Genomic DNA, 69,789 nt, shown 5'->3' on the forward strand with positions numbered 1-69,789 from the left:
AAAATGCTCCAGGGTGCTCCACAAATGGTAGCTATTAAGAGCCCTGTCTTATGTATTTCTGAATTCTCTTCTGAATGCCTCTGTCCTAGAACAATCCAACTTAAATACATCGAGGGGCATGGGATAAAACTGAACCAAGGGGACCTGATTTGACTGCCAAGGTATCTCACAGTGTGAGGTTGGCAACAGCTTCACCAGGTGTAAGGGGAACTCATTCAGTGTAAAGAGCACTCTTACCTGACAGCTTCCCACCCTGTCCCCAGGCTGCTGTAGACAGCAGTAAAGCCTGGCCTAGGAGGCAGATGATCTTAGACTCGTTCCTTTTTTCCCTTCCTCTGGGACAGGTTTAGGTAACAAGGCTCTTCTGTCTGATCCCAGCTCAACATGGGTTTCCCCAGGGTATTTTCCTTATTCTTCCCTATGCTTTAATGAAGGAAGGAATCACTGAAATCAAGTTCCTGAATAAGTCACATAATGTAACCACCACCACCACTACCCTTCCCTACCACACATACCATTATAATTGAGGAAACAGGCTCAGAGAGGTTAAGTCAAACCCAGCTGGCAAGTTAGCAAAGCTAGAAATCTGAACGAAATACATTGGATTCCAAAATCCATGATTTTAAACACTGTGTTAGGATGTTTCTCACTGAGGTTAAGGACACTTCTGCTTCCCAATGTTACTCGAAGACCAGATTTTAGGTGGGGAAGAAAGCGAGGCCCATGATCAGCTCCTGTACTTAAATACTCAGAGTACTGAAGAGAGAGCGTGGGTATAAGCTGACCACTGGGTCCCTGTTGCCTGCTGCCCCAACTTCCTGGGCCTTTCTCACCTAAGATCTCCACTCCTGACACAGGACTACTCAATATGCTGTTTCCTCCCAGAAAACACTGAAATGAAAGAAAGCTAAACTTGGTGACTCGGGGCATCGCCAAAAACACCTGAGAGCCCTGGCTGGTGGTGAGAGCATTGGCCCATGCACTGAAGGGTCATGGGTTCAATTCCCAGTCATGGGCACATACCTGGGTTGCAGGTTTTGATCCCCAGCCTTTTGGGGTGCAGGAGATAACCAATCAATGTCTCTCTCTCAAACTGATGGATGTCTGTCTGTCTCTATCCCCCCCCCTCCCTCTTACTCTATCTAAAAATCAATAGAAAAAATATCCTTGAGTGAGGATCAACGACAAAAACAATTTTTTTAAAAAACACACCTGAGAAATGCCCCCATCCCTGAAATGCTTGACCCTAAGGCACACAGATGCATTTAAATGGAAAAACAAACTGGTTCTTCCTCCCTCCCTGACCTGCCAGGCCTCACTACTGGGAAGTCTCCTGCCCAATACCCTCTCATTTGTTCTCCACTGTTCACAACTCTCTAAGCACCCTCCCTCACCCATCTCTGGAGTCCTCACTGACCATCGGCCCCTGGACTTCAAGGCTGCCAGTGTCTGAGGCTTCATCCCCCAGAAATGCACCAAAAGTTTTCAGCAGGACTCTGCTGAGGATCTCAAGACCTGTGAGGATTAAGCAGAGCTGGCTGAAGACTAGCAGAGTTAGAAAAGCTAAACCGGAAGGTACAGAAGGGACAAAATAGCAAGAGGACAGAGCACACAGAGAACAGATGCACTAATCTTGGGTAAATCAACACAACTATCACAGGTCAGGAAAGTAAGAAGATCCAAACTGGCACTCTCCACTGCTAAGACTGAGCCTTTTCGTTAATCTTATTACCTGCTCACACATCTGGGCGCAGGCCTCAGTGACCTCCATGTAACTAAGCTGTACTGTGGGGGGAACCAATGTTGCTGGGAGGCCCAGAATCCCTTTCTGGGGAGTCCAGGTGCTTGGAGAAGCCTGGAGGAAGAGCTCTGCTTTCTGCTGGTCTGCCTCCTTCCTCAGCAGCCTCTAATCTTGTCCTCACAGAGTGTACAATCCATGCTCTCATAACTTCTGGTGGTTTCCTGTGGTTTCTTCTCCAACTAGGCAGAAGCTCCTAGAGCAGTGGTTCTCAACCTTCCTAATGCTGCGACCCTTTAATACAGTTCCTCATGTTGTGGTGACCCCCAATTTCATTGTTACAAATTGAACATAATTAAAGCATAGTGATTAATCACAAAAACAATATGTAATTATATATGTTTTCCAATGGTCTTAGGCGACCCCTGTGAAAGGGTCGTTCGACCCCCAGGTTGAGAACCGCTGTCCTAGAGGATAAAGACCAGGTTTCCTCCGCTCTACAGGATTGAAATGTAATAATTACTTGCCACTGGTAGGGCACCTGGAGAGCTGATTACAAAAACATTCTTCACAAATAGCACCTATCAAAAGTACTCCATTGTTAGCCTTTGCCCTACGATGCACTTGACACCCATCTCTCCGTGCTGGCTTGTGCCTGTATGTGTGTTCCTGTGTCCATCTCAGGCTGGGGACTGGGCCCATCTCGTCTGCTTTAAGAAATACCACCTCAGCCTCCTTGTGGGAACAATAAAGGGGTGTATCTCTGGGGGGCAGGAGGGTCTCCCCACACTGGCTGGCCCAGTGATAAGGATTCTTCCCCTCTCTGTCTCCTAACAGATTCAGATTAATGATGGCTCATTCCTAATTGTCAAATTTCTTTTCCTTCATCCTGTGTCTAATCACCAGTGACAGAAACCATTACGCAAATGAGAGCAGACGACGTCCCCCAACTGTTCGCGTTGGTAAAAACCTTGTAATTTAGAGCTCTGATTTGTAGGGGAAGCTGGTCTCCCCCAGGCATCCTGGGCATCTGCTCAACTGATGCCCAGAACAGCCCCTCCTCCATCCCCCAAACTCCAAATCCCCAACAATATCTGACTTCACAAAAGAGTAGTTTCCTCTGTACCTACTGGTGTAAAAATAGGAGCCTGCAACATGGCTGACCTCCATACAGACACAACCCCCCACCTTCCCATGGGGTCTGCCTCCACAATAGGGGTAACACAGCACAAATGATTCCTCTGTCCCAAGTAGAATTTGAGCCCAAATGGCCCTAACCTAGGCAAGTAAAGGCAAAAGACTCAACCTCTTCCTTGGGGGATAAGGAAACAGCAGAACATGAATCAAGGTTCTTAGTGAGCACCTAGAACTAGGTCTTCAATTCCATCAATGTAGAAGCAAGCTGGGAGAAGTCATGAAACCTACTCAAGGACACACTAGGAACACAATGGGATCTAGAGCTTGTCTCCCTGTAGCTCCTTGCAGCACTATGAACGTGTTACATGGCTTCCCGGCAGTTTTCCCCAGATGTCTTTAGCTGGAGCCCAGGAGAGCTGTTACCCAGTGCTGTATCTTCTGCACTCTCTTGGGCTAAACTCGCCAGCACCAGACAGTGTCCAGTGGAATGAGATCTGAGGTAGTACAAGGGAGGAGGTAAAAGAATCAACATTGTTGGCAAAGGAGCAGCAGGGGTTTGTAGCCAAACAGCATAGGCTGGAATCCTGATTGCCACAAATTACTTAACCTCTCTAAGCCCATTTCTTCATCTGTAAAATGAGAATATCTACCTTGCAGGATAGTGAGGAACACAGATAAAAGCACTAGGCACACATTAGGTGTCTAATCAGGGGTCAGTATTATATTACCCAAGGATCACAACCAATCCTGTGCAGGTCCCTGCCCCCCATTCCCCTTAGGTCAGCACAGCGCCCAGCAAGGACCAGCTGCGTGGCACACACCTCCCTGCTGCACACCACCCACATCTTTGCAGGCTGACCCAGTAATGCAGCAGACCTGCTAAGGAGAACAAAAACAATCTGCTCTCTTTCAAAGTGTGGTTGTGGTCAAGTTTATCCTCCGTTTGCCTTGGTTTCTCTGTATGCTCCTCTTTCCCAAAAAGAGATGGAGAGATGGAGATCACTGCGATCACATTTTCCAGCATTGGCTATATTTGAAAGAACTACACTTGAGAAGGTACCGTGTTTGCACGCACACACAGTGCATCAGAGAACCCAGAATCGGGTACTTAAAATACATACACAGATGCGCACACACAAACACACGCATCCTCAGTCCATCAGTGCACTGTAACTGTAAACTGAGCTTGGGGGTAAGAGCCATAGCTCAGTCACTGAAGTAAACCTTTGGTAGGAAAAAAGAAAAAAGTACAGAAACCCAAATACTCCACCTCCTCTTTCCTTCCAGAGAGAAGGGACATGAGATGGAAGTGGAGGTGACAAGACACAGGCCCACCACACTGCCCAATCCCACTGAATACATGAGAAGAGGGCCCTTCGAGTTGTGCAGTGCACAGCTGCCCAGTGGTAAGCTGCAGCCCTGAGGGGTTCTCATAAGTAGCTGTGAAAAGGAAATTATACTTCTGTGCTCCACCAGTTGCCCTGACCTTTGAGGGTGTTTGTGGAACATTAGTGGGGTCTGGCAGAGGTGCTGGCTTTAAGAGACAAGGCTACATTTTTGTCCTTGTCATGAGGTGGATGACAGGTAGTGAGTTAGCTGCTAAAGCTTGACCCCATTTTGTCTACTGAGCCAGGAAGCTCTTCAGACATAGAGCGTGTAGCCTGCCTAGGCAGAAAAGGTTCTAGCCAGTCAGCCTCAGGCAGGTTGCTGTGAGACCTGACCAACATCCAATGGCTGAAACTGAGTTTAAAATCTTTAGGTTAGGTCAGGCCGTATTGCCCTGGGGTTCCCACTGCAGTAGAGAGACTTGGTAAGCAGAGAGGCAGGCCAGTGTGAAAACACACACACACACACACACACACACACACACACACACACACTGCACAGAGGTGTGCACCCATAGAACCTAGAGAAGCCAATGCTAGGAGGACTCCCTTGGTACTAAGCACAGGGATTAAGAGCTGGTGCTGAAAGAGAGGAGCTGTATGTAACTGCAATTTGAAATTTATGCACAATCCTTGGTTCTTGTGTCCCAAGGCTCTTTTCTATGTATGGCTTGAGCATGAAGGTCCAAGTTGGAACCTGTCTAATTCTCTCTCATAGGAAGCTCTCCCGGCTCTCAAAGCAAGCCTCCTTCTCACTCTCCCCAGTAGAGTCCCAGTAGCCATTCCCACCCATCCTAGAACCTGATTCTGTGAAACCTGAAGGAAGCCGACCGACCTAAACATCAGGATAGCTCTGGCCCTGTAGCCTGATGTAGCGGGCATCCAAGAGCATCTCCTCTATCTCAGGCTGAGGCACGGAGGTTGCAGGAGATAGGTCTGGGCCAGAGTGGGGTCCTGATCCAGAAGGGCGCAAGGAACAGAGACACACATGGGTGTGCATGCACACACACGCATACACACATCCCAAGGTTGACAGACTGACACACACAGACATGATGAAAACCAGAAGCTGGAACTCCACACACTGAATGCAGAACTTTAGGGGGGCAGGGAGAGAAGGTGCTGGGGCACAGAGGCAAGGGCACCAAGTCCCTCCAAATGGGAGTGGCTCGCCAACCACCCTGCCTTGTCCCAAACACCTGCCTCCAGGGCCATGGCAAGAGTCCAGTCCATTAAGTGCTTCGTGCAATACTAGTGCTTGGAGTCTCCTGTCCTCATCAATGAAGCGGTGTGGATGAGCTAGCAGTCACCTGGCAGGAGGCCTCGACTCCTGGCAGGCTAGTTGTATCGGCCCTTGATCATTGTGTTCAACAAGGGCCCCACCTGCAAAAAGACATGAGGAGCCAGTTAGAACTGCCTTTTCCCAGACCCTGGAGCCGGACAGGCATGTGTCTAAAGACATTCAATGTCTAGCCAAGGGGGGGGAGAAAGCTTTCATTCAATCTTGTATGCCCTCTAACCAACTCTCTTCCTGAAGGTCAACCCAGTGTTCCGGGGCATGGCTATCTTCTTTGTGCTCACCTTGTATTTTCTTCCCTCTCACAATACCCTGTATTTGTAAGCAGCACCAAACAACAAACAGAAGGTCAGAGGACTAATAATCCTCAAATACCCAAGAGTGTTTGCATGTTTCTTAAATGTGCCTTAAGAATGTTATATGCCTTTATATACTGAAAAGATCACCTGCAATCGAGGGTAATGCCATCTCGAAACCCCACAGGTCCTTTGGATGCTGAGGATACCCACAGGATGGAGGCTAGAGTGTTATGAATACAAACCTCCCCCATTTGCCCAATGAGCCACTGGCACACCTATGTGGGAAGCAGGTCTCAATCTAGAAGAGCCTTGGCACAGCTGGAGAGTGTGAGGAGATGCTTTACTGCTCACTTCCTGTTCCAGAAGAATCCCCTCAGGGGTCCCAGCTGGCACACAAGCCCCACGGGGAACATTACTACTAGCATGGAACAGATTATAATTGATCCGCCAGTCAGGCCCAGCTCTCAGCAGAAAACAAGGCTTTTCTGAACATACCCATAACCTCTATGGAGAGGATAACAGATATGAAACAGAGGAGCTATGGAGAATGTGACACCAATCCTGACTTTCCCTGATCACTGCCACCGAACCACAGGAGTGCCACCTTGGGGCAGCCACATACCTCTTGTGGATTCCCCAAGGCCTCTCCAAGCATCTTCTCAATGTTTCTCATTATGGCCACTTTCTGATGGGCTTTGAGAGGATATTCAATTCTCTTAGGGGTGGGGGCCCCCTGCAAAGGAAGCAGCAGCTCAGGAAATGTCTTTAGCAGAAAGCTTCGGTGTCACCCACGATTCCTAGGCACCATCCTCCCTTCTAAGAAATACCGTTCAAGCCCATTCCTCTTCATCTCCCCAAAGACCTGGGATCACTCCAGAAATAGCCAACCTCCCCACTCTACCCCCAAATAATGTATTACACCTACCTCACCCCAGCCCCATCTAGGAAAAAAACCCATATTCACCTTATACCAGAAGTTCACAGTGATGGTAATCCCCCCATTTAGTAATGACTCTATGTGATGCCACCTGCAAGAAAATAAACAGGTTCCTGTTTGCCACCAATACTTTTCAGAGGGAGGGACGGGAAACTAGGAGTCCAGCTAGGAGAAATAAAGAGGACAGGATCTTCATGCTCATCCTCTCACACACACCATGGGGCTAGAGAGAGGGTTGTGATTTCCCCCATGTTCAGGATGCTCACATCTGGATATGCCAACCTTCCTGTAGATCACATTAGACCAATCCTGTCACAACTCAAGGGACACAGATAAGGCTTTTCAGGGAATGGAAAAGAAAGCTCCCAAGAAGTCCTCAGTCCTAGCCCCCTCCTCACCAGTACATTGGGATGTAAAGAACATCACCAGGACCAACCACTGTTTCGTAACCAACCACGTTCTGGAAATTGGGGAACCTCTCGTAGTCAGGATTGTCAAAGTCCACCTGAGAGGTTCAAGAGAAAGAAAAAAAAAATCAGTCGATCACCAAATTTTTATCATTAAGGATTATGTGAAAGTTACTCTGGTAGTCTACAAAGATGCCTTAAAAAAAAAAAGACTTAAAATTTATATCCAGCAGAAAACACAACATATGTTAAAAATACACAGTCTCTCTCAGAGGACGATGTAGAGAGGCCACACTCAATACTGAGTGGTAAAGAATCCTCGGCTTCAGGGCTCCTGAGGTCAGAAGCCAAACATCACAGCTTGCAGGTCAGAAAACCTACTCATGGCCTGCAGATATGAATAATGAGGACTCATCCTTCACTCAAACCTTCAGGAACTTTCTCCCAGACACACTTTCTAACCAGTCAAAATTCCTACATGAAGTAACTAGGCAGCTTTCAATTTAAGAAGAAAAGAACCTCTTTGTTTGGCCACAAAGTAAACCATATACCTCACTTGGATCCAGAAAAGACATTAAGTGACATATCTCAATTCTATTCGTCCTCCTTTTTATCAAAAAGTGAGACCATCCATGACAAAAGAAAACAGTTATTAAATCCAATAGAGACATAAACACATTTTGTTCCATGAACTATTAATCCAATCAAACAGGGTGGTGACCTGACTCCATCAGCATCAACCGTAGGGTCTGCCCTCCAGAATTAGCTCTACAGGGCTGTTTATATTTATAAACATGAGGGGACTTCCACAGAGGCCTGAAATATACAAGGTGGGACAAAAGGAGGTTTAGAGTTGTATGTGAAACAGTTTATTCTTGTATTATTAATTAATTACTGTATTATTTTCCATATGAACAACTGTAAACCTACTTTTGCCCCACCCTGTATGAGCTACACTGTGAAATTATCCTCTGAGTTTGTCCAAACCTAGCATACCACCACAAGGAAGGGGAAAGTCATGCCAACCTTGGATCCCCAAGGAGTTCTGTACCTTCCTCAGATCAGGAGCTCACCTGGCTCTGTCTGTCACACGGATGATGAACAGGATATGGGTAGAGGCACTCAAACTGATCCGGGGGGAATAAAATGCATCGCTTGTAGCCCTTTATCTGAGCAAAGAAGTTCTGCTGTTCATCATAGTGAGCAGGTGTCACATTTCCTGGAAGAAGAAAGACATTTTCTTATTCAGAGCAGTGCCTCTATTGCACAGGCTGGAACACAGGGCCCCGTGCTGGAGAGAAACCAGCCTGCCCACTCAGCTAAGGCTTCCTAATAAAAAAATCAGGCAGAATCAGGGAGATGGCAATTAAAATCTCAGCGAATTAGGTGTTACACTTTTTAAAATATATATATATTTGAGGATGTATTTTTTAAAAATATTTTTTTATTGATTTTTGAAGAGGAAGGGATAAGGAGAGTGAAAGAAAAACAGATGTGAGAACAAAACATCAATCGGCTGCCTCCTGCACGCCACCTACCGGGGATGGAGCAGGCAATCCTGGCATCAGTCCTAACCGAGAATCAAACCACGGAGAATCAAACCACCGGGAATCAAACCAGTAACTTTTTGGTGCAAGGGACCATGCTCAAACAACTGAACCACACCAGCCAGGGTGGTGTTACACTTTTAATCAGTAATAAGTCCAGCAATAAGGATTCAACATTAATTAGCAAAGTAGACTTTCTTAAATGATGGCTGTTGCCCTTACTGGAAGCAATAGCACATTAAAATCATACAAGTCTAACAAAGTAATATATTATATATACTTATACGCTTCTTGACCATGGCAAGAATTCAAGGGCAGTAAAACAAGAGTTAGAAACAAATGAAATGACTGGTATCAACAATGCCCTTCTTTGCTCTGCATGATCGTCTTTGATGGAGTTAACTAGTCATTTTAAGTTGCATGAATACGTACTTGCTTTGGGTAGCTCGTTTTTTATTCTTTATTTTGAGAATACGTTTATTAAAGCTGGGGACAGTGAAACAAACTGTCTCTACGAGAGAAGAAGCGACAGGAGAGAGACTAGGCAGGGATGCTTTGGCTCTCTAGAAACCTTATGGGAAAGAAATGAGCCAAGGCATAGCTGCTGTCAGCTCACTGGAGAGTCAGAGAGAAGGAGACAGGTTCTGGGGGTTAGCCCAGGACAAGCTGCAGCCGCCCACTGCTCCCCTGGTTGCAGTCTCATGGGAACCCTTAGAGTTTAGGAGATACACACCTGTGGGGGAAGAAGAGAGGGGAACGGAAAGGCCCGAACATATTCCCGGGAGAGTGTGCCTGAGTAGCCCTTTTGGAGGGCAAAGATTCTCAACCTTTCCTCCCACGTCAACACACCTGTAAGGTGCAACACTTCTTAGAGCAACACTGGGGATGTTGATTCTCATAGGGGTACAAATCAGATTCCTAAAAGAGAGCTATTCAACTTGAATAAAGCAAATTATTTTAAATGCCACCTTGAATTAGTTCTGCCCTAGTATGTGCTCTATCTACTCATTATAACTGGGGCCACGTATGTTGTTTATCCTTCGCACAATCCTTAAAAACTTAAGGGCCCCTGCAGGGCATGGAGTGTAGAAGACATTCTCAGGTCTACCTGGGTGGGTCAAGACAGCTGCCTTCTTAAATGCTGAGAGTCCCTGGCATCCCCAAAGAGGGTCTGCTCTCTCAACTCTACCCGACAAATCCACTTGCCTACACTCTACCAGAGGACAAGGCAATAGAAAAATGCAGAGTCAAAAAAACCAGCTGATGTGGCTCAGTGGTTGAGCGTCGACCCATGAACCAGATCTCAGTTCGATTCCTGGTCAGGGCACACATGCCCAGGTTGTGGGCTCAATCCCCAGTGCAGGGTATGCAGGAGGCAGCCGATCAATGATTCTCTATCATCACTAATGTTCTATCTTTTTCTCCTCTCCCTGAAATTAATAAAAATATATTTAAAAGAAAAAAAAATGCAGAGTCAAATAAACTAGAACTGGCTCCTGACAGGTCAACCAAGAGTTGGTTTCCAAGGGACAGGTTAAAAGTCAATCCATAAACTGCACCTAAATCTGAAGAAAGGATAATCAAAGGGCGGAGAGATCTGAGTCCAGCAGTGAACAACAATGAATAATTACTCTGCTTCCTTGTTCAACCCAATTTATTCACCATTTACTTAGTATGAGCCTGTCACCAAGCTAGTGCTGGAAATAATAAGAATGAGATAAGCAGCTCTCCTTGTTCTGACTGGAATTTAAAGGCTTCTCATTTTATTCAAAAGAAAAAAAAACACACATGAAAGAACATATTCACATATTTGCTTGTGTGTACATAAAATTCTCTAGCAGGATACACAGTCAACTAATAACATGTGGTGCTTCCAGGGAGAGAAACTGGGTGTGGAAGAGAGATTTATCACTACATATCTATTTATACCTTTTGAATTAAACCCCATGAATGTATTATTTGTTCAGAAGTTAAGGTTCAGCTTATATTGGAAAAATACATTCCCTCTTCTACTGGGATAAAAATCTTTTGAATACAAACAGATCCAATAGAGAAAAGCAATACTGCAGAGATCCCTAATATCTGAGTATACACATTCACACAATAACTAAGGAAGGGAAAACTTTTTAGAGTGCATGAAACTATCTTAAAAACAACATAAATTATCTTATTTCACCTTCACAGCTACTTATAAAATACTATCATGGTCCTTTTGCAGATGAGGTGGCTGAGGCTTGAGAAGTTAAGTGACTCGTTCAAAGTCAAGGAGGGAATAAATAGTGGACACAGGATTAGGAACCGGGTTTGAACGACTCCAAGCTATGCTGCTTTCTGAAAGATTTCTTACCTTCCATGCCGATGAGCAGCAGATTGGAGGTCAGCTGCCCCCAGCCACGCTTTCCCTGTTGCTTATTAATCCAGTTCCAGTTAAAACCCAAGAAGTCCATGACAATCTTCCTGCCCACAGTGTCATTGAGTGTTTGCTGCAGATACAACCTATGTTCCCCAAGAAGAAGATCCCATTAGTGCATGTACACACAGTCCCTTGGCATGGCCTCCCCACATCTGGAAATCTAAGCTAAACCCAAAATATCATCGCCCACAGAGAACAACCACTATCATGTGAATCTTAACCAACATGGATTCTCACAGAACTGAATCCTTAACTATCTTTCTTCGGACACCAAACTTCTTACTTTAAAGAAGTGATTAAGTTTTTCTGGGTCACAGCATAAATCCTTTACGAATCCAAGGAAGGTTCCCCAGAAAAATGCACATACACAGAACGAACTTTCATACAATTTCTTTCATAGATTCCTCAAAGTCTATCCACAGAGCCTACAATGATGAATCACCCTTGTTCCAGAGATTCTCAGGGCCCAAGGCATCCCCTTTGGCCCTCAATGGCCATTGTAACAAATCATATAACTGTTCACCAAGAGCCAGTTCCTTCCCTGCGGGAGCGTTATTCTTCTATACCCCTTTGAAGCCATTTAACTTGCTTTGATCATTTAATTTGCTTTGGCCAAGGAAATGTCCACAGAAGTAACTTGTGTTGCTTCCAAACTGTAACTGTAAGAACCAGCACACACTACCACCACATCTTTTCTCTCTGCCACAGCAACTGCAAAGTTTCAGGTAGAAGCTACAGGGCCAATCCGGGCCCTGAAGTGAAAATGATGATGTAAGAGCAGAGCTTCCTCCTCTGTTCACTTAGGCAGCACGTACACTAAAACTGGAACGATACAGAGATTAGCATGCCCCTGCACAAGGATGACACACAGATTTGTGAAGCGTTTCATATTTCTCAAAAAAGAGCACAGCCTACTCCAGGTGACCTGTGATGAACATGTAGTGTGAGTGAGAAATAAAGTTGCGGAGCTCTGGCTTGAAGCCTAGTTTATCTTAATTGATTCAGCCACCTCTCTGTAGCAGCTTTCTACATCTGAAGGAAGATGCCTCATCAGGCCCAAGGCTCCTAACACCCCTAAGGAAGATCAGAAGTTACTTAAGGTATATGAAAACCCAGACACACGTAATCAAGCCCACAAGACACATTAATAAGGGGACAAGCTGGAAGTTAAGTACAGAAGCAGTCCTTTCCTGGTCCTGAGAATGTTACTTCAAAAGGCTCAAAGGTATCAGTGCCTAGAAGCATGATGTTTAAGGCCACTTTAACTAGAAATCTCAATTAGCTAGAAACATTAGCTACCTTTTTGGGGACAAGACTCAAATGCAACCTTTGGACTCTTCCCAGAGATTATAATATACATACACATACAAAAATTTTACAAGTAACTTTAAGAGAGGCAGGACCATTCATGAAACATGAATCTAAACATTTTCCATTATACCTAAACAGTAAATATCAAAAGAGCTCAAGAGGATGTTAATAGCCTTCATCCCAGAATCACAACAACCTGTACAATTATGCAGTGGAGTTGGCTGATGCTCAAGTCAGCAGGTAGGGTAAAACTTGCTCATAGGAAAATTTTTCCTTGAGTCACCCAAAAAGAAGAGACTACACTCATAGCTCATACTTAGTGAGGGGGAAATGCTCTCACTACAGGATAAGAAACTTAAAGTGAATGAGGAACCAGGGGATTCATGTGTTTTATCTCATGCTTATTCTAGTCCATATGTTCATTAAAAGGAATTACACTCCACCAGCGCTATTTAAATAGCTCTCAATCTGAACGTTGGATGTGTCTATGCATATGCGTGCGCACGTACATGCTATTAATTTTAAGGAAATTAATGCATGAGACAACTCAACTCAATCAGGTTTTATAAGACAAAAATAACAGATCAATCATAGTACAGACTCTGGAAACTCTTTTAGTCAAAGTCCTATCATTGTGTAACTGCTAAGTGTCAGGAAGATGGAAAAAAGATATTTCAAATTCATTCACTCAGCCACATACTGCTAACAGGGAGTAGTAAGAAAGAGAACTGAGGCAGGAAGGTTAAGACAGGGCACCAAGGTGAGATGCAGAGGGTCGTTCGCCACGAACTTAGTGAAAGCAATTCCCCAGGGGCAATGCTGTCTGGGACCTACCTAAGGGGCTGTCCTCGTACACAGGCATGAAAGCAGAAAGAAAGAAACACTTCTGTGTGTGTTGCCTTTGCTATTGCCAGTACCACCTGGAACATCAATATACGCCCCTCCCCAACCTAATCTGATCTCCCCTAAGCTAGAGGACCCTAATATCCTTCACCCCAGAATCTCAACATTTATGTAACTCTTCGGCCTTAACTATCCCCAGCCATTAGCCTGCAAACGGGTCATCTCAAGCCCAAATCCAACAACAGACATTTCTGTTCGGCTCCTCGCAGCATCTTTAAAAATGTGAATTAGCTGTGCACATTTAAGTAAAAAGATCTTAAGTAAAAATCCTCGATTTCTGGCTTCTCTTGAAAAAACCTGAATATCTGGCAGTCCTGAAACGGAACTCCCAAATGGATACAAGTCAAGTCTCGACTTCTGACTTGGAACGGGGTGTATATATTTCGCCTCACGGTAGTTTTCACCCAAACAACTTCATTTTTGTTCACCTACCGGACCCTGGTAGGCAACGGTGACCCTCACTTTAAGAAGCTGACAAAGAACTAGAGAACCACAGAGCACGGGTCGTCACCCTCTCATCCCTCCACTCTGCGAACGCACCCAGCTCCTCCGTCTCCTCACTCGAGTGCCGGCAAAGAAAAGGCCTGCCTCCGAGCCCACAGAAACCCACCACCGGGACCGTACCTCTCTCCTCCTCCTCGCTGCTGGATATCCTGCAGTTTCTCAACAAACTCATGGAACTTCATCTCCTCCCTGTTGGACCTGGGCTTAAAGTTCTGGAAATTGGCCATCTTCTTCTCGTCGTAGTACAGGAACTTGTGGGTGCTGGCGCTGTACACAGAGAAGTCTCCGTGGCCAATGTTCTCTTGCAAGTAGTCCAGGTCCCATTTCAGGGCAGGATACACGAGATTCGTGTCGGTCAGCACCACAGGCTCCTAAGGGAAAACATCAGGTGAAGCAGCACAAAGGAAGTCACCCCGAGGACCGGTGGGCTCTGGTTCCGTCATTCCAGCCACTTCCCAACTTCCGAGTAACCCCGTCTGCTCGCCAACACGAACCCCGCAAGTCCCGTTTCTCCTGGCCTCCCTCTCCAGCGCCCCTCAGGCCCCAGTCCACCGCCCGGCCAGGTCCCACCTCCATCGTCGCTCGCCTTTGACCTCTCCTCCCAACCTGCTCCCTCCCCCGCTCCCGCAGGGGACACGGCCCCGCCCCCTACCTCATTCTCGATGAACTCCTCCGCCCGGGGGTCGCTCTGGCTCAGACGCGGGATGGGCCGCGTCGGGAAGGTGTAACTTCGCAGCTGGGACTCATTCCAGGCGTGGCCGGGGGCCTCAGCCTCTTCCCGGGGTCCTCCAGAGCCTGAGGCCGCGGCCTCCGCCGCTGTAGCCGCCATTTCCGCCGCTAGGGACGGCCCCGCCGGAACCGGAAGCTCCGCCTATTCCGGAGAAAACACAACGGAAACCATAGAGACGGGCTGCGAGAAAGAGCGGCCCAGAAGCACAAAAACAAAAACAAAAACGCGGAGCCAAGACGTGGGGGAGCGCCTCCTATTGGTGACCATCAGCGCTACACCCTAGGCTCCGCCCCTGAAGACTTGGGCTAGAGACGTTAGTCCCATTGATGAGAGTTGCTAACCCGGTTAACCAATTCACAAAATAGTACTGCTGCCTCCGTGTGCCCAGGCCTACACAACAGGCAAAGAAGGAGGCAAGTTTAGTGAGGAGAGAAGCAAATGATTGACCTACCTAAGGAAGTCAGAAGGAAAAGCAGTTAGATTGATAGATGCTGTGGAGAGGGGAGGATGGGGGGGGGGCGGTGCAGGATGTGGGCAAAGGTTGCTTTGAAGGCCTTTGCAAAAGATATATGGCAAGTTGAATTCTTTTAAAAGCAAAGACGGGGTTGCTTGTTTGTTTGTCTGTTTGGCATCATTTGATTTTTCTACCTGTATCACCATCTCTCCTACTTGAAGATATTTTTGCTATGGGACCAATGTTATAGTCAAGCATGAGCATCCTACATATTCAAACAATTTATATTGATTATTAAAGGCCCTATCAATGACATCTATTACTTAGTTCTTGTGGCTGGCTGTTGGAGGTCAAATTCTAAGATAGATCCAAATATTTCCATCCCATGGGTTACATGCCCTATATAATAAGTCTCTCCCCTTGAAGAAGAACAGGACTTATGACTATGATAGGCTATCACTCTGGCAATGAGGTTATATAGCAAAAATATAATTAATGTCCCTAATCAGTTCACTTTGAGTTCAGCAAAGGGGAGATTTATCCTGAGTTGGCCTGACCTAATCACTCTAGCTCTTTAAATCTGAGTCTAGAAGGCAGAGACAGAAGTTAAGAGAGATTTGGAGGCACAGATGATGTCCTGTTGGCCTTTAAGAAACAAACTATATGTGGCAGAGAATGACAGATTCTAGGAGCTAAGAAAGGCACGTCCAGGAAGCAATGAATCAATGTTTCTCTCTTTCCTTCTCTAAAAATCAATAAAACAAACCCTTGGGAAAGGAATAAAAAAATACACACTACAATGAGATATAATTCATATCCACTAGGATAGTGATAATAAAAAAGACAGTGACAAGTGTTGAAAATTTGGAGAAATTGGAACCCTCATATATTGCTAGCAGACATATAAAATGGTGCTTCTTTGAAAAATAGTTTTGTAATTCTGAAGAAAGTTAAACATAGAGTTACCCTATGACCCAGACATTTTACTAATACTACAAGAGAACTGAAAACATACATCCACACAAAAACTTATACAAGAATGTTAACAGAAACATTATTCATAATAGTCAAAAGTAGAAATAATCCAAATACCCATCAACTGATGAATGTATAAACAAAATGTTATATATCCATATAATGAAGTATTATTTAGCCATAAAAATGAATGAAGAACTGACACATGCTACAACATGGACAAACCTGGAAAACGTTATAAGTGAAATGTGACACAAAAGGCCACATATTATGATTCCGTTTATATAAAATGTCCAGAATAGGCAAATCCACAGAGGCAGAGAATAGATTAGTAGTTGTGGAGTGGGGAGGATGGGGGGGGGGGGGGCCAGGATGTGCTAATGGTATGGGGTTTCCTTTTGGGGTGATAAAATTTTTTAGAGTCAGTGGTGATAATTGCGCAACTTTGTAAATATACTAAAAATTAACTATTATATACTTTAAGAGGGGGAATTTATGGTATGTAAATTATATCTTTAAAATAAATTAGACCAACTCTGTTTTTTGACCCAAATTGGATCAATTGACTACAGATGGTGTCCAATTATCCTGAACATCAACTATTGATGCTTATTTACTAACTAGAGGCCCAGTGCACGACATTCATGCACTGGGCGGAAGAGGGGTTCCCCTCAGCAGGGCCTGAGCCCTTTCACAGTTCGGAACCCCTTAGCAGACGTCCCCCGAGGGGTCCTTAGCGCTGCCACAGAGGTGGGAGAGGCTCCCGCTACTGCTAATGTGCTCGCCAGCCATGAGCTCGGCTTCTGGCTGAGCGGCACTCCTCCTGAGGGAGTGCACTGACCACCAGGGGGCAGCTCCTGCATTGAGCGTCAGTGTGTGTCATAGTAACAGGTCATTCTGCTGTTCAGTCAATTTGCATAGTATGGTTTTATTATATAGGACTAGAGGCCCGTTGCATGAAATTTGTGCACAGGTAGGGTCCCTAGGCCTGGCAGGTGATGGGGCCAATCTGTGGGGTGACTGGCAGGGTGCCCACCCCCCTCCCACCCCCCCACTGGCACGCGCTTTGGCTGGCCTGGGGCCTGGGGGCAGCTCCTGTGTTGAGCATCTGCCTCCTGGTGGTCAGTGCTCGTCTTTCCGTTGTTCAGTCGATTTTGCATATCAGGCTTTATTATATAGGAAGGGCAAGTTGCTGTGGTGTAGTCCTTTCCAAAATTTATATACCAAATAGTATATATCAGTTTTTATTGCTCTGATATATGAGAATGTCTATAATAATGAATTCTGCTCCAAAACAGTGATCACCCTAAAAGTTTCTGAAAATATGTGCATATTTACACTGTGTAAACCAAGCATGTCAAACTCGCGGCCCGAGGGCCATAAAAATTTTGTAACTTAATTTTTACGATATCCGTGTTTACATAATTTTTAATAATGAACTACAAGGCTCACTAATGACTGATTACTATAATTGTGTTGCATTCATTTCCCTTATGCGCCTTATGTGCAGACGCACCATTTCTCTCCACTAATACTAGCAGAGAATGTTTTAGCAGCCAATTGCCACGTCATTAGTCTTGGACTGACCTGTTTAGTGTGCACAACAGGAAATATTTCGCTTTCGGAGAACAAGAAAAATAGATTTATTTGCATTATGCTTATTAATTGGTGCAGTTATTCAGTGTCTGGTAAGTTAATGTTCAAGAAAAAATATTTTTATTAAAATGATTTATTATTTTATGTTAATGATTACTCATTTATTTCAGCCCTTTGTATTCAGCATGTCTCTATGGAAATAAACCTACGTTTCTATGAAAATTGAAGCTTTTGGTTTTTTGCGGCCCACATAAACTTAAACCTTGTTTAGTTGGCCTGTGTTAGCCTTTGAGTTTGACATGCTTGGTGTAAACTATGCAAATTCCACCTGTTTAAATAAAATGAGAACATATTCATATGCAAATATGATAATGCCTCCCCTCCTCATTCTTCTAATGCTTGTTAATTGTGTTAGTAATGTAATTATCTAAATCCTGGCAAATCTGAGCCTTTATGCAGGCTCCTAAAAGCTGCCTCTGGTGATAGCATTGGTTTTACATTTGTTGGGTAGAGGTGACTGGGACGTTCTTAAGTTAACACGGACTGAAAATGAGGAACCAATTCGAGGCCGATTTACCTGTTGCACCGCACATCAGCTGAAAGATACCCACCAATTTGGAAAACAACAAAAACAAGTAGGACCAAGGGCTGGATTTGAAGAATGATCACGTTTGGGGATGGATGGAGCAAGTGCCAGTAAAGGAGAGGAAAAGGCAAGCCGTCAGAGGTTAACACGGGCTCACTTCACTTGTGCTGCTCTTGCTGGAGGGGGTCAGCTGTCCACATGAGATGCTCAGGTCCTGAGTCCTCACTATCCTTGGATGCGTCTAAGGTAACTTGGGGAGAAAAAGAGACACAGCAAGCTGAAATATCGAAGCAATGACCTGCTTGGTTTTCTCCCCTTCCGGCGTTCCCTCTCAGCCTCTGTCCCTCTGCACGTCCTGCCTCTGCTTCTCAACACCCTCCACGCCCCACCTTTGTTGAACCCTTAGGACGTGTCTTCGCGACCTGCCGCCTCCACGCCTTTTGGCCCAGCTCAGCCGCCGTGACAGGCCTCTGCGCATGTGCGGAGTGAAACCTCAAGAAGGTCAAGATGGCGGCGGCCAGGGCGGGGGTTCTGGGAGTCCGATGGCTGCAAAGGGCAGGCCGGACCGTGGTACCGCTGGGTGCACGGACAGGTCCGCGAGAAAGGGCGTGGCCTCCGTGTGGGAAGGGGATGCCTGAGGGTTGGTGTGTTGGGGGGGAGGTGGGTATCGTGGAGACCGCGGCGGCCGTGTCGGGGCTGGGGGCGGAGGTGGAGCTCGCGTATCCAGAAGAGCGGGTGGAGGGTCTCGCTGGTCCCTGGAAGACTCGGGCTCCGGCCTCCGCTGCCGCTTGAAATCGTCGGGAAGGCAGGCGGAACGGGATGCCCTCTGACCTGCCCTCGCCTGCCCTCTAGCCTCCCACATCACCAAGGACATGCTCCCGGGGCCCTATCCCAGGACCCCAGAAGAGCGGGCCGCCGCCGCCAAGAAGTATAACCTGCGGGTGGAAGACTACGAGCCGTACCCGGATGATGGCATGGGGTGAGAGAGAGAGGGGGTCTGCGCGCACTTGGGTAGCGATGGGAGAAGGTGGCTGAGTCAGGCGGCTCGCCTCTGACCCTCTCCCCGCCCCCCAGCCTTCCCGTGACCCCTCCGAGTCAGTGGTGTGGGTGCTTTTCTCGGTGGAGGGAGGAGGGATGGGGGTGGGGCGGGTGAGCAGCTGCAGCCGGGAGGACTTCAATTTTCTCCTTGGCTCGGGTTATTTCCTCAAATGAGGAAGCGAGGTTGTAATAGCTCCCCGAGGACCCGTGAATAGCGGGAATCTTCCTTGGCTCCATCCAGAGCGCAGGGTTTCATTTGGATTGAGCATCTGCTGGGCTCAGGTGCTGTCATGCAGGCACGTGACCGGGCTGGACCTGGACTCCTGTCTTGAGAACCTTATTTGTAGGTGGAGTACTCTTATATGTGTGTCTATCTCTCTTTTTTTAAAAAAAAAATCCCCCATCATTGCCGTTGGGGCTGTGGAAATCGTAGCAACTGCAGAGCAGATTAAATAGCCAATTCCCTTGCTCCAATTAATGCTACTCCCTCCTCCTCTCCTGTCCTCATAGCCACCGCCCATCTCACATCTCTCGGGTTAATTATCTGAAGTGATTGCCAGCACCCTCATTTTCTAGCCTAGCACCACTCTTGCAGTGTGATTTCAGCAGCTCCTATTCGTCTTGTTTTCCAATCGCTTTTTGTAGTGTATGCCTAGTTGTCATCATTTCCTGTGTCTTTGATTGTGTTGTGGACAAGAGCAGCCTTGACAGCCGTCTGTATAAGTTGAACCTGGATTGGTTGGAGGAAAACCTAACTTGGCAAGAAGTCCCATGAGGTGTTTGGAACATGGAGATGTATGCCAACTCGGTTGAGGAAAATGCTTTGAAAATAATACTTTTCTAATCTCTACCCTTTTTGTTTTTATTCCAATTAGTCACGGGTTTAGACCCCATACTTCAGTTTCATTTTCTGCTCGTGAAGAAATCAGAGTGACTGATAACGCCTTCCAGGCCTAGCATTATAACATTATGGGACTTTTTTCTTTTTGGTGAAAGAAGGTGAGAAAAGCTTATGGTGTTATAATATTTTAGAGTTTCATGTGAACTTTTTAAAAAATATATATATTTTTATTGATTTCAGAGAGGAAGGAAGGGGAGAGAGAGAGAGAAACATCAATGATGAGAGAGAACCACTGATCGGCTGCCTCCCGCACGCCCACACTGGGGATAGAGACCGAAACCGAGGCATATGCCCTGACAGGATCAAACTGTGATCTCCTGGTTCATAGGTCAACACTCAACCACTGAGCCGTACCGGTGGGGCTGACGAACTTTTAATTACAATTTGGGCTTCTTTGGTTAGTTCTTTGCCTAGTGACTAAAAATTGAGATCTTGATTTGAAAGTCAGTTCCTCTGTCCTTAGGTGAGACAGTTATTTCTGTCAGTTGGTTTCTTATCTTTGAGATGAGGATACTCTGAATTATCTGAGAGACATTGCTCAGAGCCCTTTCCAGAACTCTTGCTATCTCTCAGGTATGGCGACTACCCAAAGCTCCCTGACCGCTCACAGCATGAGAGGGATCCATGGTATGACTGGGACCACTCAGACCTGCGATTGAACTGGGGCGAACCGGTGAGAGAACTATATCCCGTTTAACCTTTCTTCCTTCTCCCTAATGTATTCCTGGGATTTTTTATTTTTATTTTTTATAGCTCAAATAACATTTCTCTGTCCAAATAACACTAAGGTTTACTGCCCAAAGAAGCCAAATCCATGAACCTGAGATCTGATGTTCCATGTGTGGCATGTGGAATGTGACTTCTGGAAATTAACAAGCTCTGTAAATTGCCATGATTGAGCTGTCTCTGGTCAACGGAAACTAACCATAAACCAGCATCTCAAACTTGGCTCTCAGAATATTGTTCAGGGCAGTAGGGTGCCTTTGTCAAGCCCTGTGTCAGGCTCTGCCCACTCTGGACTGCCTGCTTTTGTAGGAAGAGCGGTATGTGACCTTTACCTGTCTTTCTGCCTTAGCTTCACTGGGACCTAGATATGTATATCAGGAACCGTGTGGACACGTCCCCCACACCTGTTTCTTGGGATGTCATGTGTAAGCACCTCTTCGGCTTCGTGGCCTTCATGCTGTTCATGTTTTGGGTCGGGGAGACTTATCCCTCCTACCAGCCAGTGGTGAGTATCTGAAAAATGCTTTCTTGTGCACATTTACTTAGCCCTGCTTCCTGGGGAATGAAGTCTCTGGAGTAGGGACAGCCTATGGAGGGCCTTGCACATGGGCGTGGCACAACTACCAGAGTACTGCTCCATCCTACATCTTGGATCAGTCTGGGTGAGAACAAACAGTTTAGGACTCTGTGAGGAAAGAGAATATGGAAGCCAGCTAGTCTCTAGAGTTGCCATTTGGGGACTGTACTTACCAATTATATTTCCTCAAGTGATTCACTCTAAGGTAGAGTCATGGAATCTGGAGTTGAAGCCTTATCCTTTTTGAAGGTGTGAAGGGCACCTCCTATGAGGTATTGGAAGCAATTAAATGTCTACTATAAGCATAGACAGTTATATTTTGGAGAATGTAAAAGAAAAAATACTGTCTAGCTTTAATGAAGTTGAATTTGAATAATAAGAAAATTCAAAGCAGGGTCGGGCCTGGTTAGTACTTGGATGGGAGACCGCCTGGGAATACCGGGTGCTGTAGGCTAAAAAAAAAAAAAGAAAATTCAAATGAGCAACATTTGAACAAATACAGGAATTTGGCAGATTTTGTGTGTATATATATGTGTGTGTAGTGAATGTTTGTGCTAATGGATATGAGGTGCTGTTGAGGAGAAGGGTTAAACTAGATGCAAAAAATATATATACACTTGGGGTGGCAGGGAGAAGTTGGAGAGAACGTTTGGGGCAAGAGAAAACGGAAGGACAAGGAAAGAGTTAGCTGGAGTGGAGCAGGCATATAAAATAATTCCTAGATAACTGGCTGCATTGGTTACCTTGAGAGCTGCTAAAAATTCAGATTCCTGGGCTCCACTTCCTGGAAAGCCGAATTCAGTAGCTCCACAGTGGGATTCTAGAATCAGTATTTAACAAGTCCCCAGGTAATTCTGATGTCCTGGGAAATCAGATGTGGAAATTGCTCTGTTAAAAATGATTGTGAGGTGAGCTGATCAGTTTACGTTGGACAGCTTACTGTATTGCTCAGGGATTTGGACTTGATGGTGTAGTAACACATTAATTCAACAAATATTTATGAAGCCCCTGTTGTGTACCAGTCCAGACCATGCTAGGGTTTGGGGATACAGTGATGACTTGGTCTGCCTCTAGGCCAGTGGTTCTCAACCTTCTGGCCCTTTAAATACAGTTCCTCATGTTGTGACCCGACCATAAAATTATTTTCGTTGCGACTTCATAACTGTAATGTTACTACTGTTATGAATCGTAATGTAAATATCTGATATGCAGGATGGTCTTAGGCGACCCCTGTGAAAGGGTCGTTCGACCGCCAAAGGGGTCGCAACCCACAGGTTGAGAACCGCTGCTCTAGTCAACCGGAAGCCATGTTGAGTTTTTGAACAGAAGAATAACATAAGGAAAGCTAGGTTTTTAGGAAGATTATCTGGGAGTAGTCTGCAGCAGCGGTCACCAACCTTTCTGACCTCACAGACCACCAGTGGTCCGAGGACCACTGGTTGGCCACTGCTGATCTGCAGGCTAGACTGTAAGGAAAGGAACGGAAAGCAGGGAAGCTGCTGTGTTTGCAGTTGGCTGCTCAGTGCTACCTTTGCAGAGATAATCAATGTCCTGATGGTAGCTGGTATGTCTGTGTGCACTGACACGAGCCTTCCTACCAAGCCCCAGGGGCCCCAGGCTGGAGAGTGCACGCAGGGCTGGTGTGAGCACTAACTTCACTTCAGGAGAGCAAGAAACACAGTGTGGCTCTTCCATTTTTCAGTTCTGTAAGCACATCACCCTTTTCTCCTCCCCTTGAGCTGTGTTCTCTGACAGCTGTTTGTTGGTAAAGCCAGCAGCCCCTAAAGCACGTCCCAGCCGTGTCTCCTCTGTGCTTTCCCTCACTGCTGCTCCTGCACGCCTCATTTGCTCGGCCACTTTAGTGGTGGAACCATTAGAGGCTGAGTGACTTAAAGGAGATTGAGTCTGTCTCGACCCCGAGAGAGTGGGATGGATGGATGCATCGTCTCATTTAGAAAGTGTTCCCTGGTGCTCTCCCTCATTCTCATTCTCTCTCTCTCTCTCTCTCTCTCTCTCACACACACACACACACACACACACACACAGTGTAGGCACCATGTCTCTTACAGTCTAGGCTTTCTTTCTGCCTTGGGCTGAGCAGGGAGAGGAGTGCTTTTCCTGCCATTCTAGCCCAGCTGGGTCTGACCAGAGGCTACCACATACCCATTTACTGCGTGTGACTATTAAACTCAGAGTGGGATGTAGCCAGGTACCGGCTGATGTATGTTCTTGCTGACCTGTGTTTTTTCCTTAGGGGCCAAAGCAGTATCCTTATAATAACCTGTACCTGGAACGAGGCGGCGATCCCACCAAAGAGCCTGAGCCTGTGGTTCACTACGAAATCTGAGGAGGCTTCATGGGCTTCGGGCCCACTAACTGACTTCCTCATTCCTAGAGATTGAACCTTAATGAAATCCCTGATTAAACAGTGCTGTGGTATCTGTGCCTCATTTCCTCAGGATTAGCCACTGCCTGAGGAACCTCTCTTTCTTCTGTCTGCTGTCACCCCTCCCCTCCCCCCAGAGATTGGAAGGATGGGAGGGTAGGGGGAGTTAAGCACAAGAAGATGTTAATTTGTCGTCGCTGGGACTGTGAAAGTAGTGAGGGTTTCATTTGTACAGCGGGTGCTAAGGGTAGCTTCTTCTTTACAGGGTTGAGGAAGAAGGACATTCCTAACTTCCCAAGTGGAACAAGAATTATGACCCATTAAAAGACCTTTTTCATAATAATGGTTAGCTAACAAAAAAATGGCATTCTAACATGTTGTAAGTATATTATAGGACAAATAGGTAGTGTTTTTGGACTGGCCTAGGGCTGTGACTGCCTCTTAATTTTACTTCTGTTATATAAATATGTATGTCTCATTCCAAAGCAACTTCTGAATCCTAGCTTATAAGCTAGCATTACCTATATTTATGAATTAGAGGACAGTTCAGTGAGTTACTACTGAATCTATGGCTTTTGTTGCCTTAATAATTCATCCAAGCGCCTATATAGCCTGAGAAAGAGGAAAACCATGTTTTTGAGAGTCTATCTCAATGTATCTGTTTTTAAGTGAACCAAATTATGTTCTTTTCTTCCTTTGGAGATATTTTCTTAAATTACAATAATATTGCGGAAAATCTGACCCATTGAAAAGCATACATTCAACAGACCTATAGAAGCAAGTCTATTCAAGTTAAAAAAGGGGTCCTTTAATGGTTGTCCAGGCAATGAAAGACGTTTATGAGATCAGGAAGGACTTCTCATGAAATGCCTTTCTTTGAAAATCTCCACTGTCTTTTTCTGTCTTCATTCTCTGTCTTTTAGAGCAGCGGTCACCAACCTTTTGGACCTCACGGACCACCGGTTGGCAACCGCTGCTTTAGAGCATTGCTCATCATTTAACATCTGTGTGCCTCATATATAACAGACACTGATAGGCCCTGGGGATATAAAGTTAAAACAAGACAAAATAATTTTTTTTAAGTAGTTACCTAGAAGAGGAGACTCAGTTAAACAAAGTGAAAAGAATTAGGGAAGAGTACACTTAAAAAAAAAAATCCTGCTTGACACTGATCTTATGCCTTTGGTTCAGATTTCTTTCGGAGAACTTAATCAGTAACATTTCTGCCTCATTCCCCCATTTGAGGTATTGCCTGTGGTTCAGTTATCAATCCTGTTTACTTTCCTCAGGTCTCATCCACTGTTGTGGTGCTAAACTCAAGAAATAGTACAAGGAATGGGCAGGCACAGACAATGCCCTAAATTGTCTTCTGTCCTGAATTGGAAACTTCCAAGTCCACATGAAAGGAAATCTAGGATTGTGTCACAATGACTTGGGAGCTGTCATAAGATAACCCGGTCACCATCTTTGGAGGCTACCAAGCAGGAATACAGTGGGATTTATGCATTAAATGGAAGTTTTTTGATTTTTTAAAGCTTTTGTCTTTTTTAAAAAATATATTTTATTGATTTTTTACAGAGAGGAAGGGAGAGGGATAGAGAGTTAGAAACATCTATGAGAGAGAAACATCGATCAGCTGCCTCCTGTACACTCCCTACTGGGGATGTGCCCAAAACCAAGGTACATGCCCTTGACCAGAATCGAACCCGGGACCCCTCAGTCTACAGGCTGACTCTATCCACTGAGCCAAACCAGTTAGGGCTTAAATCAGCGGTTCTCAACCTGTGGGTCACGACCCCTTTGGCAGTCGAACTACCCTTTCACAGGGGTCGCCTAAGACCATCCTGCATATCAGATATTTACATTACGATTCATAACAATAGCAACATTACAGTTATGAAGTAGCAACGAAAATAATGTTATGGTTGGGTTACAACATGAGGAACTGTAAAGGGCCAGAAGATTGAGAACCACTGGCTTAAATGGAAGTTTTTAATCAGTTTTAGATCTAAGATTTTCAGCTGCCTACAGGACATTTTTATTTGGAAATGCCATAATTCCCGCAATGAGCATAAGAAATATCTTTTCATCTCCAACTCCTTTATCAGGCACAAAAGCCTGTCCAATTTTGCTTTACAAACATTGCCACCGTATTAATCCAGGCTTTCATCACCTGATACCTAGGTCCTATTAGTCTCTTAATTTGAGTCCATGCCTCCAGCCCTCTCTTCTACCTCCCTGAGTGGATCCATATTGCTAGTCTCAAAATACAATCTATATCTTATTGCATCCCTCATAATTTTCAATAACTCCCTGTTATGTAAGTTGAATTGGTATTTCTCAGTCTGTAACCAGCCTACTCCCCCGACTTCTAGCTTCTTTCATCCTTGCTGAGACATTACCTATGGGGCAACTCCACGGTATACGCCTGTTTCATGTCCCGGAAAGCTTCCCGGAAAGGACGCCCCTGGTTTGCAGTACCTTGCTCTCTGCACACCTACAGCCTTGATCAACCAATAGTTTTGGGCACCAGTTGCTGGGCTGCGTGTGTCACAGCTGATTATGGCCTCGATTGCTTTTTGCCTTTTCAACTAGGTTCTACTGAGGCCGTCTTCTCGACTTAAGTAGGTAATGAATTAAGTGTTTTCCCTTTTTAGAGGCTGGCTCCAGGCCTAGCTCAAAGTGAATATCAGAATTTCCTGGTGGTCGGATCTGACCCCCTGTGGCAGAACTGGGCAATGAGGACAGGTGAGGGAGGCCCATTAACAGCTGTCCTATTACATCCTCTCGGTGGGTCTGGGTCGGCCGGCCCGGTTCTCAGCTCCCCGCTTCGTGGCGCGCATGGGCTGCGTGCCCCGCGGCCAGGCCTATTGGCCCTTCACAGCCGCCGTCCGCAGCCCGCGGAGCCCCGAAGCCCTTCAGAAGACCCGCCCGGCTCGCCGCTGACCCCTGACCTGGGCTCCCCTGCAGGTTGGTTTCCTCGCCGGTCTGGGGCCCTGAGAGCAGAGACAGAGCCCGAGACTCGGCGGCTGCTGGCCGCGGGGGGAGCGTGACCTCCGCGGAGACCCCGGCCCGCCCGCCTCTGGCCGGTGCGCCTCGGGGCCCGCCGGCTCCAACCCTCGCACTGGACCCGACTCCACGCCACCTGCCGCCGGTCCCTCTTCAGCGCGGCCCCCGCACCTCCCCGGCCCGGGCCGCTCGAGTCTGCGTCCCGCTGGACCCCCACGCGCCGCGCCGGGGAGGCGGGGAGCAGCGGTGCTGGCCGCCCTCCGTGGGGACGGCTCTGCCGGGGTAGCTGGCGCCCTCCGTCCCCGCACGTCCGCTCAGCTCTTGCTTGAAGGGTCACAGCTCTCCTAACTGCAACGCCCCGTCCCCGGCCATTCTGACCCCATCGAGGGCCCTATTTGTGAACAGATGTCTCTGAACAAAGTAGATTAAAAGCCCATTTCCCCAATTTCTAGGCTGTCAGGATTTAAACACTTTATGGGGTTTCGTGTAGTTTAGACCAGTAGAAAGGTTAAAAGCACTGGGCTATGGAGGCTGATAGGGGTTCACATCTTGACCTACCCTGTTTCTTCTTTGTAAACTGAGGGTGATAATAGTATTTATCGAAAAAAAAAAAAAACCCATAGTGAGCGTTAAGTTAGTTATACATATCATGTGCACAGGGCTAATAGCAACTCCTACTTTAGTTACGGGATCTTTCCCAGAAACATGAAAAAGGCTTTGACCAGCAGGTGGCACTGGTAACTATGTGTGATGTGTAGCCAGCCGATCCGAAGATTCCTGGTGTCGCCTCAGGTGTTCAGAGGCCTGGAAATGGCTAATCTTTCTTCCAGCTGGAAAGTACATTAGAAATTAAGTAAGACTACTCCCTGGTTTGGTAAGTTGAGAGTAATCTGAGTGTGACTTGCTAAAGCAGGTTGCAGTAGGTCCCAAGTTTCTTCCCACAAGTTCAGTGTCACTTTTTTTCCTTTTTAAAAAAAGACCTTTTCTGCCTCCTTGTGAGCTCATTGGGATAGTACCTTGAATGTGTGTTAGAATGGATGTCTGCATTCACTCAGCAAATATTATGAAGCACTTACTATGTGTCATGTTGCTCTGGCACTACATGATGAACAAAGCAGACACAATGCTAGCTTAGCTCTCATGATGTTTACTTACTGGATGAGACCACTGTAAATGTAGATAAATATATGATTATAAATTGCTGCAAAGAAAAATATTGAGGCTGTTTTTGATTGGGTGGCTTACCTCTCTCAGGAGATGAGAAGCTGAGCCCAGAAAGATGGAATAAAGAGCCAGTCATGCAAAGATTGAAAGGAAGAGCATTCAAAGTAAGGAACAGATTCAAAAAGGCTCTAAGGTGGGAAAAAGCTAGGAAATGCACAAACGCTAATGCAGCTGGAACACAATGAGTAAGGGGGAAAGTAGCAAGAGATGATGTTGAAGTAGGCTGGAGCTTTTGAGTAGGGCCATATTAAGGGGTTTGAATTTTATTCTGAATGTGGTAGAAGCCGTTGAAAGATTTTAAGTATGGAATGCCAAAATCCCATTTTTATTTTAAAAATTAATTCCTGATGCTGTGTAGAGAATAAATTGGGTGATGGTATGGGTAACAGAGAGATGACCAATTGAAAGATTATTGACGTAATACAGGTGAGAGATGATATCTTCAAATAGAGTGGTGGTGGTAGAGATGAAGAAAAGTAAACAGATTAAGATATACTTTGAAGGTAAAGTCTGGAAGACTCAATGGATTAGAAGGAAATAAGGGAGGAGGGAATCAGGTGATTTTCAGGTTTTTGTATTGAGCAATTTAGTGGCTAGTAGTACCATTTACTGAGCTAAAGAAGACTAGAGAACAGATTTTGGGGGGAGAAGATGTGTAATAGAGAATTCCATTTTAGACAGACTAACTTGGTCTGCTATATCCAAGTGGAAATATTTGATTAGCTGTTGTATGTAAAAACTTGGAGCTCAAAGGAGAGATTTGTATTGGTCATATAAATTTTGGAGTCATCAACATATGGATGATATTTAAAACCAAGGGAAATGATAAAGTCACTGAGAGATTATCTGGTTTGATGGTTATCATCACCATGGGGCCTGTGACAACCATGCTTTTTGGATTTAAAGCATTAGATTTTAGTAATCAGTTAATTGAACTGTCCTTACAGACATGCAAATGGTCATGTGTTTGTCACTCTGTGTTGCCCTGAGATGCCCCATCCCGTGATGTTGAGAGTGAAACAAGATCTTGTGTCCACAGGTGCTCCCTGGATCAGGCCCGTAAGCTTGCTGGTTTCTATTTTCAGTGAGCTGAGGGCCATGTCAGATTTCTGCCACCTACAGGTCAGACCATGAAGTTGAAGGAAATTGAGAGGCCAGCTGTCCAAGCGTGGAGCCCAGCCAGCCAGTACCCTGTGTATCTGGCCACAGGTATGGTGATACTGTGGACTAGGAGCCAGGGGAGGTACACAGGTCCAGGGAAGCTTAATATGCAGAATTCTTTATTGAACATCAGAGAAAGCTTTAGAGTCATGGGGTTGGCTCACAGCAAAGCAAGGGGATATTAGCTGTTTTGGGTACCTGGGGGTAGCCTTGGACTATGGCTCAAGGCTAGGCACCTCATGTTTTGTTGCAGTTACCATTTGAAAAAGGGTATACTCAGTCTTTTCTTGTTTCTCCTCCTCTCCACTCCCTATATAAATATACCCCAAATCCATACATATTTTGTTGCTCATACGCTGCCTCTTCCTAACTTTTCTTGTGCCTAGGAACATCTGCCCAGCAGCTAGATGCCTCCTTTAGCACAAATGGCACATTGGAAATCTTTGAGGTTGATTTCAGGGACCTTTCTTTGGACTTGAAACGCAAGGGAGTCCTTTCTGCCTCAAGCAGGTACTATGTCTGAAGTGCTGATGGGATGCAGGGCAGACCCTGGTGTAGACCCTGATGGGGAATCCTGGGAGTAGTGTGTGCTCCTCAGGGCTCATGAGGAGACCATGAGGGGAGAAGGATCCTCACTAAGTTGGAGAGAAGTTAGCTCTGGGTTTATTTTGCAAAACTATTTAAAAAGCACCCACTCCTTTCTGGTCAGCAGTAGCAGCAGGAGTGTTAGGCAGAATCATGTGATAGAGATGCCTCCCACAGGCCTGGACCTATGAGTACCTGATCTCTCTCTGAATCCAAAGATGTTGACTTCTTCCTCCCTTGTCTCTTGTGAAGGTAAATACCTTACACAATATCCCCCTCTTCTGCCAAAGGGAGGAGAACGAATGATCCTGTCCTCACTGCTGTCAGGGACCGATTGGGACTCATGGCTCTGGCAGGCTTACAGGACGGGCATTCACTTACTAGCGTTTGGTGAGCACATGTATACATTCCAGGCACTATGCTGGGGGCTCTGTATGTCTTACTCATCCCTCGAAATGAGCCTACGCAATAAATAACATTATTCCCATTTCACATAGGAGGGAACCAAAACTCTGAGAAGCTAGGATTTAAGTCTCCACCTGTTTCATTCCAAAGCCTACCTTCTTTCCATTATTCAATTGCTCTTTTATAGGTTTGTAAAGATGAGGCTTACAGTATGAAGCAATGGTCTCCACATTTTTGTACCATTGGAAAAATGTGAATTACTGTATTCAAGTCATTCAATATAAAATTATATATTCAGCCCTAACCAGTTTGGCTCAGTCGATAGAGCGTCAGCCTGCAGACTGAAGGGTCCCAGGTTCGATTCCAGTCAAGGGCATGTACCTTGGTTGCGGGCACATCCCCAGTGGGGAGGGTGCAGGAGGCAGCTGATCAATGTTTCTCTCTCATCTATGTTTCTAACTCTCTATCTCTCTCCCTTCCTCTCTGTAAAAAATCAATAAAATATATTAAAAAAATAAAATTATATATTCCATGTAAATAATGTACATTTATTATTGTACTATTACTAAAGTGTAATTTTAAAAAGTGTAATTTATATCATTTCTTAGATTAAAAATATGAATCTTTTTCTTACAGCCCAGAGAATTACCTTGCCCATCCATCCCAGTTTAGAATACAGTGTTCCATCCTCTTGTGAATTTTTGGGTCCATCCGAGAGATTAGTTAAGATGTTTATTTATTTATTTTATTTTTTTTTTTAAATATATTTTATTGATTTTTTTACAGAGAGGAAGGGAGAAGGATAGAGAGTTAGAAACATCGATGAGAGAGAAGCATCGATGAGAGAGAAGCTGCCTCCTGCACACCCCCTACTGGGGATGTGCCTACAACCACGGTACATGCCCTTGACTGGAATCGAACCTGGGACCCTTCAGTCCCCAGGCCGACGCTCTATCCAGTGAGCCAAACCAGCTAGGGCTAGTTAAGATGTTTAGAAAGAGGTACCCTCTTCTTTATTTTCATGGTTTAATCTAATAATGACGATTAGTTATTGTGTCCTTTTTCTTGAACCCCTGTATCATTTTATGACAGTATCTGTATTTTGCAGTTTTTCATATATCTTTGTATTGGTACCTTTAGAAGAGCAGGCACTGGAGGGTTTACCAATCATGATGAGATATTCTTAGCCTCTAAGCAAGCATTTCAGAAAGGGCCCCTGACAGGGGTGAGCTAATTCAATAATGTTTCGATTCCTGGAGGTAAGAAAAGGGGCAGTGGGCAAGGGGTCTTATTCTTGACAGGCCAGGCAGCAGCTTCAGCACAGTCGTGGTTCCTTAATCTTAGAGTTCCCAAAAAAGGGGCAATATAACTGCTTAGGAAACCTCGAAATTGAATCCTAAGGCCCATGTGGGCAGAGATTTTTGCCAGTGTTATTCACTGCTGTATCTCTAGCACCTAGAACAATGCTTGGCATGAGGTGCTTAATAAATACTTATTGAATGAATGAGTGAAGTAAGAAATTCCTGGGTTATCAAACTGAGCATTCTCTCTATCACTTCAGTTAGTTATATTAGTCTTCACTTAGTCTAAGAGCTTTTCAAGGGTGATGGTCTTGTGCAAGTGAACTAAAGTGAAAATGTTTTGCAGCCAACTAGGTTGAAGGGACCCTTTTTGAAATGTTGGTACTGAACGTGGGCATCATGAACTTTACCTCATGTCCTGCTCCACCCTGCAGGGATTTGTGGGCTACAACCAACATAAATAGTACAGTTAATTGCACCATAATTGTTTCCAAAGATTGGTTCTCATTCCCACAGACCTAAGGGATTGCCTTTGACACCGTCCTGTTAGGTCCTTTCGAAGAAGTCATCTTAGACAGCGTAAGCATAAGACACCCACTTCTTTCTGTTCCAGCCAGGGTTAAGTCACTTACTCAAAAGTCAGCATCACAAACTATTGACCAAGATGATCAGGGTAGATAGAGGGCTACCCATCCTTTGCTTTATGCTTTCCTCTTTCTTTTCTTTTGTGTCATCTTCTGCATGGTTTAGTGCAGCAGGGATAGAGAGTTAGAAACATTGATGAGAGAGAAACATCAGCTGCCTCCTGCACACTCCCTACTGGGGATGTTCCCGCAACCAAGGTACATGCCCTTGACAGGAATTGAACCTGGGACCCTTGAGTCCGCAGGCCGACACTCTATCCATTGAGCCAAACCGGTTAGGGCTCTCCCACCTTTTTAAAAACTCCTCCTTATGTCTCTTCATTATTAACTAAACATATACTTTTAAAAATCTTCTCCTTTCCTTTGCCTGCCCTGTTCACCAGGCCCATGCCTCAACCACATTTGAATCCTGAAAATCCCCTTCTCCTCAATCCATGATGCACCAGAGAAATATCCATTTAGAAATATCTGACTGAAGAGAAGTGTTCTGAAATACTGGTATAGATGTAGATAAGGGACAATCTCAAGCTATAAATAGACTGATAAATGTCACTGGATGCAATCAGAATCAATATGGATTAGCATGTGCACTGAAGCAAGCGATGTTTGACTGGTGATGAATCTCACTCAAGAGGAAAGGTTTCTCGGAAAATAATACGTTGTTTATGTATTGATTTTGAACTGAGAATATAGCTGCTGTGGCTGAATAATGTCAGAGGCCAATGTGTGATCTGCTTTCCACCTCTATCTACTCTGAGGTTCTAGATCTCTTGAGAGGCCTCCGTAATCTCTGTATGACCCAGCCTCTTCACATGGAGAAAGCAGGTGATCTATCTTCCAGTACTTCCACCCTGGTTCTATCTTCTTTGGGGGCATTTTGATCTCTCTTTGGGTGCCTGTGTAAGGGACAACACCAAACAGAAAAAAGATCACTTTGTATACTTCTCTTAGTTTTCCAGTTTCTAAGACTTGCCTTCTCTCTAAAAGATGGCAAGATCACAGAATAGAGAGAGCATGTGCTTTGCTGTTGGACATACCTGGGTTCAAATCCCAGTTTTGCCATCTACTGTCCTCTTGGACATGTTATTTAACTTCTCTGGCCCTGTTTTCTCTGCTGTAAATCTAGGATGTATAGTAGACACATAATGGGCTGGCACATACAATGCATTCAGAAAAGTAGTTCTTTTCTCAGACAGCCATTGTTCCACTCCACTGTCTTCATTCTCTAGCTTGGAGCACTGCCTTCAACACTCAGTGTGACTTTTTAAGGAAACTTGGAGTTCCTCAACTATTTTGGACTGGATGTGGATAAGCTCATTTTCACTTTAGTTCACTTGCACAAGGCTGAGATTTTTCAAAAGGAACTTTAAGCAAATAAAAGCAAACTCCAAAACAAAAAAAAGTACATAAATCATAGCAAGAATTTATCCAGCACATATTCCTAATCACTAAAGCTTGGCCTCAGAGGAGCTTAACTGGTGTGACGTTCTGCTCTCATACACTTGAGTTTATTCTCTTCAGTCCTCTGTTTTGCTTTTCACTAGAAGCATAGCAATGAGCTGGTTGTTAGGGCTGGTTCTATCTTTGTGAAGTTCAATGTCTTCCCTGATTGTTCTAGGCTGGTGTGCAGTCTGATGCATCTAGTACAGTCATTCTCAACCTCAACCTGGCTGCTGGTTAGAATTACCTGGATTGTCTTGCTGAAAATGTAGGTTCTAAAGTCCTGTCTCTGAAAATTCTGCTTCACAAGGTCTGAGTAAGAATCAAAGAACTTGTGTTTAGGTGCCACCTATCATTCTGTCACGTCCTAATGTCTCTATTGTTGCCATCATTATCCTGGGAACCTCTTTAGCAGAGAATTACACTTCTATTCTTTTGTTTTCCTTCCTTCCCATACAAACTTTTCTTCCTACACCTCCCCCTTAATTCGCTTAGTTTCTATTTTCAGGCCAAGGCCATCATTTTTATTTTTACCCCCTTTTTTTAAGTATTCTAACATAGACAAGTTGTAGACTAATACAATAAACACTTGTGTACCTTCACTTAGTTCATTGCTTGTTAACATTTTGTCACATTTGCTCACATGCTCGCATGTGCTCTCTTTCTCTACACACACCCACAGCTATCTCTGGTCCTCTGTCCATTTGCAGAGCAGAGCTGATCAACACTCCTTGAGCCTACTGAACGATCAATCCCTGTCCTTGCTTGATCATCCCAGGTGATCCTATTCAGGCTCCAGCTTCACCCTCACTCATTAAGTGGCTAACAAAATAGAATGTACCGTCTACATGCTTACAGAAAGAAAATCATTTTGTCTGCATTGCAGCCACTGTAGAGGAACTGGGTCCTCTTCTCAAACCCTTTGGTGACCCCCGCAACCTTGAGGTCTCTGGTACCTTCTACTCTGGTCTGTATGTCATGTGTTCTGACCATAGTGAGGTCACTGCACCTCTTCTACCATTCCCAGGTGAGGTTTTCACTACCATACCCCCCTCTGGTTCCTGTGTGGCCTGTTATGGGCTTCTCTAGTCACTCTGTTGACTTTCCCACTGCTACACTGACCTCTAGCTCCAGGATGCCTCTAGCCCCAGTATACTAGTAAAGCACATTCTTCTGCCCTATTAAGATCAGACAACCTTAGAAAACATAGCCTTTCTGACAATAGCTTTAGACCACCATTTGTGTCACCTCTGATGTTTTTTGTTTGTTTTTCAATCTATTGGGGTGACATAGTAATAATATATCATCTGTATATTGCATTGTGTGCTCACCACCCACAGTCTAGTCTCCTGTCACCATATAATTTGATCCTTTACCCTCTTTATCTTCTCCCCATTCCCTTCCCCTCTGGTAACCACAGTACTGTTATCATAGCTCTGCTGTTTTGCTAACCTAATCTGAACTGGTGCTCAGCTCTTCACTTCTGACAGGTTGGCTCTGCTCTTATGACTGGCCAAACAGGTTCCTGCCTGATCACCCCACTCACTTTCTTTGCTGACTGTTCCTAAGGTGAGGGATCTTAGGACACCATTCAGTGTGAAATCTGATTTCTCGGAAGGGCTGTGGAAATATCCTTGGCTAGCAGCTGGGGAATGGACAGACCACTTAGGAAGCTTTGAAGGGTTTCACATGCCTTCTTTAGGGGCTTTGCAGAAGACCTACACCTGTCTGCAGGGGGCCCAGGGTCCATCCCTTTTTTTTTTTTTTTTGGTAAGACACTGGCAGTACCTTGTTATAAGCATCCTCAGGAAACCAGAAAAGTGTTTCCCAGAAGGTGTGTTTATTCTTCATGCTTCTGTGTCTCTAGGGCTGGGCCATGGCAGCCACACAATGCTTCAGTGAGCTAGCCACACGGGGAAGGCATGAAGTCCTTGGTTTTTTTCTCACATCCAGTTTGAGAGGGAAGAGGGGACATCAATTCTTGGTCTAGGGAATCTGCTTCTAGTTAGGGACAGAAAAGTTTGGTCTTCCTCTAAACAGGCATTATAGATCTCAGGCATTAAAATAAAATGGGCTTGACTTTGAACCTTGATTCTGCTACTTCCTAGCTGTAAAATAGGGATAAAATTACTAGCTGTACATGCAAAAGTTTCATAACTTCTCTGGCCTTAGTTTCCTCAACTGAAAGTAGAATCAATAATAACACCATATGGCAGTGGTTCTCAACCTTGGCTGCACAGTAGAATCACCTGGGAATCTTTTTAAAAGCCTGATTTCTAGGCCCCATCCTCCGGAAATTCTGTTTCTTTGTTACTAATGCTGTGGCCTCACCCCATAACAAAGAAACAGAATTTCCGGAGGATGAGGCCCAGAAGTCAGGCTTTTAAAAAGATTCCCAGGTGATTCTAATGTGCAGCCAAGGTTGAGAACCACTGCCTTATGGGGTTGTTGAATATTCAATCAGTTAATACATGTAAAGCACTTAAGATAGTGCTTGGTACATAGGAAGTATTCAATAAATGTTAGTTGTTATTTGAGTTGTGAGGATGGGGTGAAGTGACCTATTTGAAGTATTTATCACTAGGCCTATATAATACTAACTTTTAAAAAAAGTATCCCCACACAACTCTGAGGCAGTGGCTTCCCGGCTTCTAGTGTAACATAGAGGGGATATTTTTCAGAGAAAGGGCAGGACTCAGCAGAGGAGACCTTCATTCTGGGTCTGGGATATGAGGAAGACAGGCAGGCCCCAGCTCAGGGTGGGAATGCCTGCATAATGGCAGAGGCTGGCAGAGAGGCTTGCTCATATGGACCTGGACTGGTGCTGATTCACGTTCCTCCTCTCTGTAGGTTTCGCAAGCTGATCTGGGGGAGCTTTGGCAATGGGAACCTGGACGGCACCGGGTTTATTGCAGGCGGCGGGGACAACGGCATGCTTACACTATACAGTGTGGCCCACATTCTGTCTCCAGGAAAGGAGCCTGTGATTGCCCAGAGACAGAAGCACACGGGGGCTGTGAGAGCCCTTGACTTTAACCCTTTCCAGGTACCACATTTCATTTGGTCAGACATGGCCAAGCCCCCAAGCAATAGACCGAATGGAAGCACTCACTTACGACTTTCAGTCTGTAACTCTGAACCCTTCCCAGGCTGTTTCGGGGGAGGCTTTGAAAGCCTCATCTATGGGTCTCCTTCCCCCTCTCCTGCTCCCATCTCTTCTGGGAAGGTGGTCTCCAAAGACCTGTGCTTTGTACAGGGCAACCTGCTGGCCTCAGGGGCGAGTGATTCCGAAATCTTCATTTGGGACTTGAATAACCTGAGTGTGCCAATGACCCCAGGATCCAAGTCACAGGTGAGGAGGCTCCAGGGCTGCTGCTTACAGTGTGCAGCTGACTTTCCCAGGGAGGCAGCCAGAGCATAGGAGATTTTAGGCTTTACCACTGGAGGGCAATAAAGCTCCACAGACAATGTGCTACCAGCCAGATGATGACAGGGATGGAGGGGAGTGTGTGTGTGTGTGTGTGTGTGTGTGTGTGTGTGTGTGTGTTTGGATGGGTGGTTTGTGGTCATTAACTGTCTTAGGGGTTGGAGTTAGACATTGAGAGAGACATTGTATAGCTTAGGCAAGGTTAAGCGGGCTTGGTGCAGAGGGGACTCCCAGATATACCCTGGTCCTTTCTGTGGGAGGGTCAGCCTTGTCTCTGTATCTGGTTTTCCGATGCAGTCGGGGGTCTCATGTATTTCTGTCTCTAAGTGTGCCTATCTGTCAGTCTATAGCTGGGCCTATCTTTTTGCTTCCTGGCTTTCCCCTGGCTTATGCTTACAGTATCGTGAGGTAAGTTAAGAATGAATTTGATAGCATCTGTGCCCTAAAAGTAGCAATGGCTTTTTTTTTCTTGCCTCGCTCTCTCTGGGAATCTTGGGTGTTTATGTTCCCCTTCCTCACTTCCTCCTTCTATCCTTGAAGGTTATTTTTAAATCTTGACTCTATCCTCTCAGGAGCACCTTGAGATAGGAGTGAAACCCAAGTGTGCCTACCATTGTCTCAGCTTCTGAACCAGTACCCTAAAGGAACCTCTCTAGAAAATTCAACTCCAGCTCCCTGAGACTGTCTTGGTTTGGGTAGCACCATATCTACTGTTAGGCTTTCTGTGTGTGGTTGGGAGCAGTGGAACAGCAATTGCCTTTTGGTTGGGGGGGATAGCAAGTTGTCCTTCACCTGCTACCGCCATCCTGCCTCAGCAGCCCCCGGAAGACATCAAGGCACTTTGTTGGAACCGGCAAGTTCAACACATTTTGTCTTCTGCTCACCCCAGCGGCAAGGCAGTTGTATGGGATCTCAGGAAGAATGAACCTATCATCAAAGTCAGTGATCACAGCAGCAGGGTGAGTCATGAAGCAAAATATAGGCTTGGGCTGTGGCTTCTCTCTCAGGTGTAGTCATTGCAGCTACTCCACCCCAGGCCAGGGTTCTGTTTGCAGCGGTTACACATGTGGATTCAGCCCCTAGCAGATTTCCTATTGAGAGTGAAAGCTTAGGGACCTAAACAGACCTGATAATGGGCACTTCTAAGGCTCCTTCCTTTTTCATGGTCATCACGTATTTCCCGATGGCTGTGGTGGTCTCAGTCACCTAGACGAGACACAAAACCTGTCCTCAGAGGGGTCCCATCCCAATTGGGCAGAACGGGTTCTCACTAGAATGGGCAGGTTATGTTACCCATTGGAGTCTGCTTTGTTCACAGATGCACTGCTCAGGCCTGGCCTGGCACCCAGACATAGCCACTCAGTTGGTGCTATGCTCAGAAGATGATCGTCTCCCAGTGATTCAGCTGTGGGACTTGCGCTTCGCCTCCTCGCCCCTGAAGGTGCTGGAGAGCCATAGCAGGTAGTATCTCAAACTTCATCTGCATCCTTGGTGGAGAGCAGGGGCATAATGACCTGGGTAGGGGGCAATGAATGCCTCACTTTAGCTACCAAACATCCTCCCTGTCTTCAAAGCCATCCCAGTGAACACAGTCACCCAGTCCTAGCTCCAGCCCCAACCAAGAGGAGTTCCTTTAGACCCAGAGGTCATGGAAAAGAGCCTGAGATGCCATCTAACTTCTAGAGATGGGAGTGGAGATGGGGAAATGAGAAATATTGGAGCCAGTGTTTAGCCCCCTAGGAGAGTCCCCAGGCTCCCATCTGGTAATGTTCATTTCTTTAGTGATGAGGTTGCCTTCTCCAAGACTTCTCCTTAATAGAAGAACCTTGGCTCCTGTCTGTCCTGCACACAGGCCTGCCTCTGAAGCTGAGTTCTGGGGCCCATAGCAGAGAAAGCAGCCCCACAGTCTGTTCTTTGTGACTAAAAGGCCATGTTGCCTTTATACCTTCTTGGGAACGTTTGAGGGTTAGGTCCTCGCTACTCTCCTGAGCTAAAAAGCACCTATAGGGATGGGTGCTTCTATGATTCATGCTGATTCATAGTCCCTACTCTACAATCAGGGAAAAGAAGAAAGCCATCCTGCAGTGATCTATGGAAGGCAGAGTGATACAGTGCACAGTGCATAGGCTCTTAGAATTGACTTGGGTTCTGGCTGTTTGCTGAAAATTCCTTAATTTTTTAAAACCCCATTTTTCTCATTTGTAAAATGAAATCAGGCTGCTCATTTTGTAGGGATGAGATTTATCAGAGATATATAAAGTACCCTATTCAGAGTAGGCCTTTGGCCAATGCTATGGTCAGAGGGACCTCCTTCCTTTTTAGGGGTATCTTGTCAGTGTCGTGGAGCCAGGCTGATGCTGAGCTGCTGCTCAGTAGTGCCAAGGACAACCAGGTCTTGTGCTGGAACCTTGTGAGCAGCGAGGTAGGCTGGCCCTTCTGTGGGCGTTCTGGGATGGGAGATGAGATGGTAGGGGAAACCCAGCAGCAGCTATGCATTCTGGGCCGCCTTATCTATGTCAGGGTTTCCCTGATGGTGTGTTCCCTCATATTAGGTGGCATATAAGCTACCCACACAGAGCAGCTGGTGCTTTGATGTGCAGTGGTGCCCTCGGAACCCTCCAGTATTCTCTGTTGCCTCCTTTGACGGCTGGATCAGTTTGTACTCTGTGATGGGTAGGAGCTGGGACGTCCAGCAGATGAGACAGGTTGACAAGGTTTGAAGGGCTTAATGAAAAATGCTGGAGGGAAGGGGCTGTCTCTCTTTGTGGGGAGAGAGCAGGACATATGGCCTGGGAAGAAGTGGGGATATTGAAGAGTAGGAGGGCAGGGCCCTGAGTTTGGGAGGGCTCTACTTTTGCTCCAGTGCCCATCTTCCTGGGAGGAAGTCAGTCCTGCCACAATACAAAAGAGGCCTTCATCTTCACTTTTGTTCTTAGATGTTCCCTGTGGTATTTCAGGGACATTGGACCTCATGCTGGGACATTATTTTGGAAGTATGAACTGTTTTACCTCCCTTGCTCCTACATATCCATTTTGTGTCGCATTCCTCTGAAGACCTTAGAACCAGTAGGCTTTCCAAAAGCCTACTTCATGGGAATCCCACAATCACCAGTAGAATACGGGAGTCTCATCTTTCTGGGCTAGATTAGGTATCTCAAGGATTTCTCCCAAAATGGAGTTTGTAGGTGGAGTTCCTGGCTAGGCCACCATTTCAGGCTGGTGATGCAGGTGTCCTTTTGCCCCTAGATCTCTTCCTCCTTCAGCAAAGGCCAGCCTCTCCCACCATTGCAGATGCCAGAGCAAGTGACTCAAGCATCATTGATACCTCCTCTGAAAAAAACCCCCAAATGGATGAGAAGGCCAGCAGGTGTTTCATTTGCTGTAAGTGTAGTGTGTGTATGTGCGAGGTTGTGTGTGTGAGGGCTTGTGAAGCCTACTGTGTGCCCAGCATGGAGCTACGTTCTGTAGGAGATACTTTTTCCATCTACCTGTGTCTCAGAGTAGGTCCCGCTTAACTACTCAAGCTTCCCTCTCTACCCTTCACCTGCTTGCTGTCAGTCCTGTATAAAAGGCATTGATTGCTTTAGACCTCCCGGTTATGGAGAACTGCTTGAGATGCCACCTGATTTTTGTCTAATCTTTATGTGTCTGGACTGGTAGTGAGTCTAGCTATGCAAAGGTTACAATACAAAGCAGGAAAGAAAAAAATAGATTTCATCCTGTCAGTCCTCTGCTCAAAACCCATGACCCCCATTACCTTATTGGCTCAAAGTCAAGTGTACACAGCACCCCTTTACCCTTCCAGTTTTTATTCCCACCTTATTCTTAGGTGTTCTCTATGGTCCAAATAAATATGACTCTCTTATGTCCCACAAATAATTCCCCAACTCTGCTGCCTCCACCTGTACCCCATCCTTCAGCTTCTCTCTCAGGCTATTGAATCCTGGTACAGCCTTTCAAGGTCCCTCACTTAAATACCACCCCCTTTGGGAGGCCCATCTTTAACCCTCATCAAACTTAACCTCACTTCTGTAATCTCACAGATTTATACTCCTGTATGATACATTCTAACTCAGGGGTGGGCAAACTTTTTGACTCGAGGGCCACAATGGGTTCTTAAACTGGACCGGAAGGCCGGAACAAAAGCATGGATGGAGTGTTTGTGTGAACTAATATAAATTCAAAGTAAACATCATTACATAAAAGGGTATGGTCTTTTTTTTTTTTTAGTTTTATTCATTTCAAACGGGCCGGATCCGGCCCGTGGGCCGTAGTTTGCCCACGGCTGTTCTAACTGCACTAAACTTACGTAGATGCATGTCTCAGGACCCTACTAAGTAATAGTCCCCTAGTGGATAGGGACCACATCTTCTCATTTTTATCCCTAAAGCAGTGCTTCTCAAACTTTAATGTGCATACAAATCACCTGGGGCTCTTATTAAAATTCTAATTCTGCTTCATTTGATCTGGGGTTGGGCCTAAGATTCTGATTTTCCACCAAGTTCTCAAGGTGATGCCCTTGCTGCTGGTCTGAGGAGTAGCAAGGCCCTAAAACACCTAGCCCAATGCTTTAAATACTAGGCTTGAATTAAAAGCAGAGGGATAAAAGTAGAGGCTCTTGTTTTCAGAGCCAGCAGTTTTATTAGGGAGATCAGACCAACACACTCAAGAGGCAGCGAAGTGAAGGATTCTGAGGTCACGAGACCTGAATTATTATCGATCTGTCGCTTATCAGCTGTGTAACCTTGGGCAGGTCACTTCACTCAGGACTTGAGTGTTCTTATCTGCAACACAGGGATAGTGATAGCTGCCTAGTTTACGTTAGTGAATTGACATGAAGCTCAAATAAAAATATATGTAAGCACTTGTCAAACTCTTCAGTACTATACCAATCCAAATTCAGGTGGTTTTGTTTAGCACTAATCAAAGTACAGTATATAGATTTTGTGCTGTAGGAGTCAAGAGAGGAATTCTGCCTGGGAAAGCTCATTAAGGAGGGGGTCTGAGGAAGGGAAATAGTGAATGGCTAGGGCAGTGGTCGGCAAACTCATTAGTCAACAGAGCCAAATATCAACAGTACAACTGAAATTTCTTTTGAGAGAGCCAAATTTTTTAAACTTAAACTATATAGGTAGGTACATTGTTAGTAGTTAACTTAATTAGGGTACTCCTAAGGCTTAGGAAGAGCTGCCCGCACTCAAGGAGCCAAAGAGCCACATGTGGCTCACGAGCCACAGTTTGCCGATCACGGGGCTAGGGAATAAAGCAGGAGTTGTCAACCTTGGCTGTAATTGGAATAACCTGAAGAATTTAAAAATACTGATGCCTGGTCCCACCCCCAGAGATTCTGATTTTATTGTTTGGCGTAGAGCCTGGCAACTCTGAACAGCTCCCCAGGTCATTTTAATATGGAGCCAAGGTGGAGAACTGCTAGAGTAAAGGGCCTTTACTAAGCTTTGTATTTATGCCGAGTGCTTTATATAAAGTACCTAATTTGGTGAGAAGGATGCTCAGGTTGAGGTGTTGTGGTAGGTGAGGGCACAGAGCAGGAAGGAACTGGGGACTTGGGGGATGTGGCGCAGTCACACAAGTGAGCAGGGAGAGGTGCTGCAGAGGCAGGTCTGGTCATGGTTTTGAAGGATTTTGTGTACAACAAGCAGAGTAGCTTCAGGTCTCTCCTGTGGCTTTATGAAACCATTACAAGCCCCTGAGTAGCAACAGATACAGGGTTGTGGGCTAATGCTTGGATTGGAGGAAGGAAAAGCCTAGAGCAGCCGTGGGCAAACTACGGCCCGCGGGCCGGATCTGGCCCGTTTGAAATGAATAAAACTAAAAAAAAAGACAGACCATACCCTTTTATGTAATAATGTTTACTTTGAATTTATATTAGTTCACACAAACACTCCATCCATGCTTTTGTTCCGGCCCTCCGGTCCAGTTTAAGAACCCATTGTGGCCCTCGAGTCAAAAAGTTTGCCCACCCCTGGCCTAGAGGCTAGTAACCTATTCCAGTATTCAGGTGCGCTAGCACTGGGAATGGGACAGAGGGACCTTCACAAGAGACATTGAACAAGAGGTAAGACTTTGTTGTTGCTTGGCTGTAGTTGTATAAAGACTGATGATGCCAAGGTGTTTGGTCCAGGTGACTGGGAGAAGGGTGGTGCCAGGACAGATGAGGAGAAGATGAGTACCATGTGCTGAAGTTTTAAGCTGATGGTACTAAAAATGCAGAGCTGGTTTTGATATGGGGGCACATTTGCTACTCAATTCCTGATTCTATTCCATCCCCAAGAGTTCTCTTATTATTGATTTCCTATCCTAGGGTTGACCAACATAGGCCTGTCCTGTGATCTTGACTTGGTGTTAATTTTTAGCTCAAAGGCATGACCGTTATCTTTCTTGTTTTTCCTCACCAGTTTGGGGGGAAGCTGGTTACTTTTGGCCTTCCCAGCACCCCTGCCCATCAGGTGCCACAGCCTTGCCTTCGCCTAGTCTTCATCAGTCAAGTCACCACAGAATCTGAATTCCTGATGCGGTCAGCTGAGCTGCAGGAGGCCCTGAGATCAGGAAATCTCCTCAATTATTGTCAGAACAAGATCCAGCGAGCATCAGTACAAAGTGAAAAGATGCTCTGGCAGTTCCTGAAGGTAGGAAGCCTGAAGGCCGGATGCTCAGCGGTGTTTCCCCAAAGCTGGGTACTGCAACACCAGGAGATGCATAACCACACTGTGACCCAGATTTCAGAGGCCCTGACTCCTAGTAGGTTTTTTCCTACATGACACCCACCCTCTGGACACACAATCTTCATCCTTTACCAGAGAGAGGCTCAAAGACCATTTGCACTAGGAAAGGTGAGGGGTACAAGTGACATTTTCCCTTTTTGCTACTATTGCTTATGTCCTGGATACTTTGCTGGAGCTGAGGTGAAGACTTCCACAGGGCCATGCCGAAGGGCAGATAAGATGATAGGAAGGGAAAGGAAGGGAAGATTAGCTGAAAGGACATATCATTATAAGAAGGCTTTGAGTTTGTTTCAAGTAACCCAAGGCAAGTCATTGTGGTGGGACTCAGGGCTCAAGCCCCGCTCTACTCTGGAGGCATGGCTTCAGTTGCAGTACTGCTTTAACTTCAAGTTCCTTATGACACCAGGAGGAGTGCTATAGATCAAAGGAAGTGAGCAAATGAGAGGAGAGGGCTAAAGAAAGAAAGATAAATAACTGACCAGGCAGACAGTGAGAGGGTTATTCAGATGTTTGGGATTGTAGAGAAGAATGCAATAAGGACAGGGCCTTGTTCCAGGGGATCTGAGAAGGACGTGGGCCTGTGCTTCAGACATAGAACTTAGTGAAGATAGACACCCAGAATCTGGGAAAGAGAAAGGGATTTGAGAAAGATCATCAACTATAGAGTGAAGCTGGAAGACATGTGGGAAGAAAAGAGAAAGGGGAGCTTTTGTTATAAGCAGGATACAGATAATAGCTCCAGGAATGGTGGGGTGGGAAAGAGAATAGAGGGAGTGATCAGTAGTTCAGCCTTTATTTACTCAAGCAGCGGTGTCCATAGGACAGAGGGGAGACTGGTTGAAAAGCTACCCAAGAGCTGTCCATCAGAATGGTCCTGAAGCTGAGTGCAGATGAACATTTCCAAGGGAAGAGCATGGAAGAAGGAGGGGCCTTGAGAGGCTATGGAAAAAATGGTAGTCAGAATTCATGATTCAGTATAGGATCAATGAAGGGCCCAGATCAGTGAACTCAGGTTAGGATATGGCTTCAGGAAGGCTTGGCCCTCAGTATCTGGTACACTGAGTGGGTAAACTGACTTTGTTTACTATATCCATGCACCTTCCAGCAGGAGTCTTCTCAGCCTGACATTTAGACTCAGAAGACTCACTTGGTATCATCTCCTCAGAAAGATGTGAGATAGAAACCACAGCTGTCAGCAGGGCAGCATCAGGTGTTCCCTCCTGGGGCCATTCTTGCAGCATCCATGCAGCAGTGCAGAGTTCTCTTCAGCGCCCCAGAAGGTAGCACAGGTGCAAGGAGTTAAGATGTCTACCAGGCAGGTATGTAAGTTGTCCTGGCTTAGAAGTCTCAAGCCCTCAAGAGCCAATATCTCTTGTACCAACTCCAAAAGTGTAGCTTCTAGAGTCTCTGCAAGGGATCTATTCAGTTGCAAGAGTCTTTGCAATCAGAGAAGCCTAGAACATGGTGCCCCCATCAATTATTTATAGTCTATATAGTTCCAGTCCAAATGCAATTTACCAATCACAAGCAATGTTGCTTAGAAACATAGCTCATATTTTACTATTATCAGGTTACCAAGGTAACAAATGTAGGAAGTCAACTGAAGGTTCACTTTTCATGCAGAGAGGGAAAAGGTTTTGTTAACACTATGCCTACAGCCCAGCAGGAATCAAATCTGAGGAGATAAAAAGGGGGAGTACAAAGAACTATATTGGAGAGTACGCTGGCACAGATGTCCAGTTTTAGCAGGAGAGGGTTATTTACATTCATATAATGGAGACTTCTGTGTCCTGTGGTTCCTTAGGTGACCTTGAAGCAAGACTCCAGAATGCAATTTCTAAAGCTATTAGGATACAGTAAAGATGAGCTTCAGAAGAAGGTAAGCAGCTTTCACATCAGAATCATGTACTTTATATGCAGAGAATCCTATCAGCGGAAACTATCTCAGAACGCCTCTTCCTGAACTTCACTAATGTACACACAAACTTAACCTCCTGGAGTTAGGCTGTTTCCCAGGAAAATAGCTCAAGGATCTTAGTCTAGTTGGTGGGGTTTGGAAGTGGAAATAAAGCAAAATGCTTGTTTGACCTTGTGCTGGGAGAGTGGTACTCATAAGTCTCTCCCTCCAGGTGGCCTTGTGGTTGAAGAGAGACCCAGGGCTGGGTAAGAGCCCTCAGCCCAAGGGAGATAACCTCAGCAGTACCAGACAACAGGCCTTCGGCAGCCAGGTGTGGTAGGAGCCCAGCCAGCCAGACCTACAGTAGCACAGGAGACCGGCTTTTAGGGCATTTCCCCCTTCCTGGCCCTTTGCTTTGCTCTCATAAAGTGCTCAGCTTCTGTAGAAGTCTTCAGACTCCTTCCTCTGTGTCAGTGAGACACAGAGTTCATAAGCTTCTGCGCTGGGAGTGGATCTGTGTTTTAATCATGAACGTGAGCCCTTCCCAAACCTTACCTGCTTCTTCTTTTAGCTTTACCCATTGAGGGTCAAATTTATTACTGTTCCCAGAGAGAGCTACTAAGCCAGCCCTCTGTCTTTGGGGTTCATTTCCTAAGTAGCCACCTTGGTCCTTCCTTGTTCAGGCCTCCAAGCACACCACAGAAGTCTCTGCCTCCTCAGCTTTCTTTGATGAGCTGGTCCCTCAGAACATGACTCCATGGGAGATCCCCATCACAGAAGGTACCCTCTGCATGGGAGTAGGTGGGCTCAGAGTTCTCAGACTTGAGGACATTGCTTTCTTGTCCCTTGCCTCCTGCCTCCCTCCCACCATCACAAATGCTGGGTGGTTCTGTTACAGGTTAGAGCACTCTTTGGCTGTTGATTTTCATGGATGGGTCTTTCCTATGGAAACCTTTCTACTAAGATATTTTCTCAATCCTTCTGTGTTCTTGCTTTAAGGACTGTGACCCTGTCCTTGCTGAGCAATCAGACATCACCTGTGATACTGCCACATGAGTTACTTCCTTATCTTGGGTTCTCTCCTTAGAGAGTAACCAGGACACCCCACTATATTTTGTTGTTGAGGAATGAAACTTGGGAGTTTGTTTGGGGCTAAGGAAGCTGAATGATACAGACATAGGAGGCGTGCTGTGGGCTCTGCAGGTGACGGGAAGCTAGGGTTCGAGGGCAGGTTAACGTGGAGGGGATGCCTCTGTCCCCAGACACAGATGGACTCCTGAGCCAGGCTCTCCTGCTCGGTGAACTGGGCCCTGCTGTGGAGCTGTGTCTGAAAGAAGAGCGCTTTGCTGATGCCATTATCCTGGCCCAGGCTGGGGGCGCAGATCTGCTGAAGCAAACACAGGAACGCTACTTGGCCAAGAAGAAAACCAGAATCTCCTCGGTAACTGCCTACTGTGCAGGAGAGGAGAGGAGGGCATTTCTTGGACTTTGTGAGGTGGATGTCCACACTTTGGGACTGGTGTTCAGAGGATCTGCCAAACTCTTTTCCCACTCTGACCCCGAGCCCCTAGTACGTGGTCTAACAGGAAGCCTGCTCCTGCTGCCTGTGCTGGATGAGTGGTTGATGACCTAATTCCCTCCCTGTCCATTACAGCTGCTAGCCTGTGTTGTGCGGAAGAATTGGAAGGATATGGTGTGCTCCTGTAGCCTGCAGAACTGGAGAGAGGCACTGGCTTTGCTGCTGACATACTCAGGGCCAGAGACATTCCCTGAGCTCTGTGGTAGGTGGCCCTAGGCTTTAGAATGGAGTGGTGTGACTTCAGTGTGGAGTCAGTGGACATGCTGATGGAGGAGGCAGAAGGGCAGGCTGAGCTCTGGGAGGCCAGGCCATGTTATCAGAGCCAAGGTCTGGTTCAGCTGGGAGGCAAGGACTATAGTGCATGCCCCTACTTTCATTTGTTGTCCTGTTTTTCATGTCACCTCTTGAAGCAAGAGCTTTGCCCTTCATTGTAGAGCAGGGTGAGCCTCAGTGTTATCGAAAGCCACTGTGGCTACTTGTTCCATAGCTCATGATCCACCACCCATTTCCAAATAGGGAAAGGAGGAGGAGCCAAGGGAAGCTGTGACATTAAAGAAGTTTCCATCTCTCTGCAGACATCCTGGGTACTCGAATGGAGCAGGAGGGCGACAGGGCACTCACCTCCGAAGCCAGACTCTGTTATGTGTGCTCAGGGAGCGTGGAGAGGCTGGTGGAGTGCTGGGCAAAATGCCACCAGGCTTCATCCCCCATGGCTCTACAGGTACCCCTTCTCTCAGGGCACGGTCCCTTCATTACAGACCCTAAGGAGAGGCTAGTGGTAGGGATGTGCAGGGACATCAGAGCGAGTCCTCTGGTTACCCAGACTGGAGTCAGGGTATAAGGGAAAATGGGCCCTTAATGGCTGGGACCTTCTCCCAAGGATGAGCTGTCACCTCCTCCCCTCCTCAGTCAGGGAGACTGAGCAGAAGCTACTTAGGTATTACTCTTCATAATGTTCTCCTACTTCAGATTTGGTTATACAAGCTTATTCAGTATTTGAGTAATTGTGAGCCTGGGCCTCCTATTAACTGCTATGAAAAATTCTGTGGATCTAAATTGTACCAGACACTCTTCAGGCAACCAGAGAAGATGGGGGGTCACAGACTCACAGGGAGACAAAGTCATACATAAAACAGTAGTATAACTGAGTCTGAAATTGCTGATGGCCTAGCACCGTGGTCGGCAAACTGCGGCTCGAAAGCCACATGCGGCTCTTTGGCCCCTTGAGTGTGGCTCTTCCTAAGCCTTAGGAGTACCCTAATTAAGTTAATAACAATGTACTTACCTATATAGTTTAATTTTAAAAAATTTGGCTCTCAAAAGAAATTTCAATCGTTGTACTGTTGATATTTGGCTCTGTTGACTAATGAGTTTGCCGACCACTGGCCTAGCAGAAAGTGTTAAGAAAGCAAAGAAAATAGGTAGAGATGTACGAGAGTCTAAGATCCCGATGGCCCCACTTGAGCCCAGTGCTAAGAGCTTGAGAGATGAGGCCAAGTGGCCCTTCTTTAACTGTCATGTCTCTTGTATGTCATCACCTTCTGTCTCCATCTGGCTATGGCCAGATGCCCTCCTTCCCATAGTGGGAAGACCCTGGGTGAGCTGCCTGGGCTTAGAGAGCAGGATGTGCTTTGAAGAGGGCTGACTGCTCTCATCCTTGTTCCTCTAGGACCTGATGGAGAAGGTAATGGTTCTGAACAGGAGCTTGGAACGACTGCGGGGTCCTGATGGGGTGAGCCCAGGCCCTGCCACAACCTGCAGGGTCACTCAGTATGCCAACCTCCTGGCAGCCCAGGGCAACCTGTCCACTGCCATGAGCTACCTACCCAATGACTGTGCTCAGGTGAGTGGGGTCTTGGGGAAAGAGCAAACCATTTAATTCAGTCATCTAGCACTGGCTGAGCAATTCAATGTTCTAGGCACTATGCTAAATGCTGAAGCTCCCAGAATAAATAAGATCTAGCCCCTCAGGAAGCTCACAATTCCTTGGGGGGTCGGGGGGTGGGGGAGGAATTAGATGTCACTAACTCATAGTGCCATAACAGAAGTTTATAATAAGCACTGTGGGACTCTAGGGAAGGGGCTGGTTTTTGCCTGCAGAAGTCAAGGAAGGCTTCTGAGTTGTGCTGCATTCAGCACTGCCAGGGGTGAACCTGAGGTGGGGGAGAAGGGGGTGAAGGATTAAAGAAGACAAGAGAATAAAGCTGGGCCTAGGTGGGACACTGCTCTCGGATGGAGTGACAGTGCCACAACCTGCAAGCTGAGTCTTTATTTTATAGCCAGATTCCCTAGGCAAAGTAAGGGCATGGTCAGGATGTTTACAATGTTCTTTCTGTTTCGAATCTATTCAGTTACATGCACCTGGACTCTATCAAGGTTTGTTTTGGCAGCACTTGCTGTACCTCCCACAGCCTGTATCACTTAGCCACCTGGGACCACAGGTTTGGACCATAAGGTCAAGTAGCCTTTGGCTATAATTGTGCTGGGAGATCTTTGCCCTCCAAGCTGGGACTTGTAGTGGCTTTGCCACGAGAGGACCGGGCCCTCTCATTAGTTCGAGGCTTAAACCTGTCCAAACACTGTAGCCGCTCTCCACACTGAGTGGTTAAAATTGTTGAGCTGGACCTTCAAAGAGAAGTAGATATAGGGCAGTGGTTCTCAACCTTGGCTGCACATTAGAAGCACCTGGGAATCTTTTTAAAATCCTGATTTCTGGGCCTCATCCTCCGGAAATTCTGTTTCTTTGTTATGGGGTGAGGCCACAACATGAGTAACAAAGAAACAGAATTTCCGGAGGATGAGGCCCAGAAATCAGGATTTTAAAAAGATTCTCAGGTGATTCTAATGTGCAGCCAAGGTTGAGAACCACTGATATAGAGTGATCTAGGCAAAAAAAAAAAAAAAAAAAAAAAAAAGGCAAGGAGGAAGCCTTGGCAAGGATTGGAGCTATCTTTGAGTCATCTAAAGTGGCTAGAATGTCGAGAGCTGAGGTTTGAATGCTATATGGGGCCAGGCTTGTAAGAGAGGATGTTTGCTTGTTTTAATTTTACTTAACTCAGTTCTTCATTATTATGACTTTATAGCCATCAATTCAGCAGCTGAGAGATCGGCTTTTTCATGCCCAGGGTGCTGATGTCTTGGGCCAGCAGTCTCCTCCTTTCCCCTTTCCTCGAGTCATTGTGGGAGCTACTCCCCACTCTAAAGAAACGTTATCTTGCAAATTGGGATTCCAGCCTTCTCACCAGGTAACACCTTGTTTGTTCATTCATTCAAAAATACCAATTAATGTCTACCAAGTGCCAGGTATGGTTCTAGGCACTCGGAATATATTAGTGAACAGAAATGATAAAAATTCTTGACTTCATAAAGCACAGATTCAGTTATTTTTCTAATAACTGTTTATTGAACAGTTGCTTGGCTCTCAGAAAGGTGCACAAGCCATGATCCTTGCCCTTAATTAGCTTATAGTCTAGTGCAGTGATCGGTCGGCAAACTCATTAGTCAACAGAGCCAAATATCAACAGTACAATGATTGAAAGTTCTTTTGAGAGCCAAATTTTTTAAACTTAAACTATATAGGTAGGTACACTGTTATTAACTTAATTAGGGTACTCCTAAGTCTTAGGAAGAGCCACACTCAAGGGGCCCAAAAGCTGCATGTGGCTCACGAGCTGCAGTTTGCCGACCATGGGTCTAGTGGAAAGATAGATATGTAAAAAATAAGTAAAATTTGTAAGTGCCATAATTGGGGTATGATAAGGTGCCATAAGATCACACAGAAGAAAGCAATTTACTCTGTGGGGGATGGGACGTTTAGAGAATATTTCAGAATGCGTATGATGTTTGATCTCAGTCTTTTTTGTTGTTAATCCTCACCTGAGTATATTTTTCCCCATTAACTTTTTATTTTTTTTAAAATATATTTTTATTGATTTCAGAGAGGAAGGGAGAAGGAGAGACAAAAACATCAATGATGAGAGAGAGTCATTGATCGGTAGCCTCTCCTGCACACCCCACACTGGGGATTGAGCTTGCAACCAAGGCATGTGCCCTTGACTGGAATCGAAGCCAGGACCCTTCACTCCACAAGCTGGTGCTCTATCCACTGAGCCAAACTGGCTAGGGCTCCCCATTAATTTTTTAAAAATATATTTTATTGATTTTTTACAGAGAGGAAGGGAGAGGGATAGAGAATTAGAAGCATCGATGAGAGAGAAACATCGATCAGTTGCCTTCTGCACACCCCCCACTGGGGATGTGCCTGCAACCAAGGTACATGCCCTTGACTGGAATCGAACCTGGGACCCTTCAGTCTGCAGGCCGACGCTCTATCCACTGAGCCAAACCGGTTAGGGCCCCATTAGTTTTTAGAAAGAGTGGAGGTAGTGGTAGAAACAGACTTATTGGTTGGTTGCCTCTCACACATACCTGACCTGGGCCGGGGATCAAACCTGCAACCCACTTATGTGCCCTTGACTGGGAATTGAACCCAAGACCCTTCAGTGAGTGAGCCAGCACTATAACCATGGAGGTCAATGCTCTGACCACTTAGCACACTGGTCATGGCTGTTTGATCTCAGTCTTGAAGATTAAAAGTTATTTAGGCAAAGGAAGAGTTAGGTGAAGGCTATTTTAGGCAGTGGGAACAGCCTGTACAAAAGCATTGAAAGGAGAGTGAGCAAAGCCCATATTGGGAGCTACTAATATTTTAGTGACATTGCAAAACAGGTCTTCGTGGCAGTGGAGTAGGCTTAGATGAAGCTGGGGTAACAGGAGTTATATCAGGAAGGACCTGGCAGTCTGAACTAAAGAGCTTAGACTTGACTCTGAAATTGATAGCAATAAGGAGCTATTGAATAGTTTTATGCAGGGCAATAACCAGCTCTGTGTTTAGGAAGGGCAAAGCTAGAGGCAGTTAGGAGGCTATATAGAAAGAAACGATGAGGACATGAAATAATCTAAAGCTAGAGGTTGGATTTGAGATATTTAGTACATAGAATTAACAGAAATTAATGATAGTTAAGAGGAGTGTGTGAAGTGGGGGGACTGGCTCCTAGTTTCAGGCCAGATGGATAGGGTGCTGTTAACTTACGATGCCAGGAGCCTACTGGAGGGGCTGGAGAACAAAATCCAATGAGATTGTACGTAGAGGTATTAGGCAGAAGCCACATAGGAATGAACTGGGAAGTCTCATGTATCCTAACCCCACCCCACCCCCACCCCATGCCAACATCCTACAACAACCACAGTGCAACAACAAAACCAAGAAACTGACATTAGTACAATCCATAGATACAGATTTGAGATTCATATTTCACCAGTTTTATATGTACTCGTGTGTGTGTGTGTGTGTGTGTGTGTGTGTATAACTATGTAAGAACTTGTCTTTTCATCTTTTTAATAGGATCCTTTACAAAGCAAAAGTTTTTAATTTTATAGAGTTCAATTTATTGTTTTTCTTCTATGGATCTTGCTTTTTGTGTCAAGACTAAGAACTCTTTGCCTAGTCCAAGGTCCCCCAAATTTTCTCCTATGTTCTTTCTAGAAGTTTTATAGTTTTACATTTAAGTCCATGTTACTTTGAGTTAATTTTTATTTAAGGTGTGAAATTTAGGTTAAACTTCATTTTCTTTTTTAAATATATTTTATTGATTTTTTACAGAGAGGAAGGGAGAGAGATAGAGAGCTAGAAACATCGATGAGAGAGAAACATCGATCAGCTGCCTCCTGCACATCTCCTACTGGGATGTGCCCGCAACCCAGGTACATGCCCTTGACCGGAATCGAACCCGGGACCTTTCAGTCCGCAGGCCGATGCTCTATCCACTGAGCCAAACCGGTTTCGGCTAAACTTCATTTTCTTGCCAGTGGATTTCCATTTACAGAAAAAGCTGTTCCTCCTCCATTGAATTTATTTTGCTCCTTTGTCAAAAATTCATTGGGCATATTCATATAGATGTATTTCTTAGTTCTCTGTTCTGTTCCATTGATCTATGAGTTTATCCCACTACCAATACCACTCTCTTGATTACTACCTCTATGTAGTATGCCTTGACATGAGGAAGAATAACTCCCCCACTTTATTTTTCTTTTTCAAAATTTCTTGGGTATTCTAGGACCTTGCCCTTCCCACATAAATGTTAGAAAAAGCTTGTCTATGTAAAAAATTATTTGCCCATATAGATGTGAGTTTATTTCTTGGCTCTCAATTCTGCTTCATTGGTCTGTGTGTCTGTTTTATGGCCAATACCATACTGTTTTGATTATTGTCACTTTGTAGTATAATTTGAAGCCATCAAGATCTTGATGACTTGTGTCTTTTCTCCTTATCATTGTTGCCGTCTTAACAGCTGTGGCTGAGATAAAGCTGAAGTGCAACAGAATTTCAATCCCCACAGGATTGTTTTGAGGGTCTAATAAGAAATACAGTCAAAAGTACTTTGTACATGGTAGATATCCATATGCATGAGTATTAATCATTTTTGTTATTATTATGTTTTGAAACATTATCATTGCTGCCTAGTCTCCCCTCATGTGCTCTGAGTCTCTCTGGTTTTTATAGAGATTTATCAATTTTATTGATTTTTTTAAAGAACTAGCTTTTTGTTTCATTTTTTTCTATAGTTTTCTGTTTTTCAGTTACTTACCTTTTGCCCCCTTTCCAAGTGCTAATCCTTTATTCTCTTCACAGGTTCCCACTCCATCTACAGGGCCAAGGATTTTCACACCTCAGTCATCACTAGTGATGCCCTTGGCACCTTCCCATTCTGGCCCTTATCAAGGCTCCAGAATGCAGAATATAAGAGACTACAGGGTACCTGAGCCCCAGGTTGCCCAGCCTTTGCCCCAGGGCCCTGGGGTAATGCCTGGTGAGTGAGTGATCCATCTGGGTAGAACATAGAAGAAAACAATTGGCATGGTCAGCGTGGATTTGAGAGGTAGTGTGTCTATATAGTGAGAAGAGCTTGGAATTTGAAGTCAGAATTCCCAGTACTGTCACTTACTGGCTTTGTACCTGTAGCAATATGCTTAGCAATATACTGTTTCTTTTGAAGAGTAAGAATAGTTGTTACGTTGTTCATTTCAACCCCACAGGATTGTTTTGAGGGTCTAATAAGGAATACAGTCAAAAGTACTTTGTACATGGTAGATATCCATATGCATGAGTATTAATCATTTTTGTTATTATTGTTTTAAAAAATTATTGTTGCTGCCTAGTCTCCCCTCATGTGCTCTGAGTCTCTCTCAAATTGAAATTCTGTTGCACTTCAGCTTTATCTCAGCCACAGCTGTTAAGAGGGCAAAGGGTGCAAGCTCCTAACCTCATGGGATTCCCTGGAACATGGCCTCCTCCTGGTCCCCCTCCACCCATGGCACCCTCAGGCATCATGCAGCCTGACTCTGCCCCCCTGCCTGAGACTGCTCGACTGCTTCCTTTCCTTCCGATGAGACCACCAGTTCTCCGCCCTGTGAGCTCCCAGCCCCCAGGCCCTCCTGTCAGCTTCCCTGCAGCACACCCTCCAGGAGGACCAGGCGCTCCATGCTCTAGCACCATTCAAACCACTGGCATCTTGACTCCTCACCCAGGTCAGTCTTCTTTCCATGGCTTTCTTTTTCTCAGCCATTGCCTCCCTCCCCTCTCCACCCCTCCCACTACCACCTTAGGAATCTCTTCCTCAAACCAATGAACTGGGGCTCCTTTGGTTGGAGAATGTCAACTGAGAGTATAACTGGTCTTCAGAGGGAGGTGAGGTGGACTCCAACTAAAATCATTTTGATGGTCTTCAGACTAAGAATTTCCAATGTACCTGACCATGCCCTGAAATACGTCTGTCTGTGTATTATACAGGACCTCAGGATTCCTTCAAAAATGCTCCAGCTCCCAGGGCAAACCTCCAGAGGAGGCAGGTCAGCGCACCTCCTTACCCACCCCTCATACCTTTACCAGGGAGTGACCCACATTTTAGTTCCTTACAGAATTCAGCCCAGTCCTTCCCATTCTCAGGCATGCATTCTGCCCTCTCTTTTCCCACTCACTCTTCTTCCCTCAGCCCCCTCCTCTTTCCTGCTTACATTGTACACCAGTCTTCCCACTTCCTGGTTTCCCACTCCCTATTCTGTCCACTGTTCACTCATAATTTCTACCACTCTCTCACATGAAGGCCTAGGGAGTCTCTCAGCTTAGACTCAGGTGCCTCTCTCTCTCTCTCTTTAGTTGCCAGAGACATTTATGTCCACAGCACCAATTACTGCTCCAGTTATGAACCTCGCCTCTGAGCCCCGAGGGGTCCTTTCCTCACGGCCCCCTGTCCCTGGTGTGGGTCATGCTCCCCCTGGAGCACCAGGAGAACTCGGCCTGCAGGTGACGACGTGTTCCCCTCCCTTCTCCCAGCCCTCCTTGGGTATAGAAAAGCAGGGAGTGCCCTGGCCAGTGCGGCTCAGTTGGTTGGGCATCATCCCACGCACCAAAAGGTTGCCAGCTCGATTCCTGATCAGGGCACATGCCCAGTTGTGGGCTCGATCCCCAGTAGGGGGCATGCAGGAGGCAGCCAATCGATGTTCCACTATCACATTGATGTTTCTTTACCTCTTCCATCCTCTCTCTCTAAAAATTAATTTTAAAAATCTTTTTTAAAAAAGGAAAAGGAAAGCAGGGGCTTGGTAGATGGGCCTCATTCCCAAAGGTAGAGTCAGACTATGAGCTGGGGGATGGGGAGGGACAGGCACCAAATGTCCTGACTGTAGAGGGTGCCCCCACCCAACTCTGCTGTGCTCCAGTGAGAACAGTGTGGTGCCGAGCCACTGAGGACTAGTCCTTAGGGAAGCTCTGGGAAAGACAGCTTGCCCATCTGTCCCCTCTCCGCTTCTTCCTCAGCAATGGCCACCAGAGAAGGTGTACAGGAAGGAGCTGCCCCCAGAGCATCAGTCCTTGAAAGCCAGCTTTGAGGCACTTCTACAACGTTGCTCCCAGTCTGCCACGGACTTAGTAAGTCTGAACCTTCCCCACAATGCCCTCCTCATACCCTGAGCTGGTTCCGGGACCCCTGAGCTCTAGAGCAGCTCTTTGTGTGATCAGCTCTTTTCTCACTGTCCCTTGACATCGTATGCTTATTTGATCTCCATGCAGGGGATTGGGGGAGGGGGGACGGACACTTGTCTGGTCTGAAGTCCAGCTCCTTGGCAGCAGGACCCAGTAGCATTGGGACTAAACCCTTGGAAAGGCAGCAGGAAGTACTCAAACGAGAGTGAAACCAGGAGTAAGGAAGCTTGCCATGCATTCACTGGCTGTGTCAGCTTGAGCAAGTCACTTACCCTCTTTGGGCTTCCATTTCCTCCTTCAAAATGAAAGAAGTAGCCTTTAGCCATTCTGGCTCTAATCTACTGTGATTCTTTATAGTCCTGTGTAGTGTGAGGTTTAGGGGCTAGAATCAGAATCCATTTTCCTCCCTGTAGAAGACAAAGCGGAAGCTGGATGAGGCAGCCCAACGCCTAGAATGTCTATATGAGAAGCTCTGTGAGGGGACAGTAAGTACACTTAGTGTGTCCTCTGCCTCCTGCCCTTCCACCATCACCCATGGCCAAAGGGAGCTCAAGTGTCCTCTGTCCTCTCCCCTTAGGTCTCACTGACCTGGGTTCCCACAAAATACATCCACGTTGCCTGGACTGTGCTCCAGAATTCAGTCCTCTCTTATCCTTTCCATGCCGCCAGGGTAGGGGCTGGTGTGGGCTTACTAACCGAAGGGCCAATCCCTCCACAGCTCTCGCCTCAAGTCCTGGCTGGGCTCCACGAGATTGCCCGATGTGTGGACACAGGAAGCTTTGAGCAGGGCCTTGCGGTGCATGCCCAAGTGGTGGGCTGCAGCCGCTTCAGCGAGGTCTCCAGCTTCATGCCCATCCTGAAGGCTGTCCTCACCATTGCTCATAAGCTGCACGTCTAAGCCAGGCAGCCTCTCTTACCAGGAGGTCACTGCTGCTGTTACTTAACTGTTCTCCCTGTGGAAAAGGGAATTTCAGAATAGATTCTGTTTGTGTTTCCCAGCCCTCATTCTTGTTGCCAGGTATATGATGCTGTAGGCTTGGCTCCAAACTGGCAGAGTGCCTGCTTTCTATCCTGTGTGCCTGGCCCTCGATCTGTCCAAGGCTTGCTCAGCCTCTGAGGCAGAGCATAGGGCCAGTTCTGTACTTCCCCTCATACTGTTCTCTGGGGCAGGACGTGGGCAGGGTATCTTCTCCCCAGGGGTGTTCTGTGTAAGTGGCTTCTAAGAGGATGAGCAGGATCCAAGTCTACCTCTGCTGTACCCGTCTTTTGGGTCTTTTGTTTTTCTCCTTCTGTGGGTTATGAGCCTAATCTTACCTTCTCCTGGCCTCTGACTTCATACTCCCAGGTCCGTATTTCTCTGAGCCCCAGTGGCTGGAGTAGAGTTGGCTGTTCATCCTCTGAACGAGTCATAGACATGCGGGATGGGTGCTGAGCAGAACCAAGAGCAGGAACGTTGGCCCTTTTCTAAAGGAACATCTCATCTGCCAGCATTATTCAGGGTGGGTGAGGTTAGCTGGAAGGGGTGCACCGCCTTTTGCTGGGAGCTATCTTGGCCTTGAGATAGAAGCAGAGGGACCACTGCCTATGGGAAATGGCCCCTCACTTGACCTGTCTGAGCCCTGGTCCAAGGAGGGCTAGACCATTCATTCTGTATGAGCCCAGCTCTGGATAGGAGCCATATTAACAAAAGCCTCTCTTTTTAGCACTGCTCCTCGAGGGTGGGAGGCCCTCTCTCCCTCAGCCTCTACATGTCTCAGGGCTGCCTTCTCTGGCTGCACGTCCATGGTCGGATGCTGCATTTGAACCACTGATGTACTTAAGGTGCAATAAAACTGCCTTGATTTGGTTTCCTCCGTCATCTCCCAATAATTGTCTCCTGGGTCCTATTTTGTTCTTACCTCTCTTCCTAGTCCTCTGTTCCTGCACCTCAATAAATCAGGGGAGAGGCTTTGGGTCAGCTGGGGAATCAAGAGAGTTGAAGAAAGGAGGTGTCACTGAATTACTCTCCTTGCAGCATTTGTGGCCACTCTGCTGTGTGTGTGCGCGCACATGTGTGCATGTGTGTATCTCCATCCGTGCCTGACCATCAGCTCCAGGGTTTTCCCCACACCACTTCAGGGCTGAGCTCAGCTGCACAAAGGGACTGGGTGTGAAGCCAGGGGGGACTATCTCTAATCCTGTTGTAGATCCCATCATGTCTGCGGGCTAGATGTGTGTGTTTGGGAGGAAGGGATTGTTAGGCAGTATTTGTTTGTAAAGCCACTTGCTCTTCAGATAATACTTGCACTAACTTCTATTGATGAAGCAGTGTGAGCCCCAGCAAAGTTCTTTCCCAAAGTGTCTTTGAAGCCAAGAGCCCATTGAAGGGAAGAAAGGCCGGGAGAGGGGATTAGTTTGTTCAGCAGCTGTGAATTTCAGTGGGAGGTTGATGAACTCCGAGGTCTTTGTTTAAATTAAAGAGGGAGGGGGAGGGAGCCACTGTTGGAGCGAGAGCCCCACTTGGGGCCCTGAACTAACACAAGGAGAAGTCTGAGCTGCAGGGAGCTGTGTACTGACTGCGAGGACTTTTCCCAAACACTTTCGGAAGAGGTGTTGTGAGAAGAGAAGGGGGCGGAGTGGGGGATTAGCATGTGAAATGAAGTTTTCATTGACTCCAGTGGGGGTAGAAAGCTATTTTAATGGCATTTTGTTCTCTTATTTTCTCTTCTTGAGCTCTTTAGAGGTATTGTTTTGCTAAGGCAGGCTTTCTTCCCCCTTCTTTCCAGTCTGTGGATTGCCTCTATGGGAGCCAACATAAATATTTCTCCTCCAGGAATGCGGGTTAATTAAAAGGAAATGAATGAGTGGAAGCATCCAATCCAGACCCACAATAGGCGAGTGCCCTGTCCTGCCCTCCCCTCCCACCACCACCAGCACCACCAGCGCTGAGCGTGACCCTGTCTCTGTCTCTGCCCTAACCTGCTGCTAAGGCCAATTGAGGCTCAGATTCTTTTCAAGGAAAGAAAGCCCTGCCTGTGTGTAGGCTTTCGGGCCAGGGACAGGAAGGAGACAGTGTTTTACGCCACCTCCACCCCCCACCCCCAGAGCCCTAGTCACTTCTCAGGACCTCCCTCTGTTTCTGTCCTAAAGAGCACACAAGAGAGAAGGGGCCTGGGCTGCACTGCCACCCCATGGTAACTTACTAGCTGATGGAACAAGCCAGACAGCGTTCTCAGCGGCAGCTTAAATCTATAAAACAGAAGGTTTGACTAGCTGACTGGAAGGTGTTTTCCCAAGCAGCCATTCTGGAGTTGTCCACGTTTGTAAGGGGAACACAGCCCTGGTGATTGAGTCTAAGAGAGAATCTAAACTCCATGAATGCAGGGAGAGCAATGTAGTGTTTACCACTCTGTTTCCACTCTGGTGTTTGTTGATGAATGAATGGATAATGCAAAAAGTGTGTGTGTTGCGGGGGGCGGGGAGAGAAGCAATACAAATGTAAGGTAACTCAGCAATGTTTTCTTTATAGAACTTGAATGTATCTGGTATCAAATATATCCATTTGGGAATACAGACAACCTGTGAAAGAACTTCCTGGCAGTATGACATGTTTTGAGTATTGACCTGAAGTTATCAAAGATGAAGTACAAAAGTTCTCCTGCTTTTATGCTGGAGACTCCCCTGGAGAATGCAGCTTTCCTTTACAACATCGTGCTTTTTTAGATTTTGTAGTTGCCTTGCCAGGTTTCTTACTGTACACTATCAGATACTCTGCCACGTGGGACAGCCAGGTTGGTATATGCTGCTGCTTGATGAAGGAAGAAGGGCAAGTTGGGAGACTCAAGAGACCCAGATCAAAGCTGAGGGAAGAAGCAAAGGCGTTTTGCTGGTGGAGCTGGGAATACAGCACTAGGGAACCCTGAAGGGAAGTGTGTCCCCTCTAAGGAAGGAGGGAGAACCCCTCTTCTCATAAGTGTTAGGACCGGAAGAGGTATAGGAATGAGGCCAGGGCCTTGGGGTCTGATCTGGCCACTGTCTCAGTTTGGAATATGGGAGCCCTTACACTCACACGTTGGCCCCTAGAGCCTTCGCCCCTGTTACCTACTTGGGGCCACACCATCTCTGTGCTTTCTCCTGCTCTGAGAGAAGCGGGATGAGGTTGTCTAGCATCTGACCAGTTCTGCTCCCAAAGAGCAGACCCACGGCCGGCCTAAAGGAAGAGAGTTGGCTGGGAAGCTCCTGGGGCTGCAGAGTGACAGTCGGGGATTGGCTCTTCCCTTCCCATAGACCTCTTTCCTAAGCAAGTCCCTGTTGTCCTGCTTCTGGGACAAGAACCAGGAGACTCGAGCACCACAGCAGCATGCTCTCACTACTGAGTGAACGTATTAGTGGAAGATTTATGTGGCTGATTGACTAATCCTTGGCAGATTAGCCTCAGGCCAGAATAACTATAGGGCATAGGCCATCAGGGAAGTGAGGCTCTACAGAGGATGCTATTCTGGCAAGGTAGGACAAAGGGAAGAGCCTAGAGCAGTGATGGCGAACCTTTTGAGCTCGGTGTGTCAGCATTTTGAAAAACCCTAACTTAACTCTGGTGCCGTGTCACATATAGAAATTTTTTGATATTTGCAACCATAGTAAAACAAAGATTTATATTTTTGATATTTATTTTATATATTTAAATGCCATTTAACAAAGAAAAATCAACCAAAAAAAATGAGTTCGCGTGTCACCTCTGACACGCGTGTCATAGGTTCGCCATCACTGGCCTAGAGGTTGTATCTTCCACTCGCCTTCCTCTATGTCCCCAAGAATAAGTTCAATCCCTGGAAAAAAGGGCACATATCACAGCAACTGCAATAAATCAAAAATCCAAGGTACTGAACTTCCTATTAGTTCTAGTTTCATGGCAAGAAGTTTACTTATTAAAGGAAGGTATCCAAGGCCCTGAATCCTGCCTGTTTGAGAACCAGGTTAGTGAAAAGGAAGGGTCCCAGCTCCTCCTTTCTTATTCCTGCCTTTAGAGGTGCACACCCTAATGGGAAACTGGCTTTACGAAGCTCAGTCTTGGTTCGGAGGAACACAGATCCTGTGGGGAAGGAGAAGAGGTAGAGATGGTTGCTAGGGGGCAATGGGTTAGGGGCAGGGAGGGTAACTTAAAGGGTAGGAAATGGCTGGCCATCTGACCTTACATAGTTCCTAGACCTTGTGGGTATGTGTCTGGAACACCTTGGTGATTGTCAGGAAGTCATTGTCCCACCGGTAAAGTCCATTAGACACGGAGTCACAGGATGAGTAGCACCCTGGGTTTTCAGCAGGCAGCACTCTAGGGTACCCACTTTCCCCATCTTCAACCCTTGCCTCATGAACCGGTCCCCCAACACATGCTTTTCCTGGTCAGTTTTCTCACAGTTTCTCTTTAGGGAAAGAGGGTAAGGAAGAGGGGAGAGAAAGCATTAGCGATTCCCGGGGAGTGGCTCTGCAGAAGGAAGATGTAGCTGTGATAGAGACCTGGCAGAAAAGGGGGCGGGGCGCAAAAATGGACAAGAGAGAAGCCAAGGCTCCCCCCACCCCCACCCCCACCCCCAGCCCCCTTATGAGACCTGTATATTTGAGCAGGGGTCTTCCTGTTCCTAAGGCTCCATAGGCTAGGTCCAGCGTTAGGGCAACTAGGACGGGGAGGAGGACCATCTATTCTCATCCTCGTCCAAAGAAGATCAATAGCTCAAACCTCAGAAAGTTCTCAGAGTAAGTGTGGGCCGTGAGGACCCTTCAGACAGCTCCCAGAGAGCGCCCCGGAAATGGGAAAACAGGGTGGAAAGTGACATCCCCGGAGATGGCAGCGTCTCTCTCGGGATCCCTGGGCTTGCGAGTGCGGGATCCGCATCTCTAGGTTCCTCTATTACTGGGGTCTCTAAAAGAAGCCGAGGACAAATGGGGAAAGGAGCGGGAGAGGAGACCCTTAGGGTTTTCTCGCGGGTTTGTGCGCAGCGCCCCCCCGCGGCCGCTCCGCGCGGCTGCAGAAGTACTTGGTGACGCGCCGGCGGCACTGCTCGCAGCGCACCGCGCAGCACCAGTGGAACTTGCAGTTGCAGCTGGACACGGTCTCGGCGCGGCGCTCCTCCACCGCCAGCCCGCAGTCCCCGCAGAGCCGGCGGCAGCTGCGGCGCTCCCAGCGGCCTAGGGACCGCCCGCGCCGCAGGCACTCTCGGCCCTCCGTGCCCAGCAGGCCTAGCGTTTTGTTCTCCAGGCAGTAGTCTGGGGAGTCCTCCAAGTGCACCAGCTCCCGCGTGGAGATGGAGCGAAAGGTGTCGGCGATGGCGCCGCGTCCTGCCGCGCTGTTGCCAGCACCTTGCAGCAGGTCCACCTTGAGAGCTGCGTGGTACTTCTCCTTCAGGTGCGCGCCCACCTCGCGGAACTCCGGCAGCTGCAGCCAGCAGGTCTGCGTGGTGCAGCTGCCAGACACGCCGTGGCACTTACACGTGCGTTTCATGGTGCCCTTCACCGCCTGGGGGGAGAGGAGTGAGCGGGCCGGGATTTAGCGCGTGGGGAGTCTCTGCCTCTTGAGGGGGTGGGGGACGTTGCTAGGCGTCTAGTACCTCCTACGCCTCAGTACCTTGTTTTTCCAAACTTAAATGACGTGAAGAGTTGTCCTCACTTAGGCGTGGTAATGGATGGAGCCAGCTGCCAACCCCAGGGGCTGCAAGACTCACCTTGCGGCCGGCCTCATTGTTGTGCAAGTTCATGGCTGCCCGGGCATCCTGTCCGGTCTCCAGGGCATCAACGAACTGCTTGGATATTGCCTCTCCGAAGCCCACGTTGTCACTGCAGCCTCCCCACAGCCAGCCTTGACCCCCTGGAAAAGAGCAGGGGAGAGGGAAGGTCGTTGAGCAGCTGTTTCTAATTGGGAATCTGAGCTTAAGGTTGTTTGAGTGCCTTGTCTCCAGATTAGTTTCAGCCTAGACTTGTTTTTGCCACTTTTGAGCGCCCACGTGTAGCCTATCATCTGCTCAGGACTCCATGACGTAAGTAGTTGCCGAGTGGATTCTCTGCAAGGTGCCTGCGCGCCCATCTTCATACAGTTTCTGGCCTTTGGGCAGAGTGTGCATGTGTCCGCCAGCGACTGACTTCCAGGAAGGACAAAATGGCTGGAAGAAAGGTGAGGAACGCGCGAGCACTGAGAGAGAGAGAGAGAGAGAGAGAGAGAGAGAGAGAGAGAGAGGAGCAACTGGAATAATATGGAACAACGAAGTTGGAAGTTGAGCCGCAGGGCAGGAGGATTGGGACAGTGGAGGAAGAGTGGAAAGGAGACAGAGACAGGCCATATGGAAGGATGTGCCCACTGTGTTTGAGAGAGTGACCGGTGGATTCCATGGGGAATGCTGTTCCTTTATCATTATTGTGTTAAGTTAAGGAAGCTACTCAGTAGGTGAAGGCGAGCCCATGCAGCATTTAACCTGGTTTGACACATTAGGGTTTGGGCTTAAACTGGTTCACCCTGATTTTCCTCAGATTTAGAAGAATACAATTCCTCTGCACCCCACCCAGCTACCCATCAAGCTTTTCATTCTTTAAGTGAACTCTACTGGCCTGCCCTACCCACCCCAATGTCACTACTCACCCAGCTGCCCATTGCGGGAGTCATCACAGCCACAGTTGTCAAAATCCCCAAGGCTGCAGTTTCGAGTCAGAGTGTACATGACGCCAGCAGAACTGATGGCGTGTACGAATGCTGTCTCCCGGTTAGCTGGCAGGAACCAGAAATTGGGTGAGTTAGAGGGAGGAGTCCCAACCCAAAGAAACACCAGCCATGCCACCTCCCTTTAATACAATCATTGTCCTCCGATCCCAGCTCTACCCTATTTCCCCACCTTTATAATGTTCCTTACTCTCTCCAGGGTCCACTCCAGCCCTGGTCTCAGCTCTTCCTTTCTCCCCTCCCATCTTTTCAAGTCATACCCTTTGTGATTAGGTGGCTAGATAAAGGATTTCGGTGGGAAAGAGCCTGAGGAAGAGATAAATCTGAAGGCCAGGCTATCAAGAACCCATCCCACTTCCTCCTGGAACATTGAAGTCTAAGAGGCATGCGCCACCAGTTCTGAAAGAACCTCTGACTGCCAGCTCTTATTTACTGGCATGGCCACTCTCTCTTCTCCAGGGAAATCTGGTCTCCAGGTCTGTCCCCACTTGCCTTGTACCTGGCTGCTGAGCCTGCTGAAGGAAGGGGCTGAGAGGAATGAGGGGTTATGACCCTACCTACCTCCTAATGTTATTTATATAGTGAGGAAGCCATTAGCCAATTGATGAGCTCCATTTGTTGAACAGTGAGGGTTTGGGGGAAGAAAGAGCAAAGCTCTTAGGTAGGAAAAAGGAGCTAGAGATGGAACAGAGAAGATCCCAGAGAGGGAGATCACCTGAGAGTAAAGACCAGGTGAGGAGTTAGGGTGTAGAGGAGGCAGGGGCCATCCCTGAGGAGTGGGGCTCTAACCTGTGGCCAGGGGGTCCAGGGAGCTGTGGCCGAGGCTTTCCTTACCACTGCGCAGGCCGCCATGGCTGGACAGCTGCAGGGCTCTCTCAGGGCAGTTCCAGCGGTCCCAGGCGAACTGGTATTTGCATTCTTCAATCCCGCTCTGGGCACCAGCTGCCACGCTGCTGGAGTAGATCAGGTAAGCCTTCGGGGACACGGGTCAAAATTCAGACTTACAAAAGCTGGACTTGGAGACACTTGCCCTAAAGTGGCCAAGCCCCTCTCTTCCTGCCCACTTTCCCATCCCTCCAAAATGATGACAGAGTAAGCATTTTACATGTGTTGTCTCATTTAACATCACAAATAACCTTGTCAAATAGGAACCATTTTATAGATTAGGAATCTGAGGCTCAGAGAGGTGAACTAAAGCAATTTGCCCAAGATCCCACAGCTAGCCAATTATAGAAGTAGGAATAAAATTCAGTTTATCAGACACTAGACCTGACTTTACTCACTATACTATTCTGCCTCTCCAAAGTGATCCCATATTACATAATTCATGAATTTTCGCTCTTCTCATCCCATTACCATCTTAGAAAATAATATATTGGAACTGGAAATGTCCTTAGAGATAATGCAGTACAATAGCAGCATTGTAAAAACTGCATCCCTCCCCTGCCTGAGAAGGTTGTGTGACTGCAGCCTGACACTGTGAAAGGCTGTTGACTTGTCTGGCTTTAGAAATTCTGCTGTAAATTTAGAATCAACACTCGTGAGTTCTTGCCTTGGCTCTGACACTAGTCTGCTGTGTGGTTTGGGTTGTGTCACTAATCCCCTCTGTGCCACAGTTGTCTGTCATAGGTACAGCACAATAAAAAGTGTGGATATAATGAAAAGAAATTAGCATGTATAGCCTTCAGTTAAGAAGCTAAGATTAGTGAAATCTAAACAAACCAAAGGAATATTTTTCTTACCTTTGGACCAGTCATCAGAAAATTGTTCACTGACCTAGAAGAGAACAAAACCACAGAGCGTAATGGAGAGGCACCAACTCAGTTCTGCTGCCAAGAGTTGTAAGGATTACTTTAGAAAATATAATTGATGGGAAGAAAGGGAAAATGGTTTGCCAAGGAAAAATTATGCATAAGGAGTCTACTAAAGACCACTTATTTAATAAAAAAGAATATGTATTATGCTCCTTTTCAAATACCAAAAGTGTTGGGAGTAATGTTTGGTCATTATTTTGCCATGGGTGGGAATAGAGCTAGCATTAACTCATTACTGTGTGATAGATGCTCTACTCTCAGTATTTTACATGTTGATTTTGTTAAAGCCTTACTATTGCAGGCATTATTATCCCTATTTTACAAATAGGGAATCTGGGACTCAAAAAAGTATTTAAGGTCACCCAGCTAATAAATTATTGAATCAGGATTTGAATTCAGGACTACCTGGATTTTGAGGAGGGTAGTTCAGTTCTCTAATCAGAAAGATGTAAATAGTAGAATATCTTTCTAGGGATTGAATTGTAATTAAAGTCCAAAAATAAATAATCTGACTCTAGAAAATAGCTAGGCTGTTCCTTTCAAAACTAAAAATAGATTTGTCATACGACTTAGCAGTTCCACTCTTGGGCATTTATCCTTGAGAAATGAAGACTTATTTTTATCCAGGATCTTATACTTGGATGGTCATAGCACTTTATTCATAATAACCCAAAATTTGAAAGTGTTTAAATGTTTTTCAAAGAGTGAGTGGTTATAATAACCATGGTACAAGGCCTGGCTGGTGTGGCTCAGTTGGTTGAGCATCATCCCATGCACCAAAAGGTTGCTGGTTCGATTCCTCAGTCAGGGCACATGCCCAGGTTGTGGGCTCCATCCATAGCAGGGGACATGCAGGAGGCAGCTGATCGATATTTTGCTTATCACGTTAATGTTTTTTCCTCTTTCTCTCTCCCTTCCTCTCTCTAAAAGAAAATCAATGAAAATATTAAAATCATGGTGGTACATCCATACAATGGAATACTACTCAGGAATGAAAAGGAATAAACATCTGATACATGCAACAACTTGAATGAATCTCAAGGCAATTATACTGAGTGATCAAAGCCAATCTCAACAGGACACATACTGCATGATTTCACTTATGTAATAATTGTGAAATACATAATTATAGAGCTGGAGAATAGATTAGTGGTTCCCAGGGGTTAAAGAGGAGGGATGCATGTGGCTACAATAACACCAAAGAGTTTTGTGATGGTAGAATTAAGTGTCTTGATTGCGATAGGATTATGCAAAGCTATACATGTGACAAAATTGCATTGAGCTATACATACACACTGGGTGTATGTAAAATTGGTGGTCTGAATAAACTTTATAAATATTGTACTATAGAACTTTATAAATATTATAGGATAGTTGTAAGATGTTACCATTGGCAGAGGCTTGTGTAGGACTTCCCTGCACATTTCTTTGCAATCTCCTGCCAGTCTATAATTATATAAAAATTAAAAATTCAATGCATACATACTAGTATATAACCTGGCAAATAGACTTCAGGATAGGCATTTGAAAATTAACCCAAATATATTACCTATTATTGCTCTTTTCCCATTATAATGGAAGAAGGTAACATGGGAATCATTATGTATTGTTCCATGAAAGTTGGTGTACCCTGCAATTGTAAAGGCCAATAAGATGCTGGCCATCATCAGAAGTGAAAAGAGCTTAGCCGACTCTCTTCGTATCAAACACAAATAACACCTAAAATGTGGGTGGTTTTTGAAAAACAGTGTTATAAACTGGGAGGCTGCCATGTGAGAGAAGATGAAAAAGATTTGGAAAGAAATGTTATAGGTTTTTAGAAAATCATAAAAAACTACATAGTCAACAAAACTTTAGAGCTTGGTAAGGGGAAAAGGGTATGTGAAAAATACAGGAGTAAATGTGTTTAAACATGAAGATGAAAGATCCTGATTTGATGGAGAGCTCCTATGACTGCTGTTCTCCCTGTGTTAAGTTAGGTCATTCTCTCTCTCTTACCTCTGCACTTATTTTCATTAACAATTTATTGTCTGTCACTGCTCTTATGTTCACATTGCAACTCCATGTTTTGTCAGTCATTTTCAATTCTCACTTTTGTTAAATTAAAGAGAGATAAATGAACAAACAAACAAACCCCCTAAAACTTCAAAGCTTGGCAGGCAAAATTAAGTTGACTAAAAAGTACTACTATCTTGGGAGTGGTAGTACCAGCAAAGAACAAAAATAAATTCAAAACAGTTTAAATGAATTCATAACTGCTAAAGCCATAAATTTTGCAGATAAATTTCTGATCCTGAAAGAGCGGTGTCAGAGGAGTCAGCCAGGCCCTCTGCTTGCTCTGGCTCAGGAGGGTGTTTTTTTCTGTTAGATAATTGCCAAAGATGCTTGGACATTACCAGGCAAGACAGAGGCTAGTTCCCATCCCCCAGGACAGACAGCGTCAGGAAAGAAAGCAAAGCAACAAAGCAAATATCAAGTGGCAGACAGAGGAGAAAGCTCTGCCATGAGCGTGGGTGAAGAGACTTCCTGTGAGAGGACGCGAGGTTGGAATCGCAGGGAGTGTTGTGCAGAATACTGGAGGATTCTTCCTTCCTCAAGGGCCCCGCAATATGTAAAGTTTTGTTTGACATGCTGGTCTAGTTCAATTGATTAATCAGATTTAATTGAGCAACTGCCATGAGACACAACTGCCAGCCTTAGTTGGACAGCATTCCCATAAACTGACTTTTGTTGGAAACCCTGAGTTATTGGCAGACCTATTTGAACCATTGTGGCTGGCTTGCTCATAACCAAAATAGCCAGTATTAAGAAATGACTTGTTGTGATAGATGTTAACTAGACGCATTGTAATGATCATTTCACAGTGTACACACACATCAAATCATTATGTTGTCCACCTGAAATACAGAAGGGCAACTATCTACAGAGATAGGGGAATAGGAGAAAAACCCTTATTCATGCCCGTGGTCTTAACTACCGTGATTATACAATGTCTCCCAAATCTTTACCTCCAGCCCTTTCATCTTGAGATCCAGAGCTGTATTACCAAATGAATGCTAGACTTCTCCACTGGGAATGTTTCAGATTATGAAGACAGTATGTCCAAATGCCAACTTATGCCCAGCCGGTGTGGCTCAGTGGTTGAGCATCGATTTATGAACCAGGAGGGCACGGTTCGATTCCCGGTCAGGGCATATGACCAGATTGTGGGCTTGATCCCCAGTGTCTGGTGTGCAGGAAGCAGCCGATCAATGATTCTCTCTCATCATTGATGTTTCTATCTCTCTCTTCCTCTCCCTTCTTCTCTGAAATCAATTTAAAAATATATTTTAAAAATATATAAATAAATAAAAGCCAACTAATATTCCCTGTTGAACTTGACACTTCTCCTGACTTGACTATGTTTTGTTAATAGAGCCACTATTTCCCCACATCTCTCTCAATCCATTTTCACTATCTAATCAGTAAGACTTGCATGTTTTACCTCCACTATACTTTTCACTTACCAGCTCCCTTTTTTCTCTCTCACTTTCTCAGGAATTCTCACTGTCATATCTTATTTGTAGCCTCCAACTTAGACCATTGTAGAAGCCCTACTAATCGACCTCTCTAGTTATAATTTTTACCCCATTCCAATCCAGTGTATAGTCAGTCTGCAGCTAGATCAATCTTCTGAAAGCCTGATTCTGATATCCTGCTCAAGTATCTTCCTTAGTTTTTCAACTCTTGCACTCAAGGCTCTCCATAATCTGACCATACATGTGTTTTCAGCTTAATTTCCCATGAAATATCCCTACTTGTCCAGTCGTCTAGTCCAGTGGTCGGCAAACCGCAGCTCACGAGCCACATGCGGCTCTTTGGCCCCTTGAGTGTGGCTCTTCCACAAAATACCATGTGCGGGCGTGCACGTACAGTGCGAAGTTGACTTACAACTTTATTTATTTATTTTTTAAATATATTTTTTATTGATTTTTTACAGAGAGGAAGGGAGAGAG

At 46.1% G+C, this 69,789-nt stretch overlaps 4 protein-coding genes and 1 pseudogene across 4 annotated transcripts in view; 3 read left to right on the forward strand and 2 right to left on the reverse strand.

The window, feature by feature from the left end:
* Positions 1-3,790: 3,790 nt before the first annotated feature.
* Positions 3,791-18,530, reverse strand: HIF1AN (hypoxia inducible factor 1 subunit alpha inhibitor). Its single transcript, XM_070432503.1, has 9 exons — positions 18,377-18,530; positions 14,531-14,749; positions 13,999-14,249; positions 11,095-11,243; positions 8,274-8,419; positions 7,192-7,298; positions 6,821-6,884; positions 6,479-6,589; positions 3,791-5,643 (listed from the first exon to the last, which is right to left on the reverse strand). Exons 2-9 carry the CDS (start codon positions 14,705-14,707, stop codon positions 5,599-5,601), a joined length of 1,050 nt encoding a protein of 349 aa, XP_070288604.1. The 5' UTR covers positions 14,708-14,749; positions 18,377-18,530; the 3' UTR covers positions 3,791-5,598.
* On the forward strand, positions 11,955-12,055 carry LOC139022274 (U6 spliceosomal RNA; annotated as a pseudogene).
* Positions 18,531-18,689: 159 nt separating the features above from the next.
* NDUFB8 (NADH:ubiquinone oxidoreductase subunit B8) lies at positions 18,690-23,925 on the forward strand. Its single transcript, XM_070432504.1, has 5 exons — positions 18,690-18,811; positions 19,072-19,198; positions 20,732-20,831; positions 21,234-21,389; positions 23,716-23,925. Exons 1-5 carry the CDS (start codon positions 18,727-18,729, stop codon positions 23,806-23,808), a joined length of 561 nt encoding a protein of 186 aa, XP_070288605.1. The 5' UTR covers positions 18,690-18,726; the 3' UTR covers positions 23,809-23,925.
* Positions 23,926-26,760: 2,835 nt separating this feature from the next.
* On the forward strand, positions 26,761-58,157 carry SEC31B (SEC31 homolog B, COPII coat complex component). The gene is made up of 26 exons (XM_070432506.1): positions 26,761-26,817; positions 29,203-29,289; positions 29,628-29,751; positions 36,467-36,662; positions 36,873-36,968; positions 37,859-38,002; positions 38,362-38,504; positions 39,366-39,465; positions 39,596-39,757; positions 40,290-40,424; positions 43,460-43,690; positions 45,591-45,665; positions 45,916-46,014; positions 46,367-46,463; positions 46,946-47,124; positions 47,338-47,464; positions 47,838-47,983; positions 48,932-49,105; positions 50,346-50,507; positions 53,954-54,131; positions 54,535-54,849; positions 55,112-55,170; positions 55,478-55,624; positions 56,138-56,248; positions 56,716-56,787; positions 57,021-58,157. The coding sequence occupies exons 2-26, from the start codon at positions 29,211-29,213 to the stop codon at positions 57,198-57,200; spliced, it is 3,531 nt and encodes a 1,176-aa protein (XP_070288607.1). The 5' UTR covers positions 26,761-26,817; positions 29,203-29,210; the 3' UTR covers positions 57,201-58,157.
* A 3,727-nt stretch (positions 58,158-61,884) lies between these two features.
* The window catches only part of WNT8B (Wnt family member 8B), a 16,241-nt gene continuing 8,336 nt past the window's right edge, over positions 61,885-69,789 (reverse strand). The window contains exons 2-6 of the mRNA XM_070432507.1: positions 65,723-65,756; positions 64,815-64,953; positions 63,903-64,028; positions 62,995-63,137; positions 61,885-62,789 (exon numbers count right to left, since the gene is read on the reverse strand). Of these exons, the coding sequence (XP_070288608.1) occupies positions 62,244-62,789; positions 62,995-63,137; positions 63,903-64,028; positions 64,815-64,953; positions 65,723-65,756 (988 nt within the window). The 3' untranslated portion in view covers positions 61,885-62,243. The remainder of the gene's footprint in view (positions 62,790-62,994; positions 63,138-63,902; positions 64,029-64,814; positions 64,954-65,722; positions 65,757-69,789) is intronic.

The sequence above is a fragment of the Myotis yumanensis genome, unplaced genomic scaffold (genome assembly GCF_028538775.1).
Source record: "Myotis yumanensis isolate MYYU_CA2020_CCGP unplaced genomic scaffold, mMyoYum1.0.hap1 SCAF_13, whole genome shotgun sequence".
Lineage (NCBI taxonomy): Eukaryota > Metazoa > Chordata > Mammalia > Chiroptera > Vespertilionidae > Myotis > Myotis yumanensis.

Coding starts and splice junctions, on each gene's coding strand:
- SEC31B (XM_070432506.1), top strand. CDS start 29,211: ATGAAGTTGAAGGAAATTGAGAGGCCAGCTGTCCAAGCGTGGAGCCCA. Junction 47,465..47,837: donor GACATTCCCTGAGCTCTGTG/GTAGGTGGCCCT, acceptor ATCTCTCTGCAG/ACATCCTGGGTACTCGAATG. Junction 56,788..57,020: donor AGAAGCTCTGTGAGGGGACA/GTAAGTACACTT, acceptor ATCCCTCCACAG/CTCTCGCCTCAAGTCCTGGC.
- NDUFB8 (XM_070432504.1), top strand. CDS start 18,727: ATGGCGGCGGCCAGGGCGGGGGTTCTGGGAGTCCGATGGCTGCAAAGG. Junction 19,199..20,731: donor TACCCGGATGATGGCATGGG/GTGAGAGAGAGA, acceptor GCTATCTCTCAG/GTATGGCGACTACCCAAAGC. Junction 20,832..21,233: donor GATTGAACTGGGGCGAACCG/GTGAGAGAACTA, acceptor TTTCTGCCTTAG/CTTCACTGGGACCTAGATAT.
- HIF1AN (XM_070432503.1), bottom strand. CDS start 14,707: ATGGCGGCTACAGCGGCGGAGGCCGCGGCCTCAGGCTCTGGAGGACCC. Junction 8,420..11,094: donor GCTGCTCATCGGCATGGAAG/GTAAGAAATCTT, acceptor TTCTTCTTCCAG/GAAATGTGACACCTGCTCAC. Junction 6,885..7,191: donor CTTTACATCCCAATGTACTG/GTGAGGAGGGGG, acceptor ATTTTCTTGCAG/GTGGCATCACATAGAGTCAT.